Source organism: Eucyclogobius newberryi, unplaced genomic scaffold (genome assembly GCF_026437365.1).
Source record: "Eucyclogobius newberryi isolate DKJ021-1_F unplaced genomic scaffold, fEucNew1.0.hap1 SCAF_261, whole genome shotgun sequence".
NCBI classification, from domain to species: domain Eukaryota; kingdom Metazoa; phylum Chordata; class Actinopteri; order Gobiiformes; family Gobiidae; genus Eucyclogobius; species Eucyclogobius newberryi.
Genome location: NW_027315903.1, coordinates 35591 through 102500, shown reverse-complemented (window position 1 = coordinate 102500; position 66910 = coordinate 35591). Strand labels below are relative to the sequence as shown.

Here is a 66910-nt window from a genome sequence, read left to right as displayed (position 1 = left end):
CCATTGAAACCTTCAGGACGACCTTGGACCCGATCACAAATAAATACACCAAGTTGTGGCACGAACTTCTTGAGGCCAAGCTCAAAACTAGTTGTGAGAATGATGAAAATCGTGTGCTCAATTCAGTCATCGAAGCCGCACGGCAACAAAATCAAGCGCTCCAAAATGAACTGCAGAGCGTCCAAAACAAATACACATTTGAGTCACGAAAGCAACTGGGCAACGAGCGAGTGGTGCTGAAAAAGGAGAAGGTCAAAGATCTGAGCGTGAGAGCAGCACAAAACAAACAGTCCGAGTTAGAAGCCGGCGAAATGTGTCCCACCGAGGAGACGAGAGCGCTTCAAGACAAACCCGTGGAGTTTGTCAGCAAAGCGGAAATCGACAGGACGAATGACCTGCTCACGCAACTTGAAAAGAAAATTGCGTTGCTAAGTAACCAAACAAGTTACGTACAAGAGCTGTATCAAGGTTTGGAGTCAAAGCTGACGCACGGAGAAGCCTTGAAAGAAAATGACACGATTGTAGAGGGCGGCAGAGAGCTCTGTAAGAACGTGAGTCAAAAAGAAGACAAAGAGCGACGTGTTCAGAAAAAAGGGGAAATCCATCACGTCCATGAGGAGAATCAAGGCGCGGATGAAGTGTGCGATGAGCTCCGGGGAAAAGCATTTCATCCAGAAACTGTTCGAGAAGAGAGTAGAAAACTGGAGGAGGCGCTACAACTGTTGAGGGACCAGAACAGCAATTTGCAAGAAGAGTTTGAATGTTTGAAATCGAAACTGCATCAAGTAGACACAGACAAGTTCTACGTTCAACTGGAACTTGAGAAAGATCGTAGCAGCAAAGAAAATACACAATTGCGGGAAAACATTTCCAAGATGATCAAGAAACTTGCTCAAGAGTCGTGTTGGAAAAATAAGTCCGAGGCAATAAAGGTGTCAAAAGCCTCTTTGGAAAGGCAAAATATACTGTTGAACGATCATCTTTGGAATCTAAGCAAAGCGTTTGAAGCGGAACTGCTTAAAGTCCACGAACACAAGGAGAAAGAGAGACGGATTAACGAGCTGAGTCTCATTAACAACAAGATAGAGCAGAAAATTGACCAGATGCAGCAGGAAATGATCGACGTCAAAGCCAAGTTGGAAAGTCATAAGATCAGAGACACGAAAGAAGTGGATCTGAAGAATATGAACAAGAAACTGGAGAAGAAAAAGATGAAACTTGAAAAAGAATTGCAAAAGTTTAAAGCGTCTGAGGCCGACGCTGAGGAAATATCACGTGACATGAGCGAAGTGAGACTGGAGCATTTTCGCTCGTATAAAGACATTTTGGCGTTGCAGGAACGAATTGCGAAGAAGAAGCTGCTCGAAGCCCGTTTGAAGACGCTTAAACGTGAGAAGAAGTCGCTCGTGCGAGGCCAAAACGGCCTGAGGAAGAACATGTCCGATTTGGGAGGCAAAAAGAAGCTTCTGGATGACCTTGAGGCGGAAAAGAAAAAGTGCGAAGATGAAATGGACCAGTTACGCCGCACGAACGACGAGCTGCAGTCGCAGTACGAGGACGTGCTCGCCGCCGTTTATACTCGAGAGTGTTTGGAGTTTTCAAATGAGAACTCTAAAAAGGAGACGGAAGAGATGAAGACGCTGAACAATGCGCAAAGGTTGGACATCGGAAGAACAAAGATAAGACATCAGATGTACGATGATTGGGCGTCGGAAGAACAAAGGTCGGGCATCAGAAGAGCGATGTTTGGACATCAGAAGAACAACCAAGGACGTCCCAGCTCGGCCATTTGAACCTTTTGTCTTTGTATTTTATGGCACGGTAATAATCATTATCTCGCCATAAAAGCAACGCAGTCGCTCGCAATGGACAGAAGTCGTTACGAGCGACATTGTAATGTACGAAGAAATGACAAGACCGAGGAATTCCAAAAGCAAAGCCAAGAGTCAAAAAGACAAAAAGAACTTTGAAGGAGAAAAATCGGACAAAACCCGACTTGTGACGCTGCAGAAAAAACGGGAATGAATTTGTTTTGTAGAGAATCTTCCGCTGATTCTTTCTTTTGCTTTTGGTTTTCCTCGATATTATCGTTTTTTTCAGAATTCATCGTTAAAAGTTGCAATTTTTCCCTCCCAACTCTTAAGGGGCCTAAAGACCGGGGCGAGGCGTCTGCACGCGCTCAGTGGAGTCGAGGCGTCTGCACACGCTCAGTGGAGTCGAGGCGTCTGCACGCGCTCAGTGGAGTCGAGGCGTCTGCACGCGCTCAGTGGAGTCGAGGCGTCTGCACGCGCTCAGTGGAGTCGAGGCGTCTGCACACGCTCAGTGGAGTCGAGGCGTCTGCACACGCTCAGTGGAGTCGAGGCGTCTGCACACGCTCAGTGGAGTCGAGGCGTCTGCACACGCTCAGTGGAGTCGAGGCGTCTGCACATGCTCAGTGGAGTCGAGGCGTCTGCACATGCTCAGTAGTCGGTCTTTTTCCGGGTCGTGCAGCTCGTCACTGGAGCCTCATCTCTGATTGGCTGCTGCGGCGCATCTGACGCAGAAAAGTTGGACACTTCTCAACTTATCGGACGCGTCCAAAGCGTCCAGCGCAGGACGCGTTCGACGCGCGTTTACATAGACTTTGAATGTAAACTGGATGCTTTGGACGCCGCGGTCTTTAACGCCCTTTAGAGCGGCGGAACGTTTGTGTTCGTGACATCATCGTCATGAAGCTCCTCCCCTCGGGCTTCTTCTCCATCATGAAGCTCCTCCCCTCGGGCTTCATCTCCATCATGAAGCTCCTCCCCTCAGGCTTCATCTCCATCATGAAGCTCCTCCCCTCAGGCTTCATCTCCATCATGAAGCTCCTCCCCTCAGGCTTCATCTCCATCATGAAGCTCCTCCCCTCGGGCTTCATCTCCATCATGAAGCTCCTCCCCTCAGGCTTCATCTCCATCATGAAGCTCCTCCCCTCAGGCTTCATCTCCATCATGAAGCTCCTCCCTTCAGGCTTCATCTCCATCATGAAGCTCCTCCCCTCAGGCTTCATCTCCATCATGAAGCTCCTCCCCTCGGGCTTCATCTCCATCATGAAGCTCCTCCCCTCGGGCTTCTTCTCCATCATGAAGCTCCTCCCCTCGGGCTTCTTCTCCATCATGAAGCTCCTCCCCTCAGGCTTCATCTCCATCATGAAGCTCCTCCCTTCAGGCTTCATCTCCATCATGAAGCTCCTCCCCTCAGGCTTCATCTCCATCATGAAGCTCCTCCCCTCGGGCTTCATCTCCATCATGAAGCTCCTCCCCTCAGGCTTCATCTCCATCATGAAGCTCCTCCCCTCAGGCTTCATCTCCATCATGAAGCTCCTCCCCTCAGGCTTCATCTCCATCATGAAGCTCCTCCCCTCAGGCTTCATGAAGCTCCGCCCCTCATAAACCTGTGACAATATGAAATGATTTGTTTCTTTGTCTCACTTTCGTGTTCCACTTTGAGCATTATTTATGTTTTTTGTCATTTAAATAAATCATTTGGATGATTCTATCACGTCTGCTCTTGGAAACATCACAGTAAAAACAAAGAAAAGGGTTAATTCATATTCAATTAAACTTTATTCAGCCAAATACAGTCAGTTACTTTGAGCTCTTTTTATAATAAATGCAGTTAGTTCAAAATGACCAGTCGAAAACTAAAATATTGATTGGTTTTGTGACGAGAAAGTTTAAAAATAATTGGCCAATAACTTAAACTATAAATAATATAATTACATGCAATAATAACATGCATTACACACAAATATAGACACAATACAACATGAAAGTGTAAATGTAACATAACTATTTGTACATGAAGAAACTCGAGTGGATAATACTGGATACAACTGGAAAAAAGGAGACAAAATACATACAATAAAATGCAGTTTCCTCAAAATATTTCAAATGTCGCGTCGGTTCAAAACTAAAATGTACAATTTCTTATTATTGTGACATTTAAAGGTATTTTTGCGCATCTCATGTTTTATAGTTTATTTAAATATGTTTGGAGCATAAATACGATCATTGTTGCCAGCAGAGGGCGCGCACAGAGTGAGGCAGGTTAAATGAGGCTCAAAACAATAGCAGCTACAGTTCAATCACTGATGTATCTGTATTTATCACGTATTTTCCATATGATTATATCATTTTCTAATAATAAACTATGATATAGACACAATAAACGAAACAAAAAATGCCTTAATTGATCCTGAACACAGTTTTTCAGAATAATAAAGCAGTAAAAGCTTCATGAGCGCGATGACAGCGATCACCTGCAGGGGGCGGAGCAGAGTCACCTGCAGGGGGCGGAGCAGAGTCACCTGCAGGGGGCGGAGCAGAGTCCACGTGCTTTCACATCACAGTAAATGTATTCCTTATTTACTGACGGAGGAGTATTTGAAATGCCGTTCGGTCGCCATGGAGAGACGCAGGAGGCGGAGCCTGCGTCAGACAAGTTGCACCTTTCACTAAATCATTTCCCTTTTGGATCGGTCAGTCTGGTCGGTCTGGTCAGTCTGGTCGGTCTGGTCTGGTCGGTCTGGTCGGTCTGGTCTGGTCTGGTCGGTCTGGTCTGGTCGGTCGGTCTGGTCGGTCTGGTCAGTCTGGTCGGTCTGGTCTGGTCGGTCTGGTCGGTCTGGTCGGTCTGGTCGGTCTGGTCGGTCTGGTCGGTCTGGTCAGTCTGGTCGGTCTGGTCGGTCTGGTCTGGTCGGTCTGGTCGGTCTGGTCGGTCTGGTCGGTCTGGTCTGGTCGGTCTGGTCGGTCTGGTCGGTCTGGTCGGTCTGGTCTGGTCGGTCTGGTCGGTCTGGTCGGTCTGGTCGGTCAGTCTGGTCGGTCTGGTCGGTCTGGTCGGTCTGGTCGGTCTGGTCGGTCTGGTCGGTCTGGTCTGGTCGGTCGGTCTGGTCGGTCTGGTCGGTCTGGTCTGGTCGGTCTGGTCTGGTCGGTCTGGTCGGTCTGGTCGGTCTGGTCGGTCTGGTCGGTCTGGTCGGTCAGTCTGGTCGGTCTGGTCGGTCTGGTCGGTCTGGTCGGTCTGGTCGGTCAGTCTGGTCGGTCTGGTCAGTCTGGTCAGTCTGGTCGGTCTGGTCAGTCTGGTCGGTCTGGTCTGGTCGGTCTGGTCGGTCTGGTCTGGTCGGTCTGGTCTGGTCGGTCGGTCTGGTCGGTCTGGTCGGTCTGGTCGGTCTGGTTGGTCTGGTCGGTCAGTCTGGTCGGTCTGGTCGGTCTGGTCGGTCTGGTCGGTCTGGTCTGGTCGGTCGGTCTGGTCGGTCTGGTCAGTCTGGTCGGTCTGGTCTGGTCGGTCGGTCTGGTCGGTCTGGTCGGTCTGGTCGGTCTGGTCGGTCTGGTCGGTCTGGTCTGGTCGGTCGGTCTGGTCGGTCTGGTCAGTCTGGTCGGTCTGGTCTGGTCGGTCGGTCTGGTCGGTCTGGTCGGTCTGGTCGGTCTGGTCGGTCTGGTCTGGTCGGTCTGGTCGGTCTGGTCGGTCTGGTCGGTCTGGTCTGGTCGGTCTGGTCGGTCTGGTCGGTCTGGTCGGTCTGGTCGGTCAGTCTGGTCGGTCTGGTCGGTCTGGTCGGTCTGGTCGGTCTGGTCGGTCTGGTCGGTCTGGTCTGGTCGGTCGGTCTGGTCGGTCTGGTCGGTCTGGTCTGGTCTGGTCGGTCTGGTCTGGTCGGTCTGGTCGGTCTGGTCGGTCTGGTCGGTCTGGTCGGTCAGTCTGGTCGGTCTGGTCGGTCTGGTCGGTCTGGTCTGGTCGGTCTGGTCTGGTCGGTCGGTCTGGTCGGTCTGGTCAGTCTGGTCGGTCTGGTCGGTCTGGTCGGTCTGGTCGGTCTGGTCGGTCTGGTCGGTCTGGTCGGTCTGGTCTGGTCGGTCTGGTCGGTCTGGTCGGTCTGGTCGGTCTGGTCGGTCTGGTCGGTCAGTCTGGTCAGTCTGGTCGGTCTGGTCGGTCTGGTCGGTCTGGTCGGTCTGGTCGGTCTGGTCGGTCTGGTCTGGTCGGTCGGTCTGGTCGGTCTGGTCGGTCTGGTCGGTCTGGTCGGTCTGGTCGGTCAGTCTGGTCAGTCTGGTCAGTCTGGTCGGTCTGGTCGGTCTGGTCGGTCTGGTCGGTCTGGTCTGGTCGGTCTGGTCGGTCTGGTCGGTCTGGTCGGTCTGGTCGGTCTGGTCGGTCTGGTCGGCCTGGTCGGTCTGGTCGGTCTGGTCTGGTCTGGTCGGTCTGGTCGGTCTGGTCGGTCTGGTCGGTCTGGTCGGTCTGGTCTGGTCTGGTCGGTCTGATCGGTCTGGTCGGTCTGGTCGGTCTGGTCGGTCTGGTCGGTCTGGTCGGTCTGGTCGGCCTGGTCGGCCTGGTCGGTCTGGTCTGGTCAGTCGGTCCCTTCTCAGATCGTCCAGACACAGTTCAGGTGAAGTCGTGTCAGTTCCTGGAGGTCAGCGGCTGTTAGACCGTTGTCCTTCAGGTCAAGCTCTTTCAGACGGGACGGACTGGACTTCAGCGCTGAGGCCAGAGACGAGCAGGACGAGCCGGACAAACTGCAGCTGTACAAACTGAAAGCACAGGACAGGGTTAAAGTACTTCAAAGTACTTCAAAGTACTGTGAAAAACCTGCCATCTTTTTGTTAACAAGTATTACATTTCTAAAGAGAAGAAGAACCTGAAGTCGATCTAATTTATATCCACATTTACCGTATTTTCTGCACTATAAGGGGCACGTAAAAGTCTTTAACGTCCTCAAAAGCCATTTGTGCGCTTAATATATGTTTTTTTTTCTGGTTGTGTTATTGACCGCAAAGATATTTTGTGTGGTACACGGTGTATACAGAAGATTTGGGACACGAGACGCCGATGCACGTCTAGATTTACGGTACTCCGGAGCCGGAAGTCCCAACAACATGGATGCAAAGCATTCTGGGAACAGTAGTCTACCGCTACACGCAACGCTCTGTCAAAATGTAAACAACATTATCCGTCAGGCACATCGCAGACACCTAAATAAAGGACCCCAAGAATCTTGGCCCAAGATGGCTCCTGCCAAGAGACCACTGGATCTGTCATATTATCGCAAGAAATGTGCTAAATGATCAGTCACCTGTGGTCAGAGGGCGGAGTCATCACTGAACTGCTGCATGACTCGAGAGGCTGGATCACATGACCAAAGAGATCAGGTTCTAGGAGCACTAGCGGCACTTTGGCTGCTTCTCTTTACCATTTGCGCCCGAGATGACATTAAAGCGGGACACGGGACGAAGCCTGTGCAAAACCAGGACAAACCACTGGTTTGGGAGAAATGCACCGGGACACGAGACGTCAAAAATTGAATTTAATGAAGATGAAGAATTTGGAATTTGTGTGTATTTTACTTGTTGCAACTGAACGAGGCTGGAGTTGTTGTGCTGCTAACGTGTCTGTTAGCGGTAGCAGAGTGTGTTGTGAATATGCTTACGTGTCTGTTAGCGGTAGCAGAGTGTGTTGTGAATATGCTAACGTGTCTGTTAGCGGTAGCAGAGTGTGTTGTGAATATGCTAACGTGTCTGTTAGCGGTAGCAGAGTGAACAATGTTGATCTGAGTGAGTTGAACGCGTTTAATAAAACTCAACTGACGGACGTATCCGTCTGTTTTGTTTATCTTAATGCTCTTCATGTATGGACCAGTGCACACGGTACACAATTAGCCGATGGTGCGCTTAATAATCCTGTGCGCCTTTTCGTGCAAAAAATACGGTATCAATGTGTTTTAAAACTATATTAACAAATTATGGAGGATGGCTTAACGAGCGCTGGATCTACACAGCCTCGTGTCTCATACGCCACATTTCCATTGGTTAAATTTAGATTGGTCTTTTCTTCAATCATGACGCGACGTACACAGTCATGACGCGACGTACACAATCATGACGCGACGTACACAATCATGACGCGACGTACACAATCATGACGCGACGTACACAGTCATGACGCGATGTACACAATCATGACGCGACGTACACAATCATGACGCGACGTACACAATCATGACGTACACAATCATGACGTGACGTACACAATCATGACGCGACGTACACAATCATGACGTACACAATCATGACGTGACGTACACAATCATGACGTGACGTACACAATCATGACGTGACGTACACAATCATGACGTGTACACAATCATGACGTACACAATCATGACGTGACGTACACAATCATGACATGACGTACACAATCATGACGTGACGTACACAATCATGACATGACGTACACAATCATGACGTGACGTACACAATCATGACGTGACATACACAGTCATGACGTGACGTACACAATCGTGACGTACACAATCATGACGTGACGTACACAATCATGACGTGACGTACACAATCATGACGTGACGTACACAATCATGACGTGACATACACAATCATGACGTGACGTACACAATCATGACGTGACGTACACAATCATGACGTGTACACAATCATGACGTGTACACAATCATGACGTGACGTACACAATCATGACGTGACGTACACAATCATGACGTGACGTACACAATCATGACGTGACGTACACAATCATGACGTGTACACAATCATGACGTGTACACAATCATGACGTGACGTACACAATCATGACGTGACGTACACAATCATGACGTGACGTACACAGTCATGACGTGACGTACACAATCATGACGTGACGTACACAATCATGACGTGACGTACACAATCATGACGTGACGTACACAGTCATGACACGACGCACACAATCATGACGTGACGTACACAATCATGACGTGTACACAGTCATGACGTGACGTACACAATCATGACGTGACGTACACAATCATGACGTGACATACACAATCATGACGTGACGTACACAGTCATGACGCGACGTACACAATCATGACGCGACGTACACAGTCATGACGCGACGTACACAATCATGACGCGACGTACACAATCATGACGCGACGTACACAATCATGACGTACACAATCATGACGTGACGTACACAATCATGACGTGACGTACACAATCATGACGTGACGTACACAATCATGACGTGTACACAATCATGACGTACACAATCATGACGTGACGTACACAATCATGACGTGACGTACACAATCATGACATGACGTACACAATCATGACGTGACGTACACAATCATGACGTGACATACGCAGTCATGACGTGACGTACACAATCATGACGTGACGTACACAATCGTGACGTACACAATCATGACGTGACGTACACAGTCATGACGTGACGTACACAATCATGACGTGACGTACACAATCATGACGTGACGTACACAATCATGACGTGACATACACAATCATGACGTGACGTACACAATCATGACGTGACGTACACAATCATGACGTAACGTACACAATCATGACGTGACGTACACAATCATGACGTGACGTACACAATCATGACGTGTACACAATCATGACGTGTACACAATCATGACGTGACGTACACAATCATGACGTGACGTACACAATCATGACGTGACGTACACAATCATGACGTGTACACAATCATGACGTGTACACAATCATGACGTGACGTACACAATCATGACGTGACGTACACAGTCATGACGTGACGTACACAATCATGACGTGACGTACACAATCATGACGTGTACACAGTCATGACGCGACGTACACAGTCATGACGTGACGTACACAGTCATGACGCGACGCACACAATCATGACGTGACGTACACAATCATGACGTGTACACAGTCATGACGTGACGTACACAATCATGACGTGACGTACACAATCATGACGTGACGTACACAGTCATGACGTGATGTACACAATCATGACGTGACGTACACAGTCATGACGTGACGTACACAATCATGACGTGACGTACACAGTCATGACGTGACGTACACAATCATGACGTGACGTACACAGTCATGACGTGACGTACACAATCATGACGTGACGTACACAGTCATGACGTGACGTACACAGTCATGACGTGACGTACACAATCATGACGTGACGTACACAATCATGACGTGACGTACACAGTCATGACGTGACGTACACAGTCATGACGTGACGTACACAATCATGACGTGACGTACACAGTCATGACGTGACGTACACAATCATGACGTGACGTACACAATCATGACGTGTACACAGTCATGACGTGACGTACACAATCATGACGTGACGTACACAATCATGATGTGACGTACACAATCATGACGTGACGTACACAATCATGACGTGACGTACACAGTCATGACGTGACGTACACAATCATGACGTGACGTACACAGTCATGACGTGACGTACACAATCATGACGTGTACACAGTCATGACGCGACGTACACAATCATGACGTGACGTACACAATCATGACGTGTACACAGTCATGACGTGACGTACACAGTCATGACGTGTACACAGTCATGACGTGACGTACACAGTCATGACGTGACGTACACAATCATGACGTGTACACAGTCATGACGCGACGTACACAATCATGACGCGACGTACACAATCATGACGTGACGTACACAGTCATGACGTGACGTACACAGTCATGACGTGTACACAGTCATGACGTGACGTACACAGTCATGATGTGACGTACACAGTCATGACGTGTACACAGTCATGACGTGACGTACACAGTCATGACGTGTACACAGTCATGACGTGACGTACACAGTCATGATGTGACGTACACAGTCATGACGTGTACACAGTCATGACGTGACGTACACAGTCATGATGTGACGTACACAGTCATGACGTGTACACAGTCATGACGCGACGTACACAATCATGACGCGACGTACACAATCATGACGTGACGTACACAGTCATGACGTGACGTACACAGTCATGACGTGTACACAGTCATGACGTGACGTACACAGTCATGATGTGACGTACACAGTCATGACGTGTACACAGTCATGACGTGACGTACACAGTCATGACGTGTACACAGTCATGACGTGACGTACACAGTCATGATGTGACGTACACAGTCATGACGTGTACACAGTCATGACGTGACGTACACAGTCATGATGTGACGTACACAGTCATGACGTGTACACAGTCATGACGTGACGTACACAGTCATGACGTGTACACAGTCATGACGTGACGTACACAGTCATGATGTGACGTACACAGTCATGACGTGACGTACACAGTCATGACGTGTACACAGTCATGACGTGACGTACACAGTCATGATGTGACGTACACAGTCATGATGTATGGCGATGTATAGTGATCAGTGCTATTAATTTTCGATTTGGAATCAAATCGGAGGAAAAGGATTACATTTTCCATTTGTTCACAAAGCCGAGTCAGATCCAGACAGTGGGGTTCAGTCATTTATTCACTACACATTTGGTGATGCTACAGCTGTAGCCACGGCTGCCGGGGGCAGTGATAGAAGCAAGACTGCAGAACTGTGCCATCGGCTCCAACAACACTGACTCACATTGACAAAAGGCCAGGTGAGTTAAGTGCTTTGCCTAAGGGCACAATGACTGCACTGGACGAGGACTCAAACCTCTGAGCCGATGGTCACATGACATTTAGAGTTTGTGAAGTGTAACTGACCTCAGCTTCTCCAGGCGACAGTCTGGACGCTGCAGAAACTCACACAGACGCTGGACTCCAGAGTCCTTCAGCCTCGGGTTCTCCCCCAGGTCCAGCTCTTTCAGGTGAGCGGGATTTAAGTTCAGAGCAGAAACCAGAGAAGAAGAGCTGCGCTCAGACAGACCGCAGCTCCACAGCCTGAAGACACAAAACAAACTCAAGGTCTCGCCCACGGTCCAGTGTCTGTCCGGACGCCCTCGCACTGACCTCAGCGCCTCCAGCCGACACTCCGGACTCTGCAGCAGGTCGCTCAGGCGCTGCACCCCGAGGTCCTTCAGGTCCCGATTCTCCCCCAGCTCCAGGACCTTCAGACGGGAGCAGGGGTTGGACTCCAGCGCAGACACCAAAGACGAGCAGCTGAACTCTGTCAGGCTGCAGTTGTTCAGTCTGGAGGAACATCACAGTGACAGGAGCGGCGTTTATGGACGTGTTCATGGACGTGTGTATGGACGTGTTTATGGACGTGTTTATGGACGTGTTCATGGACGTGTGTATGGACGTGTTTATGGACGTGTTCATGGACGTGTTCATGGACGTGTGTATGGACGTGTTTATGGACGTGTTTATGGACGTGTTTATGGACGTGTTTATGGACGTGTTTATGGACGTGTTCATGGACGTGTTCATGGACGTGTGTATGGACGTGTTTATGGACGTGTTCATGGACGTGTTCATGGACGTGTTCATGGACGTGTGTATGGACGTGTTTATGGACGTGTTCATGGACGTGTTTATGGACGTGTGTATGGACGTGTTTATGGACGTGTTTATGGACGTGTTTATGGACGTGTTTATGGACGTGTTTATGGACGTGTGTATGGACGTGTTTATGGACGTGTTTATGGACGTGTTTATGGACGTGTTTATGGACGTGTTTATGGACGTGTTCATGGACGTGTTCATGGACGTGTTCATGGACGTGTTCATGGACGTGTTTATGGACGTGTTCATGGACGTGTGTATGGACGTGTTCATGGACGTGTTCATGGACGTGTTCATGGACGTGTGTATGGACGTGTTTATGGACGTGTTTATGGACGTGTGTATGGACGTGTTTATGGACGTGTTTATGGACGTGTTTATGGACGTGTTTATGGACGTGTGTATGGACGTGTTTATGGACGTGTTTATGGACGTGTTTATGGACGTGTTTATGGACGTGTTTATGGACGTGTTCATGGACGTGTTCATGGACGTGTTCATGGACGTGTTCATGGACGTGTTTATGGACGTGTTCATGGACGTGTGTATGGACGTGTTCATGGACGTGTTCATGGACGTGTTCATGGACGTGTTCATGGACGTGTTTATGGACGTGTTTATGGACGTGTGTATGGACGTGTTTATGGACGTGTTTATGGACGTGTTTATGGACGTGTTTATGGACGTGTTTATGGACGTGTTCATGGACGTGTTCATGGACGTGTTCATGGACGTGTTCATGGACGTGCTTATGGACGTGTGTATGGACGTGTTTATGGACGTGTTTATGGACGTGTTTATGGACGTGTTTATGGACGTGTTTATGGACGTGTTCATGGACGTGTTCATGGACGTGTTTATGGACGTGTGTATGGACGTGTTCATGGACGTGTTTATGGACGTGTTTATGGACGTGTTTATGGACGTGTTTATGGACGTGTTCATGGACGTGTTCATGGACGTGTTCATGGACGTGTGTATGGACGTGTTTATGGACGTGTTTATGGACGTGTGTATGGACGTGTTTATGGACGTGTTTATGGACGTGTTTATGGACGTGTTTATGGACGTGTGTATGGACGTGTTTATGGACGTGTTCATGGACGTGTTTATGGACGTGTTTATGGACGTGTTTATGGACGTGTTCATGGACGTGTTCATGGACGTGTTCATGGACGTGTTCATGGACGTGTTTATGGACGTGTTCATGGACGTGTGTATGGACGTGTTCATGGACGTGTTCATGGACGTGTTCATGGACGTGTTCATGGACGTGTTTATGGACGTGTTCATGGACGTGTGTATGGACGTGTTTATGGACGTGTTTATGGACGTGTTTATGGACGTGTTTATGGACGTGTTTATGGACGTGTTTATGGACGTGTTCATGGACGTGTTCATGGACGTGTTCATGGACGTGTTCATGGACGTGCTTATGGACGTGTGTATGGACGTGTTTATGGACGTGTTTATGGACGTGTTTATGGACGTGTTTATGGACGTGTTTATGGACGTGTTCATGGACGTGTTCATGGACGTGTTTATGGACGTGTGTATGGACGTGTTCATGGACGTGTTTATGGACGTGTTTATGGACGTGTTTATGGACGTGTTTATGGACGTGTTCATGGACGTGTTCATGGACGTGTTTATGGACGTGTGTATGGACGTGTTTATGGACGTGTTTATGGACGTGTTTATGGACGTGTGTATGGACGTGTTCATGGACGTGTTTATGGACGTGTTTATGGACGTGTTCATGGACGTGTTTATGGACGTGTTCATGGACGTGTGTATGGACGTGTTTATGGACGTGTTCATGGACGTGTGTATGGACGTGTTTATGGACGTGTGTATGGACGTGTTTATGGACGTGTTTATGGACGTGTTCATGGACGTGTTCATGGACGTGTTTATGGACGTGTTTATGGACGTGTTTATGGACGTGTTTATGGACGTGTGTATGGACGTGTTTATGGACGTGTGTATGGACGTGTTTATGGACGTGTTTATGGACGTGTTCATGGACGTGTTTATGGACGTGTTCATGGACGTGTTTATGGACGTGTTCATGGACGTGTGTATGGACGTGTTTATGGACGTGTTCATGGACGTGTGTATGGACGTGTTTATGGACGTGTGTATGGACGTGTTTATGGACGTGTTTATGGACGTGTTCATGGACGTGTTCATGGACGTGTTTATGGACGTGTGTATGGACGTGTTTATGGACGTGTTTATGGACGTGTTTATGGACGTGTGTATGGACGTGTTTATGGACGTGTGTATGGACGTGTTTATGGACGTGTTTATGGACGTGTTCATGGACGTGTTCATGGACGTGTTTATGGACGTGTTCATGGACGTGTGTATGGACGTGTTTATGGACGTGTGTATGGACGTGTTTATGGACGTGTTCATGGACGTGTTCATGGACGTGTTCATGGACGTGTGTATGGACGTGTTTATGGACGTGTTCATGGACGTGTTCATGGACGTGTTCATGGACGTGTGTATGGACGTGTTCATGGACGTGTGTATGGACGTGTTCATGGACGTGTGTATGGACGTGTTCATGGACGTGTGTATGGACGTGTTTATGGACGTGTTCATGGACGTGTGTATGGACGTGTTTATGGACGTGTTCATGGACGTGTGTATGGACGTGTTTATGGACGTGTGTATGGACGTGTTCATGGACGTGTTCATGGACGTGTTCATGGACGTGTTCATGGACGTGTTTATGGACGTGTTCATGGACGTGCTTATGGACGTGTGTATGGACGTGTTTATGGACGTGTTTATGGACGTGTTTATGGACGTGTTTATGGACGTGTTTATGGACGTGTTCATGGACGTGTTCATGGACGTGTTTATGGACGTGTGTATGGACGTGTTCATGGACGTGTTTATGGACGTGTTTATGGACGTGTTTATGGACGTGTTTATGGACGTGTTCATGGACGTGTTCATGGACGTGTTTATGGACGTGTGTATGGACGTGTTTATGGACGTGTTTATGGACGTGTTTATGGACGTGTGTATGGACGTGTTCATGGACGTGTTTATGGACGTGTTTATGGACGTGTTTATGGACGTGTTCATGGACGTGTGTATGGACGTGTTCATGGACGTGTTTATGGACGTGTTTATGGACGTGTTTATGGACGTGTTTATGGACGTGTGTATGGACGTGTTCATGGACGTGTTTATGGACGTGTTTATGGACGTGTTTATGGACGTGTTTATGGACGTGTTCATGGACGTGTTCATGGACGTGTTTATGGACGTGTGTATGGACGTGTTTATGGACGTGTTTATGGACGTGTTTATGGACGTGTGTATGGACGTGTTCATGGACGTGTTTATGGACGTGTTTATGGACGTGTTTATGGACGTGTTCATGGACGTGTGTATGGACGTGTTCATGGACGTGTTTATGGACGTGTTTATGGACGTGTTTATGGACGTGTTTATGGACGTGTTTATGGACGTGTTCATGGACGTGTTCATGGACGTGTTTATGGACGTGTGTATGGACGTGTTTATGGACGTGTTTATGGACGTGTTTATGGACGTGTGTATGGACGTGTTCATGGACGTGTTTATGGACGTGTTTATGGACGTGTTTATGGACGTGTTCATGGACGTGTGTATGGACGTGTTCATGGACGTGTTTATGGACGTGTTTATGGACGTGTTTATGGACGTGTTTATGGACGTGTTTATGGACGTGTTCATGGACGTGTTCATGGACGTGTTTATGGACGTGTGTATGGACGTGTTCATGGACGTGTTTATGGACGTGTTTATGGACGTGTTTATGGACGTGTTTATGGACGTGTTCATGGACGTGTTCATGGACGTGTTTATGGACGTGTGTATGGACGTGTTTATGGACGTGTTTATGGACGTGTTTATGGACGTGTGTATGGACGTGTTCATGGACGTGTTTATGGACGTGTTTATGGACGTGTTTATGGACGTGTTCATGGACGTGTGTATGGACGTGTTCATGGACGTGTTTATGGACGTGTTTATGGACGTGTTTATGGACGTGTTCATGGACGTGTTTATGGACGTGTGTATGGACGTGTTTATGGACGTGTTCATGGACGTGTTCATGGACGTGTTCATGGACGTGTGTATGGACGTGTTTATGGACGTGTGTATGGACGTGTTTATGGACGTGTTTATGGACGTGTTTATGGACGTGTTCATGGACGTGTTTATGGACGTGTTCATGGACGTGTGTATGGACGTGTTTATGGACGTGTTCATGGACGTGTGTATGGACGTGTTTATGGACGTGTGTATGGACGTGTTTATGGACGTGTTTATGGACGTGTTCATGGACGTGTTTATGGACGTGTTTATGGACGTGTTTATGGACGTGTTTATGGACGTGTGTATGGACGTGTTTATGGACGTGTTTATGGACGTGTTCATGGACGTGTTTATGGACGTGTTCATGGACGTGTGTATGGACGTGTTTATGGACGTGTTCATGGACGTGTGTATGGACGTGTTTATGGACGTGTGTATGGACGTGTTTATGGACGTGTTTATGGACGTGTTCATGGACGTGTTCATGGACGTGTTTATGGACGTGTTCATGGACGTGTGTATGGACGTGTTTATGGACGTGTGTATGGACGTGTTTATGGACGTGTTCATGGACGTGTTCATGGACGTGTTCATGGACGTGTTCATGGACGTGTGTATGGACGTGTTCATGGACGTGTGTATGGACGTGTTCATGGACGTGTGTATGGACGTGTTTATGGACGTGTTCATGGACGTGTGTATGGACGTGTTTATGGACGTGTGTATGGACGTGTTTATGGACGTGTGTATGGACGTGTTCATGGACGTGTGTATGGACGTGTTTATGGACGTGTTTATGGACGTGTTCATGGACGTGTGTATGGACGTGTTTATGGACGTGTTCATGGACGTGTGTATGGACGTGTTTATGGACGTGTGTATGGACGTGTTTATGGACGTGTGTATGGACGTGTTCATGGACGTGTGTATGGACGTGTTCATGGACGTGTGTATGGACGTGTTTATGGACGTGTTCATGGACGTGTGTATGGACGTGTTTATGGACGTGTTCATGGACGTGTGTATGGACGTGTTTATGGACGTGTGTATGGACGTGTTTATGGACGTGTGTATGGACGTGTTCATGGACGTGTGTATGGACGTGTTTATGGACGTGTTTATGGACGTGTTCATGGACGTGTTCATGGACGTGTTTATAGACGTGTTCATGGACGTGTGTATGGACGTGTTTATGGACGTGTGTATGGACGTGTTCATGGACGTGTTCATGGACGTGTTCATGGACGTGTTCATGGACGTGTTCATGGACGTGTTCATGGACGTGATTATGGACGTGTTCATGGACGTGTTTATGGACGTGTGTATGGACGTGTTTATGGACGTGTTCATGGACGTGTTCATGGACGTGTTCATGGACGTGTTCATGGACGTGTGTATGGACGTGTTTATGGACGTGTTCATGGACGTGTTCATGGACGTGTTTATGGACGTGTGTATGGACGTGTTTATGGACGTGTTCATGGACGTGTTTATGGACGTGTGTATGGACGTGTTCATGGACGTGTTTATGGACATGTGTATGGACGTGTTTATGGACGTGTTCATGGACGTGTTTATGGACGTGTGTATGGACGTGTTCATGGACGTGTTTATGGACATGTGTATGGACGTGTTTATGGACGTGTTCATGGACGTGTTCATGGACGTGTTTATGGACGTGTGTATGGACGTGTTCATGGACGTGTGTATGGACGTGTTCATGGACGTGTTTATGGACATGTGTATGGACGTGTTTATGGACGTGTTCATGGACGTGTTCATGGACGTGTGTATGGACGTGTTCATGGACGTGTGTATGGACGTGTTTATGGACGTGTTTATGGACGTGTTCATGGACGTGTTCATGGACGTGTTTATGGACGTGTGTATGGACGTGTTCATGGACGTGTTCATGGACGTGTTTATGGACATGTTCATGGACGTGTTTATGGACGTGTTCATGGACGTGTTCATGGACGTGTTTATGGATGTGTGTATGGACGTGTTTATGGACGTGTTCATGGACGTGTTCATGGACGTGTTCATGGACGTGTTCATGGACGTGTTTATTGACGTGTGTATGGACGTGTTCATGGACGTGTTTATGGACGTGTTTATGGACGTGTTCATGGACGTGTTCATGGACGTGTTCATGGACGTGTTCATGGACGTGTTTATTGACGTGTGTATGGACGTGTTCATGGACGTGTGTATGGACGTGTGTATGGACGTGTGTATGGACGTGTGTATGGACGTGTTCATGGACGTGTTTATGGACGTGTGTATGGACGTGTGTATGGACGTGTTTATGGACGTGTTCATGGACGTGTTCATGGACGTGTTCATGGACGTGTTCATGGACGTGTTTATTGACGTGTGTATGGACGTGTTCATGGACGTGTTTATGGACGTGTTCATGGACGTGTTTATTGACGTGTGTATGGACGTGTTCATGGACGTGTGTATGGACGTGTGTATGGACGTGTGTATGGACGTGTGTATGGACGTGTTCATGGACGTGTTTATGGACGTGTGTATGGACGTGTGTATGGACGTGTTCATGGACGTGTTTATGGACGTGTGTATGGACGTGTGTATGGACGTGTTTATGGACGCGTTGCACCGCAGTTATTTTATGACTTGGTTTACGGATTTTTAAATGAAATATATTGAACAGGCGGGTGAAATATAAATATAATTTCAATTTCAAAAGATTTTTCTCCCTTGTTTACGTAAACAAGGGGGGGCGACGCCCAGGGGAGTGTAACAGTAGATTTAGCCTGTTTTACATGGGTAGAACAGACTCTTCTAAGTGTGCAGCCTTAAGTCACGGCAAAACGCGCTGGAGAAAATGTGGTAAAAGGGTTTAAAATGTGTATTTGCGATATAAATGAGTTAGCGCTGCGCGTTCTCCCGGGGCCGCACAGGGGCGGAGCCGCACAGGGGCGGGGCCGCACAGGGGCGGGGCCGCACAAGGGGCGGGGCCGCACAAGGGGCGGGGCCGCACAAGGGCGGAGCCGCTCCGTCTCTCACTCCCGCAGGACTTGGACGAAAAATTGCTTCACGCGCTCTTATCTTTTGACTTGATGCCGCTTTTTACATTTCATTTTATGCTATTTTGCGTTGTCGGCGATACTTTACAAAAAAAAAAGATAATAATTTATTTTATTTATATTGTAGAAATCAATCATCTAAGTGCGGCGGATCCGTAAACCAAGTAATAAAAGAACTAAGGCCTTAAGTACGACACGGGCCTTTTGTCACTAAGAGCCACATTTCATTTTGCGTTGGCTTTAGATTGACAACAACGGCACATGTGTTTGTTGTTTTCCTCAATGCTCTTTTAAAACTAAATAAAACGTTTGTAAAAGTTATCATAAAGACTAAAATTTGGATTTACAGTAGATATGTTTTGTCATCTAAACTACTACTAATACAAACTAAATATAAATATATTTAAAAGGAGAGGAAACGAGATCCATGTCCATGTGTTCCGTCCCAGAGCCTCAAACCACAAACTCCACATCCAAGAAACTGAAGCAATGACAGACAATTTGCACTTAAAATAAGATGTACCATATTTTCCGGAGTACAAGTCAAACTGGAGTATAAGTCGCACCATTTTAGAGAAGAAAATACATATATGAGTCGCATTTTTGTGGAAACTTAGTTGATAAAATCCAAGACCAAGAACAGACATTTCATCTGTAAATGCAGTTTAAAATAATAACATTAGAGAACATGGTGAATAGGTGTACGTATGCTAACGCTAAAACCTTCAGCTACATGAGGTATGCTAACGCTAACACCTTCAGCTACATGAGGTATGCTAACGCTAAAACCTTCAGCTACATGAGGTATGCTAACGCTAAAACCTTCAGCTACATGAGGTATGCTAACGCTAACACCTTCAGCTACATGAGGTATGCTAACGCTAAAACCTTCAGCTACATGAGGTATGCTAACGCTAAAACCTTCAGCTACATGAGGTATGCTAACGCTAACACCTTCAGCTACATGAGGTATGCTAACGCTAAAACCTTCAGCTACATGACGTATGCTAACGCTAAAACCTTCAGCTACATGACGTATGCTAACGCTAAAACCTTCAGCTACATGACGTATGCTAACGCTAACACCTTCAGCTACATGACGTATGCTAACGCTAACACCTTCAGCTACATGACGTATGCTAACGCTAACACCTTCAGCTACATGACGTATGCTAACGCTAACACCTTCAGCTACATGACGTATGCTAACGCTAAAACCTTCAGATACATGACGTATGCTAACGCTAACACCTTCAGCTACATGACGTATGCTAACGCTAACACCTTCAGCTACATGACGTATGCTAACGCTAACACCTTCAGCTACATGACGTATGCTAACGCTAACACCTTCAGCTACATGACGTATGCTAACGCTAAAACCTTCAGCTACATGACGTATGCTAACGCTAACACCTTCAGCTACATGACGTATGCTAACGCTAACACATTCAGCTACATGACGTATGCTAACGCTAACACCTTCAGCTACATGACGTATGCTAACGCTAACACCTTCAGCTACATGACATCACTAAATCCATTGAATTCTTCTTCCTCTGTGTCACTTCTAAACAACTCCACAAACTCCAGCGGAAGAGGAAGTGCAGATTCTTCTTCTGCGTCGCTTAAAGCCTAGAGCGCCCTCTAGTGGTTGTCAGTGTGAAAATAATGAACAACATCACATATAAGTCGCTCTGGAGTATAAGTCGCACCCCGGGAAAACTATACAAAAAAAGGTGTGATTTATAGTCCGGAAAATACGGTAACTGCACAGTGCGCTGACCGGGCCCTGCTTAACTGCACAGTGCGCTGACCGGGCCCTGCTTAACTGCACAGTGCACTGACCGGGCCCTGCTTAACTGCACAGTGCGCTGACCGGGCCCTGCTTAACTGCACAGTGCACTGACCCGATGACCTCCAGTGGACAGTCCGGGCGCCGCAGCAGCTCGCACAGGACCTTCACGCCGCAGTCCTTCAGCTCCGGGTTGTTTCCCAGCTCCAGATCCATGAGACGTGAGGAGTTTGAGGTCAGGGCAGTGACCAGAGCATCACAGCACGACTCGGTCAGACCACAGGCCCAAAGTCTGTGACAAGAACCACAACCACAGTTTGTTTAAGGGAAATGAAACCGCTGCAGCGTCGACAAATATTCAGGATGAAACTGAAGCACAACAACAGTCGTTTCTATAAAAAGCTGTTTTTTGGATTACATCCTGACAATCTATTTGCTTCTGATCCGGGATTGATCCACGTGAGTGTTTTTGAGTCGATACCGATATTTCAATATTTGTCTTGCTGTCGAGGCCACAAATGATGCAAAATGGACTTTTTCTCTCATTTAACCTGTTCTAACATTGTTCCTCATCAAATACACACCTGGAGTATGTTATGGACATACTCCCCTTGTGTTTCAGTCTAAATGTCCAGATACTAAATGTCCCCCCCCGTTGTCCAATCACAGGACATGCTGAGATCAACATTGTGTTGTTATGACAGGACAAAGAACAATTTATCTGTTCTGAAGCTGATCTGTCAGGACCATGTCCCATTTACTGGTGTAACTGGTTTGTTTACTGTAGACGTGGCATTATTCCTGGTTTGGTATAAAATGTGTGTTTCCTGTTCTGACTTCACTGGACGGGACTCCTGGAGGGACGGGACTCCTGGAGGGGACTCCTGGAGGGGACTCCTGGAGGGACGGGACTGCTGGAGGGACGGGACTGCTGGAGGGGACTCCTGGAGGGACGGGACTCCTGGAGGGGACTCCTGGAGGGGACTCCTGGAGGGACGGGACTGCTGGAGGGAGGGGACTGCTGCAGGGACGGGACTCCTGGAGGGGACTCCTGGAGGGGACTCCTGGAGGGACGGGACTGCTGGAGGGACGGGACTGCTGGAGGGGACTCCTGGAGGGACGGGACTGCTGGAGGGACGGGACTGCTGGAGGGGACTCCTGGAGGGGACTCCTGGAGGGACGGGACTCCTGGAGGGGACTCCTGGAGGGGACTCCTGGAGGGACGGGACTGCTGGAGGGACGGGACTGCTGGAGGGACGGGACTGCTGGAGGGACGGGACTCCTGGAGGGACGGGACTCCTGGAGGGGACTCCTGGAGGGGACTCCTGGAGGGACGGGACTGCTGGAGGGAGGGGACTGCTGCAGGGACGGGACTCCTGGAGGGGACTCCTGGAGGGGACTCCTGGAGGGACGGGACTGCTGGAGGGACGGGACTGCTGGAGGGGACTCCTGGAGGGACGGGACTGCTGGAGGGACGGGACTGCTGGAGGGGACTCCTGGAGGGGACTCCTGGAGGGACGGGACTCCTGGAGGGGACTCCTGGAGGGGACTCCTGGAGGGACGGGACTGCTGGAGGGACGGGACTGCTGGAGGGACGGGACTGCTGGAGGGACGGGACTCCTGGAGGGACGGGACTCCTGGACAGAGTTTGACTTGTGTGCCCTTTTAAACTAAATAATGCTCATGATTGGACTAAACACAACTCTGCTCAAACCCACAACAGTTTGAAACACATTAGGTTTTCGTGGCACAGGTTCAAATCCTGTTTGTGATGCCAAATGGTCATGTTATTGTCAAACCAGGAAGTGTGAATGCCACGTTTACAGTAAATAAACCAGTGAAAGGTCTTGACAGATCAGCTTCAGAACAGATGAATTGTTCTTTGTCCAATCGTAACAACACAATGTTCACCTCAGGACGTCCTGTGATAGGACAACGGGCAGAGGACATTTAGTATCTGGACAGTTAGTATCTGGACTGTTTTTAACTCCATAAATCCGTGTGCTGAGGCTTTGAAATGTGCTGAAATGTTTGTCTTAAATTGTGTGTAATTCCCTCTGCAGCCAGGAGATGGTGGCAAAACTCAGTCTGATACAAATCGAAATGTAATTTTGTTTGTAATAACCTTTTTGTTTTAGTTCTGAAACATGAGATGCCAAACTAAAGGAACTAAAAACATGTTTAAAGGCTGAAAACAATCAAATATTATGCACAATATTTGTCCTTTAAGCCCACAAATCTGTGTTACTTTATAATAAACTTAATTAAAAATAAACAGAATGTATTTATGTATAAAATCCTCTGTTGCATGATAAATATACAGCTGTTTATTTATTTTAATTTCACTTCTATTTCCATTTCCACTCATGAGTATGAGCAAAAAGACAAATCTGATGCTGAGGACAAAAGACGGGGACCGAGGAGGAAAAGTATCTGTGCCGAATATCAGAGTACGATATCGATATCCTATTCCATCATGAGATTTAAGGTTTGTGAGAGCGAGGAATGACTTTATCTTCTTTATGTCACTGTTGGGAATGAGCGGCTTTAAAAGGTGGAAGAACCTGATGATTCGGAGTCGACAGTCGGGGCTCTGCAGAAAGACGCAGAGACGCTCCACCCCAGAGTCCTTTAGGTCCGGATTATCGCCCAGCTCCAGGTCCACGAGGTGAGCGGGATTGGACCTCAGCGCCGAGGCCAGAGCGGAACAGCCGGACTCGCGCAGACCACAGTCGTTCAGTCTGGAGGACAAACGGGACCAATGAGGACAAACTCAACCTTAACGGGCTCTTAACCCTGTCACCAGGACTGTAATCGAGCAGACGGAACCGTAACCCATCATCTGACCATCATCTGACCATTATCTGAATATTATCTGACCATTATCTGACCATTATCTGACCATCATCTGACCATCATCTGAACATTATCTGACCATCATCTGACCATCATCTGACCATTATCTGAACATTATCTGACCATCATCTCACCATTATCTGACCATCATCTCACCATTATCTGACCATCATCCGACCATTATCTGACCATCATCCGACCATTATCTGACCATCATCCGACCATTATCTGAACATTATCTGACCATCATCTCACCATTATCTGACCATCATCCGACCATTATCTGAACATTATCTGACCATTATCTGAACATTATCTGACCATCATCCGACCATTATCTGAACATTATCTGACCATCATCTGACCATTATCTGACCATCATCCGACCATTATCTGACCATCATCTCACCATTATCTGACCATCATCTCACCATTATCTGACCATCATCCGACCATTATCTGACCATCATCCGACCATTATCTGACCATCATCCGACCATTATCTGAACATTATCTGACCATCATCCGACCATTATCTGACCATCATCCGACCATTATCTGAACATTATCCGACCATCATCTCACCATTATTTGACCATCATCCGACCATTATCTGAACATTATCTGACCATTATCTGACCATTATCTGACCATCATCTGACCATCATCTGAACATTATCTGACCATCATCTGACCATCATCCGACCATTATCTGAACATTATCTGACCATTATCTGAACATTATCTGACCATCATCTTACCATTATCTGACCATCATCTGACCATCATCCGACCATTATCTGAACATTATCTGACCATCATCTCACCATTATCTGACCATCATCCGACCATTATCTGAACATTATCTGACCATTATCTGAACATTATCTGACCATCATCCGACCATTATCTGAACATTATCTGACCATCATCTGACCATTATCTGACCATCATCCGACCATTATCTGACCATCATCTCACCATTATCTGACCATCATCTCACCATTATCTGACCATCATCTGACCATTATCTGAACATTATCTGACCATTATCTGACCATTATCTGACCATCATCCGACCATTATCTGACCATCATCTCACCATTATCTGACCATCATCTCACCATTATCTGACCATCATCCGACCATTATCTGACCATCATCCGACCATTATCTGAACATTATCTGACCATCATCCGACCATTATCTGACCATCATCCGACCATTATCTGACCATCATCCGACCATTATCTGAACATTATCTGACCATTATCTGACCATCATCTGACCATCATCTGAACATTATCTGACCATCATCTGACCATCATCCGACCATTATCTGACCATCATCCGACCATTATCTGACCATCATCCGACCATTATCTGAACATTATCCGACCATTATCTGACCATCATCCGACCATTATCTGAACATTATCTGACCATTATCTGAACATTATCTGACCATCATCCGACCATTATCTGAACATTATCTGACCATCATCTGACCATCATCTCACCATTATCTGACCATCATCCGACCATTATCTGAACATTATCTGACCATTATCTGACCATCATCTGAACATTATCTGGCCATCATCTGACCATTATCTGACCATCATCTGACCATCATCTGACCATCATCTGACCATCATCTGAACATTATAAGACCATCATCTTACCATTATCTGACCATCATCTCACCATTATCTGACCATTATCTGACCATCATCTGACCATTATCTGACCATCATCTCACCATTATCTGACCATTATCTTACCATCATCTGACCATTATCTGACCATCATCTGACCATTATCTGACCATCATCTCACCATTATCTGACCATTATCTGACCATCATCTGACCATTATCTGACCATCATCTCACCATTATCTGACCATTATCTGACCATCATCTGACCCACAAGAGATCACGTAATGCCATGTGTCACTCAATCACAACTTTATAAACAGGAAGTTACAGAGGAAGTGCCAAAGAAGCAGGAAAAACTCCTCCACATCTCGTAGTTGTGGTCGACTGTGGTCGACTATGAGGCGCACTTAAAAGCCTTTAATGTTCTCAAAAAACAGCAGTGCGCCTTATATATGGATTAGTTCTGCTTGTGCTTTACTGACCTTGAAGCAATTTGGTGTGGGACACGTTTTGTTTCGCGTATATATGAAAAATGATTGAAAATAGACCATTCCTTATAGTGCGGAAAATACGGTAATCGACGATAAAAAAAAAGAGTGACACTTGGTAGTTCTGAGTCTTTGAGAGAAACTCTTGATGTTTGTAGATTTAGAGAACGATAGAAAATCTTCACGGGCAACGACGGACGTGAAAAACCAACAAAAAACAAAGGTCTGATTGGACACGACACAAGAAGCAGAAAAAACAAGAAAAACAGGAATCTATAAATGCGTTCCCCATAGCGGCCATTTTGAAAGGGGCACGCGACACACCAGCCACCACCACGTCTGCTTCCTTTCCTACGGCATAACGAGCTACGAATACTTTGATTCTTCAGACGAGAACGTTAAACTAAGGCACACGACAAAGCTTTCGTTCAGAGCAATGACCTTACAGAACAATAACCTTACAGAACAATGACCTTACAGAACAATAACCTTACAGAACAATGACCTTACAGAACAATAACCTTACAGAACAATAACCTTACAGAACAATGACCTTACAGAACAATGACCTTACAGAACAATAACCTTACAGAACAATGACCTTACAGAACAATGACCTTACAGAACAATGACCTTACAGAACGCAGGTTTTTGGCATTTTGGCCTCATACATCCTGGATATCGAATGTAGTAGACGTGCTGTTGTGCCCCTTTCAAAATGGCGGACTCGGTTGCTACTGTACAAGTTCCCGGATGTGCGAACGCTTGTATTGGTTGTATTTTACAGGATTAAGAGAAAACAAACACATTTTGAACACACACCGGGAGAGACGTTCACTTTACAAAACAAACGGATGAACTAAACCGTGGGGTCTTGAGACGTTTGTGCAGCGGGTGGGGGGAGCGGGGGGCTGACCTACCTCAGGGTTTCCAGGCGACAGTTGGGGCTCCGGAGTCCCGCGCAGAGCACCTCCATGTGGGCGTTCAGCTCGGGGTTCTCACTCAGGTCCAGGAGCCTCAGGTGAGAGGGACTGGACTTCAGGGCCGACGCCACCACCTCCACGTGGACCTTTGACAGTCGGGAACCCGCGAGTCTGGAAACGTGACAGGAGCTTAGAGTCCACGTGACGGTTCTGCTGCTTTTTCAATTCAAACAAGAGTACCGCCCCCATCAAGTCCCGGCCAATCACAGCAAGTTCATCCCGAAGCAAAGAGCATTGAATTTAGCCACAAATGTCATGTTTCATAGTTCTTAAAGATATACATTGACTATTATGAACTCAAGAAACATTGTGTCATGTACTTTTGGCAATTCGGAAACATAATGACAGGAAGTGGAGCTGAATCCCGCTGTGATGTCATCAGTGTGCGACACAGAGACAGTTTAAACCATGGTTGGACTAAATAAAGGTGTTTTATGGTCTTATTGTGTATCAGATCATGTTGTGTCGTTTATGTGGAGTTTGGCTCTTGTTTACAGTCTGGTTGCTATGGAAACAGCTGTGGAATGACCTCTACCTGTGTCATATCTGCTCACGTCCAACCAGGAAGTACAATTATAAACTTTACACAAACGGGCCGAATGTTCACTGCGTTTTAGTCAAATGTGTGTCTGACTTTAAATTCCTCCAGGACAGTTAAAGGTGCCATAACATGCTTTTTATCACGTTTGGTAGTCTATCCTAAGTGTATAATTGATAATAATAAGTGTTGTGCAACACCCTTAACATAATAGTTAAGAAATATCACCCAGACCTTGGACCCCCTCACCAACCCGGAAATGCAGACGGCTTGGTTTGATATTCGCCTCCACCCTTGTGAAGAGCCATCTGGCTCCCCCGCCCAACCCGTGACGTAGTCTCAGAGCGTGTGTGCCCCGCCCACCCGTGACCATAGTCTCAGAGCGTGTGTGCCCCGCCCACCCGTGACCTAGTCTCAGAGCGTTTGTGCCCCGCCCACCCGTGACGTAGTCTCAGAGCGTGTGTGCCCCGCCCACCCGTGACGTAGTCTCAGAGCGTGTGTGCCCCGCCCACCCGTGACGTAGTCTCAGAGCGTGTGTGCCCCGCCCACCCGTGACGTAGTGTAATGGCAGAAAATGGGTCATGTCATGTCATTCTAATGTTGTTTTAGGCCATGACATGTCACGGAATTAATATCTTTGTTGTTCTCCTGTGTGCAGATGGGATAAGAATATGAGGTCCTGATTATACTGAATATCTACTGTCCGGCGCCTCTTAATCATCAATTAATGCGTCAGGACCGGATTCAGTGTGGAAATGGTCTTTGATTAAACCTCTGAAGAGATGGAACCGTCACAGACATGATAGTCTGGTCTATCTCTTTTTGAGCTGATTTGGGTTGTGATTATGTTATGTTTGTTACCACCTATAAAAGGTGTTCTTTGTAACTTGTAAAGTTAGGTAGGGACAGAACGAACTTGTCTTAGGGAAAGTGAGGGTGTTTATCCACTGTGCACGTGAATAAACTTCCACCTTTTGAGAGAGACCGAGAGACTCTGTTTCTGCTTCAAGTTATTGCCTGGTTACTCTTTACTTGATCATTGTTTACAGGAAACTGCCGTAACAATTTGGCGTCTTACGAACGACGGATCCTTCGGCGGCGGTCCATCTTTTCGGGGTTCGTGTGAAGCAGGGCTGGCCACCTGGAACACCACATTCCAGCCTCCACTCTCCACGGTTTGAGACGGGAGGCCTGCGTCACCGGCCCGGAGGAGGGGAGCGCCGACGTTCGGATTCGAAAACAACCACCGCGGTGAGTCTTTTTTTTGTCTCTCTCAACTAGGTCGAAATCATAGGGTATTAATCTGTTTTTGTAATTTTTTTTTTGTATTTTGTTTTACTCTCGGATCTGTTTTGAATATTTCTTGTGATATTTTGCTAAAGTTACATTTACTGGTGTCTGTAGGAGGACATTGTTTGTTTTTATAACACACTCGAGATAACCATAATCAGTCGGCAGAAGGCCACTGCAGAGAAGAGCCCACTTATTTCACTAGCTAAAGCAATTTAAACATTGTCTTGTAGTCTAGTTTTGCCTGGGGTAAAAATAGTCTTAGCGAGTGGTGGACCCTAGACTAAAGAAGAGTGGAAGGTACGATTTAGCATAACACAGACGTGTGATTTTGACTTAACGTACGGTTACAAAATGGGGAAAAATCAATTGAAGTGTGAAAAAATTCCTGAGACACCAGTAATGTTGATAATGTCAAACAAGTATGGGGCGGAGTGTTTAGAATGCTTGCCGATTTGGACTGAAAAATATGGGTTCCCAGTGGGAGGGTCTTTACGCATGAGTCAAATTGCAAAACTTAAAACAAACTTAGAGGAAGCACAAGAGAAGCTGTTAAAATCTAAAAAAGTATCAAGTGAGTCGGTTAAGTGGGTGCGGAAACACGAGAAGTGGGTAAAAGTGTGGGAGACGGAAGCTGAGTCACGTGAGCGAAAGAGACTATGTAAACAATTGACTGTGAAGGTTGAATGTGAGGAAGAAGGAGAGAGTCGAAAACCGCCGCAATATTCACATACTGCTGCCAACCCTTATCGCACAGCAGACACCAGCACACACACGGCTGGTGCGCGCCCACGCACACACGCACTCACACTCACACCGCCACAACTGGGAGAACGGATCACTTCGTCTATGCCTTCTCTTTATCCAGATTTGACCGGTCTTTCTGCGGCGCTGCTCGACACCGACCTGGACGCCTACCCCAGCGGTCGACCCCACCCAAACCCACCACCAGAACTCGAAGAGGACGGAGCCACAGGGGGCATCGAGCCAACGCAAGTAAAATACAAAAAACCCAAACCTGCTCAAGTAGAAAAGGACTGGACTAACCTTCTACGGACAGGACAAGATATTGGACCACACATGTCCTTGCCAATGGTGGAGGTGGCAGGCCCGGAGGGACAGATGTTTGTTTATAGACCCTGGAGCCCAGAAGAGGTCCTGGCCAACTCCAAAGCCCTGCCTGACCCAGTGCCCAATGGGACTACATTTGCTAGAGAATTCGAAGAATTTTGCCAAGAGCTAAGACCTTCCGGGTTAGAATGTAGAAAAATTTTACTATCTGCTCTGAGGACTAGCGATTTTGCAAAAATTAAAGGAGCCATTCCACCTAATGACATGCGGGCTGACAAACCAGTCTATGAACACAATGTGGGATACATTGCGGCTATAAAGGGGCTGAATACGGCCATCACTGAGGCCTTCCCAATCAAATATGACCCTGAAGCCCTCCTGGGGTGTAAACAAAAGCCAGACGAGACCACAGACGACTATTTTCATAGATTCTCCGTTCTGTATAAAGAAAAGAGTGGCATGGTAGACACACCGGGCTCAGCATATGAAGAAAGCCTTTGTCGGGCCCTCTGCCCTGGCATCCTTCCAGACATTTTTGCCAAAGTGGAAAAGTTGTATATTGGTGGACTTGACCAGCCCAAGCTCGATGACCTGCGCAGATATGCACGTCATGCGCAAAAGCTTATCTCAAAGACACAAAAAAAAAAAAAAGGAAGAGAAACGGGCTACGGAACAACACGAGGCCACACTGACACTTTTTTCCGGTAGACCAGATGGGCATCACCAACGCGGCCGTGGGCGTGGGCGTGGGAGACGAGAACAACGTAGGGGGGCGTGTTTCACATGTGGACAGTTCGGACACTTTGCCAGAGATTGCACAGCTGCACTACAGCAGCCCGGACCTTATGTTAACGATCAACTTCCCACAGCAAATCACGCACCGACCCCCCACGTACCCAGACCACAACATTTTCTCCCCACTATGCAGCCTGGACCTTACTATGCTAACGGACAACTGCCCATGGCCAATCATGGACTCAGATCACAACAAGCTCTGCCCACTCAACCATGTTTAGCTCTTCCAGCTCCTGGACATTATGGGGGGTCGGATTGACTGGCGGGGGCGGAAGGGGGCAGGTCCGAGCACGCAGCAGAGACGACTGGCTCAACGACACACGCACCGGAACAACACCCACAACAACGCCTGCAAGAGGGTAACATGCACCTGGCACAACTCACACACGCAATCACCTATCTTGAGGCATGTGCAGTGGTACCGGAGGGTACCTATTCTAAAATTAGTCAAGCTAAAGCTAAATTTCCAGAGTACCAATTGAACGTTAACGGGGAAAAAATAGATTTTTTGGTGGATTCAGGGGCTACAAATTCAGTGATTAAATGTTCTGCACTAACGAAAAAACCTCGGCTGGGGGGTCGTTACACATTTTCATTATCAGCTTCTGGGGAGACAACGAAGGAGCATTTCACATCTCCTTTAAAATGTTTTGATGTCGGTGGTCACTCGTTCAAACATTCATTTCTCTATTCCCCTTTGTGTCCAGTGAACTTGATAGGACGGGATCTGATGTGTCGATTAGGAATTTGCCTTATCTCCACATCAGACGGCCTGCAGGTCACAAATAACAGAGAATTGGCACATGGTTTAAATTTTCTGGCAGAGCGTACAGAGGCTCCTGAATATGACTATTTTTGGAAATTGTCCCCAAATTCCTCAATTCAGTTAATTTCATTAGCCTATGAGAAAGTGACACACACTGAGAATGTTGACTTCAAGGATGTGAGAGAATTGCAGTGCTCGTTTTGTTTGCCCACAGATGCAACAGAAATAGAATGTGATTTTGATGCTTGTTGGAATGAATGCTGTGAGGACTTTTTAAAGACGGAACATTTATTCTGGGGTAGAGACTTTTCTGTTGTCTCCGTGTCACTCCCCGATTCACTTAAAAACTTTAGCCTGTCAAAGTCGAATCTGTACGTAGCATTATCAAAACCAAAGAATGCTAATTGGGGGGAGGTACAGGATTTTGTCCATCAGTGTTTTATAGCAGAGGACTGGGATAGTGTTCCAAACTCTAATGTGACATTTTCACGGTCTTCGGGCGCATGGCGGGTGTGTTTACAGTCGTCTCTGCATTCCTTTCGCTGTGTTTCCACTGATAAGAGATACGCTGCTCCGGGAGCGGATTGTTTTTTATCTCAGGCTGGGGCAGAGGCGATACCGGAACTAAGAGAGGTGGGGGTTGACCTGTGGGCTAAGAGTCCAACTGATGTCGGCCTGATTCGAGGTTGTCAGCCCGTGGTGATCACCCCGAAATCTGACGCTCGCCCCTGTAGACCACAATATCCTCTGCGCCCAGAGGCGGTTGAAGGTATTACTCTGGTGTTTGAAGCCCTGAGGGAGGCGGGAGTAATAGTTCCTTGTAAATCGGGGGGGGGTACGGAGCCCCATATTTCCGGTTAAAAAACAAAGCGAACCTGGGGTACCAGAGAAATGGAGGTTTACAAACGATTTGAAAGCAGTGAACGAAGCTGTTCAACCTGTCGTTGCTGTGGTGCCAAACCCATACACTATCTTATCTCAGATTCCTCCAGAGGCAAAATATTTCACAGTTGTGGATCTAGCTAATGCTTTTTTCTCTGTCCCCGTTCACCAGGATTCGCAGTTTTGGTTTGCTTTCGAGTTTCAGAATCGACTCTGGACTCTGACACGGCTGTGTCAGGGGTTCGTGCATTCTCCAACATGGTACAATGCAGCGCTGCGAGATTCATTGGCTCCCTTGCGACTGGCACCAGGTAGCTGCCTGCTACAATATGTGGATGACATATTGTTGTGCTCGCAAACCGAGGACCAATGTAAACAAGATACGGTGACCTTACTCAAACATTTGCATGCAGAAGGCCACAAGGCCAGTCTCTCAAAATTGCAATATGTTAAAAAGGAAGTAATATTTCTGGGTCATGTGATATCTAAAAATGGCAAAAGCATTACGACGAAGCGCGTTTCAGCCATTCAGAATATTCCGAAACCAATAACTAAGAAACAATTGATGTCGTTTCTAGGAATGTGTTCATATTGTCGACAGTTCATTCCAAATTATTCTGTAATGGAGTCTCCTTTAGGTGCACTAATCCATGGAAAAGGCCTTAGGACTAATGACAAACTGACATGGACAGAGGAAGCAGACAAAGCTTTCTGTGAGTTGAAAATGGCTTTACAGAAGCCTCCAACTCTGGGGTTACCTGACCCAACAAGACCTTTCACACAGACTGTTGACGAACGCAACGGCTGCATGACTTCTGTCCTCTTACAGGCGCACGGGGGCTCCCTGCGACCTGTGGCTTTTTTCTCTGCTAAGCTGGACCCCGTTGCAGCCGGCATGCCACGATGTCTACGCGCGGTGGCGGCTGCTGAAAAAGCAGTCTTGGCCTCGCGTGATCTGGTGGGCTATGCTGAGCTAACACTGCTTGTGCCACATGCTGTCTCTCTGATCCTGCTGGAACAGAAAACTTCGCATCTTTCTGCTTCCCGATGGCTCAGGTACAACACAGTTTTGCTTGAATTACCTAACGTCACAGTAAAACGATGCACACAGCTTAACCCTGCCACCCTCTTGCCCACCCCTGAAGAGGGCGAAGCTCACTGTTGCATTTCTACAATCAAACAGGTGTGCACCCCGAGACCGGATCTGAAAGAGGAGCCACTTGTTAACTCTGACTTGGTTTTTTATGTAGATGGATCAGCATCTCGAGACACCAACACGGGACAGAACCGTGTTGGCTTTGCAGTATGCTCTGAGTGGGATGTGGCGGCCTCAGGCCCACTGCCCTCTCATTTCTCTGCACAGACTGCAGAATTGGTGGCTCTGACAGTCGCATGCACATTGGCGAAGGGTCAGTCCGTCACAATTTTCACAGACTCTCGCTATGCGTTTGGTGTATGCCACGACTGGGCGGGGTTGTGGCGACACAGGAACTTTTTGAAATTGGATGGTAAGCCTATTCTGAACTGCACGCAAGTTGGGGAACTCCTGACGGCGATCTTGCTCGCATCTGATATTGCTATATGCAAATGTCAAGCTCATACTAACAGAACTGACCCAATTTCACAGGGAAACAGCAGAGCGGACAAGGCAGCCAAGGCCGCATCTTATCTCTGCAGACAAGAGCAAAATGAATGTTTGTGTCTAATAACACTTCTCTTCCAGAGTCCTTATCAGCCATGCAGGAATTCTCCACGTCAGAGGAAATCTCTGTGTGGAAGAAGGCGGGGGCTGAGAAGTGTGATGGCATTTGGGTTGGGCCTAACAAAAAATCCGTTTACCTAAACATTTTTTGAGGCAGATGGCGCTGATCTCACATGGACGCGACGACTCAATGCTAGCTTACTGTATAGAATTGGAAGACCGGTTGTCCTCAATTTCTGCACAGGTGAAAGCCGCTCTCCCAAAGGCAGCAGAAGCTGTCCTCCACAACTTCAAACCAGGTGACTGGATCTTGATCCGAGAGCCGAGGAGGAAAAGGTGGTGTTCCAAAAGGTGGATTGGCCCGGTCCAGGTCCTCCTCATCACTCACACCGCAGTGAAAGTCGCAGAACGGGGCATCTGGGTTCACGCATCTCACTGCCGAGCCATCTTCAGCACACCTGCGGAGATCAACGACAACGCGGGTGTCGGTCCACTCGTGGGTCGGACACAAGGGGCAACCACTGAGGACGTCGTGGGAGCTTTTTGCAACGATCTCAAGTTCGAGAAAGTCGGGGTCCGAGCAGGTCGTAAACCTCGAAAGGCACCAGAGCCCACTGATCGAGTGCTCCGAGCACGGGGCACGTTGCCAAAACCCGGCGCGGTTTAAAGCTCCACGTTCTTCTGCATCGTCTGGTAATATCTACACAAATACTGTCTTCATCGTCTTCATGATTCCTGAGGCTCACCCGGCTCCTCCTGGGGGGGGGGAGTCCCCCGGAGCGTCAGAGCTCTAAATGGTATCTGACCGACAGAAAGGTCGAGCTCAACATCAGGTTGCTGAACTATAGAATAATGATTTATGCACTGGGTCTGTCAATAGTTCTGGCGTTGGGAATAATATGGTTTATCACTCTGCCTAGCTGGATGTGGCCCCACAGAGAAAACAGGGTAGACCGTAACACTCGTACACTGCACTATGACGACACATCCAAGATCGAGTCTCTCACAGACACTTATAACCATTCCACCGTCTATACACTAAACTATTGGTATCGATATGCTAAATATGTAGCCGACAGTCACAAGCGGAGAGATTGTTATGTATGTACACACATGCCCATGGCAACCAACTCTCCACACGTGCTCCCTCTCCCTGTGCCTAATTTATCCAACATGTTACCTGGCACTCTAATTTCTAGAGATAATGTTAAACTTCTGAGTAGGATAGTTGGGTCTGCGTGGAGAGCGGTGATTCCTCTTCTCCCACGCAAGATTAAGTTCCGACCTCAGATTCACATCAGAGCTCCTAAAAATGTAAAACTAGGGCCGCTTTTTGGACCAGTCCACATTTGACCTGGCTCTAAATTTACATGCTTTGCACAGACTATTGCATCCACCTTATCTATCGGTCCAGGATCTGAACTTAAACCACTCCATGTAGGGCAAATCCCTGATTTATATTGTTCCACAGTATATGTCCCGTGCACTTATCTGGTGAACAACACCCACTTGAACACCCACCTGAATAATTCTCAGGCGGGCCCCAAAACCACATGTGCACCTTACTACACTGTTCCGGACATTTTAGGGACCGTTCCAAAAGAGGGGTACATGTTTCTTTGTGGATATTACATGTATGAATGTCTTCCGGCGGGACGGGTGGGCCGATGCGCAGCTGTGATTCCTTCAGATCATTCATACATAATATCCAGCATACCACATCACACACCCAGGACACAAAGGGATCTGGCATCTCATGACGCTGTTTGGGGGTCTGACGTGCCAGATGACCATAAAATTTGGACTACGGGGGAAAAGGTCCTATTTGCATTGTTCCCAAGTGTGGGAGTGGGTAAATTGATGTTGCGTATGGAGACTCTTAGCTATAGATTTACTGCTTTTATAAACACAACATTAGCTACTTTTGAGGCAGAGAGAGAGGAGATGCATGCACTTCGCGCAGTAGCACTTCAAAATCGTATTGTGCTGGATCAGATAACAGCCTCCAGTGGGGGGGTGTGCACTTTACTAAAAGGGAGCTGCTGTACCTACATTCCTGCTAATGATGAGGATGGGGGTGCGATCCAACAGGGACTCGCAAATTTGACCAGACTCCGTAATCTCATGGAATCTGAAACTGTCACTGCCACTCACCCTTTTTCTGTGTTAGGATGGGCTCTTACTTCCTGGCGTGACGTACTCATAAATTTTGGCATTATTGTAGGGGTAATCTTGATTCTGCCGTGTGTGCCCCGCCCACCCGTGACGTAGTCTCAGAGCGTGTGTGCCCCGCCCACCCGTGACGTAGTCTCAGAGCGTGTGTGTGCCCCGCCCAACCCGTGACGTAGTCTCAGAGCGTGTGTGCCCCGCCCACCCGTGACGTAGTCTCAGAGCGTGTGTGCCCCACAGCTGTCTGCTCCGCGACGCGTGCCTGGGGTGATGGCCCGGTCTTGCCACCACCGCCCGTCAGTTTGGAGATTCGCGGAAAGGAGATAGTCTGTAATATAGCTAAAAACTGCGGGAATCAATCAAAAAAACACTCTGGACATTTATGAAGCACAAATAGCAATGTAAGAAGGTTAAAAGCTCTGAAAAGTCGATTTTGCATGTTATGGGACCTTTAATGTCACGTGTCGAGATGAAGTTAACCTAAAGAACAGTTTCATCCAGACCTCGTTCACTCTTTTATACAAGCTGAACGTAACAGAGTTCCAGGGATTTTCTGGTGAAAGACTAAATAAAAACAGCATTTATATCGTTCTTCCTGTCCGAGCTGTACAATCGTCGTGCGGTTGTGAGCTGTATCTGTGGTTCTTTACAGGACTTACAGAGCCTTGGTGCAGTTCCTCACGACAGGGATCAGCCTCAGTCGTCCCGTCCGAGATGTGTTGTACTTCCTCAGGTCCAGTTCCTCCAGAACCTCCTCCAACATCTGCAGCATGTGGGCCAGAGCCGAGCACTCGATGTCAGACACCTTTTTGGATTCATCGCCCGACTTCAGAAGATCCTGGATCTGCTGAAGGACCGAGTGATCCTTGAGCTCCATCAGGCAGTGGAAGATGTTGACGCATCGGTCAGGGGACGTTTTGGTTTTAATTTTTTTGAGGTTGTTGCTGATTCTTTGTCTCGTCTCCGAGTCGATGATCGTTGGGAGAAGCAGACGTTTGAGGAAAGTCTGGTTGGACTCCAGAGTGAGGCCGTGGAGGAAGCGTGCAAACAGGTCCAGATGACCACTGGGACTTTGGAGAGAGTGTTCTAGGACTGATTTGAGGAAAATGTCGATGGATGAGCTCATTTTCCAGTTTCTCGGTGATTGCTTTAGATCTTTGTTGTTGCTGAAACAGTAATAAATATAAACTGCAGCCAGAAACTCCTGGACGCTCAGATGGACGAAGCAGTAGACAGATCTGTTGAAGATGATACTCTCTTGTTTGAAGATCTCAGTGCAAAATCCTGTGAAGACTGAGGTCTCCGTCAGGTCTAGACCCACCTTTTTCAGGTCGTCCTGGTAGAACGTGAGGTTTTCTTTCAGCAGATGCTCAAAGGCGAGATGTCCCAGCCTCAGGAGGAGATCACAGTCATCGCTGCTCAGCTCTGATCTACCATTCTCTGCTTCCTTTTTCCTCTTCCTCTTTATCTGCACCAACAGGAAGTGTGCGTACATGTCGGTGAGGGTCTCCGGCAGGGGTCCGCTCTCAGCTTGTGTCAGCATGTGGTCCAGGACGGACGCGGTGATCCAGCAGAAGATGGGGATCTGGCACATGGTGTTGAGGCTGCGTGAGGATCTGATGTGGGACAGGACCGTTCTACACTGCTTTTCATCCGTGAACCTTCTCCTGAAGTATTCTGCCTTCTTCTCTGGCAGAAAACCTCTGACTTCCGTAAACCTGTCCACACACTCCACTGCGATCCTTTTGGTTGCTGCTGGGCGGGAGGTGATCCATATAAGGGCAGAAGGAAGCAATGAGCCTTTGAGGAGGTTCACCAACAGGCCGCCGACCTCAGACTCTTGCGTGACGTCAGAGACGCGCTCGCGGCTGAAGTCCAGAGGGATGCAGCTCTCGTCCAGGCCGTCGAAGATGAAGAGGACTTTACTGAAGGCCAGAGTGTGATCCGAGAGGGAGCGCAGAGATGGATGGAGCACACGTATGATCTGCAGAAGACTTAAGGACTTCCGTTTGGCCAGGTTCAGCTCTCTGAAGGACAGCGGCACCACCAGGTCCAGATCCTGGTTCTCCGTGCCCTGGGCCCAGTCCAGGCAGAACTTTCGGACAGAGAAGGTCTTCCCGACTCCGGCCACGCCGCAGGTCAGCACCGCTCTGACCGGCTTCTGATCGGGAGCGAGCGGTTTGAAGATGTCTTGGCAGCGGATGGGAGCATCATGGACAGTGTTTTTGGAGAGCATCTGCAGGTGGTTCTCCTCGTGTTGGCTGCTCGCCTCATCACTGAAGCCCTCTGTGATGTACAGCTCGGTGTAGATACTGTTCAGAGGAGTGGGAACTACACCTGTCACAAGAACAACCTTTTAAGATGGAAAAACTACAATATAAACCTGAGCAGAAATACATAAAACACTATAATGTGTTGATGTCTAGAGCCCAACACATATTGTTCCGGATATAATTTATGAAGATTATTTTGATTATTGGGACACGCTTCGTTGTACCTTCAGTCTTATCCCCCTCAATCACACGCCCACATTTCCTCTTCAGATCGAGTTTGAAGTTTTCTGAAACGAGTCAAATCAAGAGGTCAGAGAAAAAGCCACAGTCTGTGCTGTGCACTTCAGATCAGACTTACCCAGTGAAGTGTGTGTGAGAGTGTGTGTGAGAGTGTGTGTGAGAGTGTGTGTGAGAGTGTGTGTGAGAGTGTGTGTGAGAGTGTGTGTGTGTGCACAGAGAGCACACAGGAGCTTCTGACTCCTGCACACATCACAGCATCGACCAACAGGAGCACGGGCGAGAGAGTCTCTGCAAACGACACAAACGACAGAACAAAGGATCATTAGTTTGTTTCACACACTTGATATTGTTGATTTTTCAGAGAGCCACAACATACAACTATAACAACTTCTTGTGTCGCACAAAATACCCCCAAAAACTTTCAATACATTTAGTTAATGCAATAGAATTACTTTTCAGTTGTTTCATCTGGAAACAACTGAAATTAGGAAAAAATGATACATTTCGACTAATCAAGAGTCATTCTCAATCTGCGAATCAAGACCTGGAACTAAGATATTTATCCTTCTCTGAGTAAGCCCCGCCCACTGGGCATGACCTCCTGATAAAAAGCTATCAGCCTCATATTGTCCCTGGCTCACTCTCTCTTCTCCTGTGTAACTGATGACATCAGAATGCTGTGGGCGTCGACCTCTCTGGGGATTCAAAACTCCATTATAAACGACAGGAAGGTTGAATCTTAAACCATCGTTTCTGTTTAATGATGATTAATGAAACATTGTTGTCTTATCAAACGTTTCATGTTTTTTGGACGATGGAGGCTGTTGCGTTAATTCTGCTGCGACACATTTAATATGTCCTAAATCAAATAAACATTTTACATTTCAATTTTAATGACAATCCCAGATAAAAGTGACATTTAAGGGAATCACTTACAGTTCTCTGATTTCTGCAGAGTTAAACGAGATAATATGACTTTTGGACTGGTCACTGGCCACAGCCCTGTGGACCCTGGGACCCTCGGCCCTGGAAACAAAAGAAAGAGTTTAACTATTGTAATTATTTAACATATTATTGAGCAAAAGCTGCCACGACGTTAGGAGCTGCTCTAAAAGCTCTAAAACTCTTTCCATATTTCTATGATTTGCCGACCAGATTTACACTGAAATCTGAAACTAAACCGTGTATTTATCAGTAAAATACAGATTCCACTCTCACATCTGAACATAACTCACTCAAAGCGTCTCCTTTCTGCTGCTGCACATTCAAATCCCCCTGAGAACATTTAGTCGACTCATAAAGATGAAGCTCGAACAACCGATCGATTCATCGACTAAACGACATGAGTTCTAACGCCTAAAACAACATGGGAATGTCTCAAGATCAATAAAAGATTGAAAATGCAACTGCTCAGATTGAGTATCAAAACTAAACCCATTTTAAAGTATGTGTTCATAACTGAAGACATCGTGTTTCAGGCTCGAGTTCTCGAGTTACTCACCGTGTTTGAGACGAGACGACGGGCGCGGCCTTCACTGCAAAAACAACACCATTCTGATCAGTTTAACGTTCAGTAAACATGGAGCGGCCTCCTGCTGGTGCCAGAGTCAGGACTAAACATGGAGCGGCCTCCTGCTGGTGCCAGAGTCAGGACTAAACATGGAGCGGCCTCCTGCTGGTGCCAGAGTCAGGACTAAACATGGAGCGGCCTCCTGCTGGTGCCAGAGTCAGGACTAAACATGGAGCGGCCTCCTGCTGGTGCCAGAGTCAGGACTAAACATGGAGCGGCCTCCTGCTGGTGCCAGAGTCAGGACTAAACATGGAGCGGCCTCCTGCTGGTGCCAGAGTCAGGACTAAACATGGAGCGGCCTCCTGCTGGTGCCAGCCCGGCCTCACCTCTGTCTCTATAAGAGCCGCTGGTCGACTGCTCCTCGTCTTCATCCGCTCGGACGCTCTTCATGTCGCGTCTGAAACATAAAATCCTCACATGACGTTCTTCACTTTGACCTGAAGAAGATTTAATCAGAATCAGAATCGATTTATTGCCATTGGACAAACATTGGAACTTGTTTTGGTGATTCAGTGCAACATAAAACAATGAATAATGATAAAACAACCTATGTAGGTCAAAAAGAAAAACAATTACAATTTTGCTGTAGGATAAAAAATAAAAATAGGCTTAATATGTTCACAAATGCACAGTTTAAATTTACATATGAAGAGCAGGAAGTGACAGTGTTTAAGAAGTGCTCATGAGTCCAACAGCAGAGGAAAGAAACTGTTCTTGTGGAGGGATGTTCTGGTCTGGATGGACCGGAGTGGTACAGTGAAGCTAGTTCTGAGTAAAATAATAAAGAATAAATATAGCCGCAAGCGGTGACGATCGGCCCTCGCCACGCCGCCGCCGCAATTGACCGTTGTCCTTTTATTACACCTGCTGCTGAATCCGTGACGCTGTCGCGTCTTCTCCCCTTTGCTTTACATATGAAGGGGAAAGTTTGCGGCTCCGCCGGGCAAAATCAGTGACTCTTAGGATAAATATTTGATAACTTTTGATGGAACACCCCTGAAGATGAGTTTCACCAAATTTCAGGTCAATCGGGCGAACGCCAAAGAAGGAGTTTGTAAAAGTATAAAGTGTCAGTATGTTCACATGTCAGAGATTTCCCAATTGGAATAACATTGAAGGTTTCTGTCATCGACATTGGTTTAATTGTATATATATGACATGGGTCTCGTTGACATTTTTGATCAGGATGCCAAAATGCAATTTTTGGCCAAGTTTCGTAAAATGTAAAAAAATTAATTTATTTCACTTTGCAAAGGGTTTAACAAATGATTCAAATTTGACGCAATTCGGACTTTATCTGCACAAACGGCAGCAAATTTAAAATTTGGGAAATTTCCTAAATTCTTGCTACAGTTTGCGGCTTCGCCGCACAGAGACCGTGACAGGGTCAATGTCATTTGAATAACTTTTGATGTCCCACTCCTCAGTACCATTTTCACCAAATTTCAGCTTTTTAGAGCCAACGCCCTGGGAGGAGTTCGTAAAAGTACAACATTTGGAAAAACTCCCGAGTCATGCTTAAATTTTTTTTATCCAATATGGCCGATATTTGGTTGGGCGGACGGCGTTGCCGCAATAATATTTTTTACTTCTCTTGTCACAATCTATCTCCTCGCCAAATTTCATGATTGTACGATCAGATAGTTTTTGGGCCATTTCCCATATCTCCATGCATTTTTGGTACATTTGGGGGCGCCAGAATGTAGAGAGGCACGATTTTTAGAGGTGTGCACATTTTTGTGACTTTTCGTCAATGTTCACTGGGCGAAAAATAGGGGGGTTTGTCCCGAGAAGAAGAAGAAGAAGAAGAAGAAGAAGAAGAAGAAGAAGAAGAAGAAGAAGAAGAAGAAGAAGAAGAAGAAGAAGAAGAAGAAGAAGAAGAAGAAGAAGAAGAAGAAGAAGAAGAAGAAGAAAGAAGAAGCAGGCGGCAATGATAGCTCTTGCCACCCGCGCGACCGCCTTCCAGCGCATTCGTGTTTTTATCGCGATTGCGACACTGCATTCTCTCCGTCCGACCAACATCCAGAAAAAACAAATATTGTGTGGCCTCAGTCAAGAGCAGTGTTACAGATGAGAGGGTTTTGAGAAATTGATTCAAATGAACTATGAATTCCTTTGCGTCCCCCTCTCTCTCTCCAGAGACCTGCTGCTAACGCTAATGCTAACGCTAATGCTAACGCTAATGCTAACGCTAATGCGGGAATGCTAATGCAGAAGCTAACGCTAATGCTAACACTAATGCTAACACTAATGCTGACACTAATGCTAACGCTAAAGCTAACGCTAATGCACGAATGCTAGTGCTAATACGCGAATGCTAACGCTAATGCCAACGCTAATGCGCGAATGCTGGTGCTAATGCGTGAATGCTAACGCCAACGCAAAAGCCAATGCTAATGCTAACAGTAATGCTAACGCTAATGCTAACGCTGATGCGCTAATGCTAGTGCTAATGCGCGAATGCTAACGCTAATGCTAGCACTAATGCTAACGTAAATGCTAATGCTAACGCTAATGCTAGTGCTAATGCTAACGGTAACGCTAATGCACGAACACTAGTGCCTCTCTCTCCTCCCTCTCTCCCTCCCCTCTCTCTCTCCCTCTCTCCCCGTCTCCACCTCTCTTTCCTCCCCCTCCCCCTCTCCCTATCTCTCTCTCTCCCCCCTTCTGTCCCCCCTTCTCCCCCCTCTGTCTCTCTTCCTCCCCTCCTCACTCTTCCCCCTCCCTCTCCCCCTCCCTCTCTCCCCCTCCCTCTCTCTCACCTTCTCTCTGTCCCCTTTCTTTCTCCCCCTCTCTCCCCTCCTCACTCTTCCCCCTCTCTCCTTCTCTCTCTTTCCCCCACTCTGTTTCTCTCCCTCCCCCTCCCTCCCTCTCTCCCCCCTCTCTTTCCCTCCCACTCCCCCTCTCTCCCTCTTTCTCTCCCCCCTCATGTTTGCACTGGTTTGCATGTTTTCCTCACAGAGAACGTCACAGAAGTGTGTCTCCTTGTAGTTAACTTCACATAAGCACCGCCCTCAGCATTAACGTCCACAAAACCGTGTCCTTTCTTTCTTACACACAAAACAACACCGGGCCACAAAAGATTCTGGGACATGTAGTAGAAAAAACCCCAAATAAATTTGGGTCAACCGGGACTCGAACCAGGTTTCTCTTGCACACAAACCTGTGTCACTGACCACAAGGCCATCAGCTCTGATGGAAATCCGCCGAGGCGTGTTATGGGGAGACCGTAAGGACAAGTACGTTTTTGAAAAAAAACAGTAAAACATTTTGATTCAACATGGCTGACTTCCTGTTTATCATACAGTGATGCTGCCTGGTGCGTTTTACTCGTCAAAGGCAGCTCTATCACTGTCCCAAGTTTCATGTTCCTAGAACAAAGATTAAAAAAGTCATGTTTTTCATTTTTGCTCTAGGCGGCGCTGTTGTGACAAACGTTCTTGCAAGCTCCATTTTATTCAAGGTCGGGCCGAGCCGATCGCGTCCATACCCCCATGTGGGACTTTTCATCGATGTTCAGGGGGTCAAAAATGCCTCTCAAATCCTAATAAGAGAATAATAATAAGAAACCGAAGAACAATGGCTCTTGTCATTTCATGGCTCGAGCTAAGAATATTCTGATGCGAAAACAATGTTTCCCATTTTTCAAATATCATAAACTATACATTTTCGGAAAGCGCTCGAGCTTTCCTACCTCATGGTGTGGGTCCCTGGTCACTGACGGGTACTTTCGATAATTTTGAGTGGGCTCCGCCCACTTTGTGTTTTTGGCCCTCTAAACAGTAATAATGTTCAATTTTTCCATTACATGCTTATATGAACGTATGGAACGTATCTCTTGCATGTTTACAACGGTAATGTTCCATTTTCCAGTATAAAAAATGTATACAATATGTATAGTATATACAATGTATACAATATATACATTGTACAGGTAGCGAAATAGACGGGGGCCCATAGTCCCTCGAATCTCCGGCGGGCCTGCAGTTTGAATTAGAAGGGGGCCCGCCGTGCCCCTCCTCGAAAAAATCAAGATTTAACTAGTAATTTGTCCATATTCGGGGCATTTTCATCGCTTAAGTTTCATTTTGACAGACATGCCACTTCGCAGTATTCTCGCTTCTCATTGGCCGAGTGGTGTCCGTGATCTAATTTAGATGAAAGCGGGCATCTAATTGGCCCCTGCGTTCGTGTCGCGTTCGGTTGTACTCGGAAATGCCCGGTCTAATTTTGCCCCAAAAGTGATATTCAGGTTGGCGGGCGTCAATCTCTCCTCAGTCCACAATTCAGTCTTTTTAAAGTTGTTTGCAACAAAAGCTGTAGTTTTGCACATTAGGGACAATGTCAATGTGGAAGTATCTGGACGGGGGAAAACCCACCATCAGAACAAAACAAAGTGACAGATGAACAGAAAAATATGGAGTGGTGGGACAGACAGTATATGGAGCGGTGGGACAGACAGTATATGGAGCGGTGGGACAGACAGTATATGGAGCGGTGGGACAGACAGTATATGGAGCGATGGGACAGACAGTATATGGAGCGGTGGGACAGACAGTATATGGAGCGGTGGGACAGACAGTATATGGAGCGGTGGGACAGACAGTATATGGAGCGGTGGGACAGACAGTATATGGAGCGGTGGGACAGACAGTATATGGAGCGGTGGGACAGACAGTATATGGAGCGATGGGACAGACAGTATATGGAGCGATGGGACAGACAGTATATGGAGCGGTGGGACAGACAGTATATGGTGGGACAGACAGTATATGGAGCGGTGGGACAGACAGTATATGGAGCGGTGGGACAGACAGTATATGGAGCGGTGGGACAGACAGTATATGGAGCGGTGGGACAGACAGTATATGGAGCGGTGGGACAGACAGTATATGGAGCGGTGGGACAGACAGTATATGGAGCGGTGGGACAGACAGTATATGGAGCGGTGGGACAGACAGTATATGGAGCGGTGGGACAGACAGTATATGGAGCGGTGGGACAGACAGTATATGGAGCGGTGGGACAGACAGTATATGGAGCGGTGGGACAGACAGTATATGGTGGGACAGACAGTATATGGAGCGATGGGACAGACAGTATATGGAGCGATGGGACAGACAGTATATGGAGCGGTGGGACAGACAGTATATGGTGGGACAGACAGTATATGGAGCGATGGGACAGACAGTATATGGAGCGGTGGGACAGACAGTATATGGAGCGGTGGGACAGACAGTATATGGAGCGGTGGGACAGACAGTATATGGAGCGGTGGGACAGACAGTATATGGAGCGGTGGGACAGACAGTATATGGAGCGGTGGGACACCCCTGTCCCCTGCATCAGTCTGACAGGAGCAGGACAGGAGCAGGATTCTTGTACTGCACCGTGTGTTTGAACAATACTGACACTGGTTTATAGGATTCAGTATTTGTGCTCTTCAGATCAAATAACAGATAAAAGTATTTAAATTCTTTTACATTCTAATAACCAGGTCTAAAACAACACATTTATCTTGTTCTTATGACGCCGCGATGCCGCGCGCTTGTGGGCCCCTGAAATTACTGGGGGGCCCCTAACTTTTTTAGATAGGGGGCCCCCTGGCCCCTAACTTTGAAAATCTATTTCTCAGCAATACAATGTTTACAATATAAGCTGCAATTTCGATATAAATAACTACTTTACTCAGAAAACAAACCTATATAATATATAAAACAGAACATATACTTGCCCTGAATGTATTCAAACAGTTGAAGTTGAGAAAAGTTAGAATTTAACTCTAAAGTGTAAAATATAAATGTAAAAAAAGTTTGAGTTTCACGTTTTCTGAAGACGAATTTACAGATGGAAAAACCCAAAGACAGAAATAGAAACAGGAAATGACAGAAAATGATTCAGTGAAAAACAAGGAACTTAAGAGTTGAATCTGTGAGTAATTCTACATGACACGAGAAAATCATGTCAAAGAGCAGGAAATACTGCATTATGGTCTGAATTTAGTCATTTTAAACCACATTTTGTCCCAACAGTTTCAGACTCGATTGTGGACCTTACACCTGCTTTAGTCCTGGTTTAGTCCTGGTTTAGTCCTGGTTTAGTCCTGGTTTAGTCCTGGTTTAGTCCTGGTTTAGTCCTGGTTTAGTCCTGGTCAGGAGTAAAACCACATCACGGGAAGAACACTTTATAATAACATATAGTTTATGAAGCATGAGTCATGAATGAGGCTGAATCATCCTTAATCACCATTTTTTTCTGATAATAATAATAATAAATATAGCCGCAAGCGGCAATGATGGGCCTCGCCGTGCCACCGCCACGTCGCAAGAGGAGGGGGCGGGGCTAACGCGCCCCAATTGTCCTTCTATTACATCTACTGCTGAATCTGTGACACTGTCACATCTTCACCCCTTTGTTTTACATCAAAAAGACATTTTATTTTGAATTCTTGGCACAATGTGCAGCTTTGCCGCACAGACACCGTGACTCTTTGAATAAAAATGTGAATAACTTTTGATGGTCCTGAAGATGAGTCTCACCAGATTTCAGGTTAATAGTTCCAACGCCCTGAGGGGGAGGAGTTTGTGAAAGTCTAAAGTGTAAACAAGCAAAGTGCTCGTTTAGTGCGAACTTTTGCACGGGCTTTGCCCGTTTACAACGGTAATGTTCCATTTTCCTACTACTAATTAGTATGCACGGGGCGTGCGTGAGTGAAGGAGTGCTTCGCACGGCCTTACGAGATTAATAGGCCTCTCACCAGCTTGTGGCGCTCGGGCCTAATAAGTAAATAAGAAGAACTAAACAGATGCTAAAAGCTTTGAGTCATAACTGAGGTGAAGTCACCTTTGTCATGAGTCATGTGGCCAGTGCCTCTTTATTTGTTCACACGACCACGCCCATCCTTCCTCCGACACTAACCCTAACAAGGGTGCTCACTCACCACAAGGGTGCACACTAACCACAAGGGTGCACACTAACCACAAGGGTGCACACTAACCCTAACAAGGGTGCACACTCACCCTAACAAGGGTGCACACTAACCCTAACAAGGGTGCTCACTCACCACAAGGGTGCACACTAACCCTAACAAGGGTGCACACTAACCACAAGGGTGCACACTCACCACAAGGGTGCACACTAACCACAAGGGTGCACACTAACCCTAACAAGGATGCACACTAACCACAAGGGTGCTCACTCACCACAAGGGTGCACACTAACCCTAACAAGGGTGCACACTAACCACAAGGGTGCTCACTCACCACAAGGGTGCACACTAACCACAAGGGTGCACACTAACCCTAACAAGGGTGCACACTCACCACAAGGGTGCACACTAACCCTAACAAGGGTGCACACTAACCCTAACAAGGGTGCTCACTCACCACAAGGGTGCACACTAACCCTAACAAGGGTGCACACTAACCACAAGGGTGCACACTAACCCTAACAAGGGTGCACACTAACCCTAACAAGGGTGCACACTAACCCTAACAAGGGTGCACACTAACCACAAGGGTGCACACTAACCCTAACAAGGGTGCACACTAACCCTAACAAGGGTGCACACTAACCACAAGGGTGCACACTAACCCTAACAAGGGTGCACACTAACCCTAACAAGGGTGCACACTAACCCTAACAAGGGTGCACACTAACCCTAACAAGGGTGCGCGTTAGGTTCATTCTAATCATCATACACGCCAGTTCTTACCTGTTTTGTCTCGCAGCCTTGCTCCACCGATGCAATTTAATGATCTAAATATTTTGCTCAGTGGGAGGGGCAAGTAGGGGATAAAGGGGAGGGGCTTGGCTGGGCTGTGGGTGTGTCAACAGTGTGCTGGGCGTCTGAGAGAGATAAAGGAGACGTGACGCCAGTTAAAGTTGAACTCCACCTTTGAAAGCTGTAAATAAGTGTTTTTGGACATTTTTCCTCACTGTCAATATTTTTGCACTTTGGAGTTTGGCACAATAAAGCCACCTGAGCACTTTAAATTCGACTTTGCTTATTTTTGAAAGAGAGCCCTGTTACGGTCAGAAATATATATGTGTGAAACATGACGTCACACTGCAATGTCCAAGAACTAAAACCTCTCAAAAGTCGAGAAGAAACACGTGTTGCAGAGTTTTCTGTCCTGAACATGAACTATTTTCACCTTTGTTTGTCTGAGAAATCTCCATAAAAGCATTTTTCAAAGTCACAACAGGAAAAAAAACATTAGAGAAGTTCAAAAGTGCAGCTCCTTTTATCAAACTAAAGCTCATTTAATGATGTTCACATGAAAGTGACTCTGAGGTGAATGTCCAGAGCATGAAACACACTTCACACAGATGTAAGAACATGTCAGAGAGCGACCCGCGCTTCTCGAGCTCTGACGTGTTCTTGTCCCAAAACACGCACTAAACACACTGAACACACACTGAACACACACTGAACACACACTGAACACACACTGAACACACACTGAACACACACCGAACACACACTGAACACACACTGAACACACACTGAACACACACCGAACACACACTGAACACACACTGAACACACACTGAACACACACTGAACACACACCGAACACACACTGAACACACACTGAACACACACTGAACACGCTCTAAACACACACTGAACACACACTGAACACACACTGAACACACACTGAACACACACTGAACACACACTGAACACACACTGAACACACACCGAACACACACTGAACACACACTGAACACACACTGAACACACACTGAACACACACTGAACACACACTGAACACACACTGAACACACACCGAACACACACTGAACACACACTGAACACACACTGAACACACACTGAACACACACTGAACACACACTGAACACACACTGAACACACACTGAACACACACCGAACACACACTGAACACACACTGAACACACACTGAACACACACTGAACACACACTGAACACACACTGAACACACACCGAACACACACTGAACACACACTGAACACGCTCTAAACACACACTGAACACACAATGAACACACACTGAACACACACTGAACACGCTCTAAACACACACTGAACACACACTGAACACACACTGAACACACACTGAACACACACCGAACACACACTGAACACACACTGAACACACACTGAACACACACCGAACACACACTGAACACACACTGAACACGCTCTAAACACACACTGAACACACACTGAACACACACTGAACACACACTGAACACACACCGAACACACACTGAACACACACTGAACACACACTGAACACACACCGAACACACACTGAACACACACTGAACACGCTCTAAACACACACTGAACACACACTGAACACACACTGAACACACACTGAACACACACCGAACACACACTGAACACACACTGAACACGCTCTAAACACACACTGAACACACAATGAACACACACTAAACACACACTGAACAAACACTGAACACACACTGAACACGCTCTAAACACACACTGAACACACACTGAACACACACTAAACACACACTGAACAAACACTGAACACACACTAAACACACACTGAACACACACTGAACACACACTAAACACACACTGAACACACACTGAACACACACTGAACACACACTGAACACACACTGAACACGCACTAAACACACACTGAACACACACTAAACACGCTCTAAACACACACTGAACACACACTAAACACACACTGAACACACACTGAACACACACTAAACACACACTAAACACGCTCTAAACACACACTGAACACACACTAAACACACACTGAACACACACTGAACACACACTGAACACACACTAAACACGCTCTAAACACACACTGAACACACACTAAACACACACTGAACACACACTGAACACACACTAAACACGCTCTAAACACACACTAAACACACACTAAACACACACTAAACACACTGAACACACACTGAACACACACTGAACACACACTGAACACACACTGAACACACACTGAACACACACTAAACACACACTGAACACACACTAAACACACACTGAACACACACTGAACACACACTGAACACACACTAAACACGCTCTAAACACACACTAAACACACTAAACACACACTGAACACACACTAAACACACTAAACACACACTGAACACACACTGAACACACACTGAACACACACTGAACACACACTAAACACACACTGAACACACACTGAACACACACTAAACACACACTGAACACACACTAAACACACACTGAACACACACTGAACACACACTGAACACACACTAAACACGCTCTAAACACACACTGAACACACACATGAACACGCACTAAACACACACTGAACACACACTAAACACGCTCTAAACACACACTGAACACACACTAAACACGCTCTAAACACACACTGAACACACACTAAACACACACTAAACACGCTCTAAACACACACTGAACACGCACTAAACACACACTGAACACACACTAAACACGCTCTAAACACACACTGAACACACACTAAACACACACTGAACACACACTAAACACACACTAAACACGCTCTAAACACGCACTAAAAAACACCATTTTTTTAACTAAATGAGATTAGTCTAGCCTGAATAAGCCAGACACACACAAACACACACACAAACACACACACAAACACACAAACACAAACAAACACACACAAACACTCACCTCCGCTGCTTTTCTCCGACTGAAGAAGAAACAGTTTCAGTTTCAGGTCTGAACCCATTTCCTCTGAGTCACATCATCACAGAGGAATCTGAGCAACACACAGTGACACAAACACACTGAACACACACTGAGCACACACTGAACACACACTAAACACTCTGAACACACACTAAACACTCTGAACACACACTAAACACTCTGAACACACATTAAACACACTAAACACACACTGAACACACACTGAGCACACACTGAACACACACTGAACACACACTAAACACTCTGAAGACACACTAAACACTCTGAACACACACTAAACACACTAAACACACACTGAACACACACTGAACACACACTGAACACACACTAAACACACACTGAACACACACTAAACACACACTAAACACACACTGAACACACACTAAACACACTAAACACACACTGAACACACACTGAACACACACTAAACACACACTGAACACACACTGAACACACACTAAACACACACTGAACACACACTAAACACACACTGAACACACACTGAACACACACTGAACACACACTAAACACACACTGAACACACACTGAACACACACTGAACACACACTGAACACACACTAAACACACACTACACACACACTGAACACACACTGAACACACACTGAACACACACTAAATAATGACAAGAAGTGGAGCTGAATCCCTCTGTGATGTCATCAGTGTGAGGTCATCAGTGTGATGTCATCAGTGTGATGTCATCAGTGTGAGGTCATCAGTGTGATGTTATCAGTGTGATGTCATCAGTGTGACGTCATCAGTGTGATGTTATCAGTGTGATGTTATCAGTGTGATGTCATCAGTGTGATGTTATCAGTGTGATGTCATCAGTGTGATGTCATCAGTGTGATGTTATCAGTGATATGTTATCAGTGTGATGTCATCAGTGTGATGTTATCAGTGTGATGTCATCAGTGTGATGTTATCAGTGTGATGTCATCAGTGTGAGGTCATCAGTGTGATGTTATCAGTGTGATGTCATCAGTGTGAGGTCATCAGTGTGATGTCATCAGTGTGATGTCATCAGTGTGATGTTATCAGTGTGATGTTATCAGTGTGATGTCATCAGTGTGATGTCATCAGTGTGAGGTCATCAGTGTGATGTTATCAGTGTGATGTCATCAGTGTGATGTCATCAGTGTGATGTTATCAGTGTGATGTTATCAGTGTGATGTCATCAGTGTGATGTTATCAGTGTGATGTCATCAGTGTGATGTCATCAGTGTGATGTTATCAGTGATATGTTATCAGTGTGATGTCATCAGTGTGAGGTCATCAGTGTGATGTTATCAGTGTGATGTCATCAGTGTGAGGTCATCAGTGTGATGTTATCAGTGTGATGTTATCAGTGTGATGTCATCAGTGTGATGTTATCAGTGTGATGTCATCAGTCTGATGTTATCAGTGTGATGTTATCAGTGTGATGTCATCAGTGTGATGTCATCAGTGTGATGTTATCAGTGTGATGTCATCAGTGTGATGTTATCAGTGTGATGTCATCAGTGTGAGGTCATCAGTGTGATGTTATCAGTGTGATGTCATCAGTGTGAGGTCATCAGTGTGATGTCATCAGTGTGATGTCATCAGTGTGATGTTATCAGTGTGATGTCATCAGTGTGATGTCATCAGTGTGATGCCATCAGTGTGATGTCATCAGTGTGATGTCATCAGTGTGATGTTATCAGTGTGATGTTATCAGTGTGATGTCATCAGTGTGATGTCATCAGTGTGATGTCATCAGTGTGATGTCATCAGTGTGATGTCATCAGTGTGATGTTATCAGTGTGATGTCATCAGTGTGATGTCATCAGTGTGATGCCATCAGTGTGATGTCATCAGTGTGATGTCATCAGTGTGATGTTATCAGTGTGATGTTATCAGTGTGATGTCATCAGTGTGATGTCATCAGTGTGATGTCATCAGTGTGAGGTCATCAGTGTGATGTCATCAGTGTGAGGTCATCAGTGTGAAGTTATCAGTGTGATGTCATCAGTGTGACGTCATCAGTGTGATGTTATCAGTGTGATGTTATCAGTGTGATGTCATCAGTGTGATGTTATCAGTGTGATGTCATCAGTGTGATGTCATCAGTGTGATGTTATCAGTGATATGTTATCAGTGTGATGTCATCAGTGTGATGTTATCAGTGTGATGTCATCAGTGTGATGTTATCAGTGTGATGTCATCAGTGTGAGGTCATCAGTGTGATGTCATCAGTGTGATGTCATCAGTGTGAGGTCATCAGTGTGATGTTATCAGTGTGATGTCATCAGTGTGACGTCATCAGTGTGATGTTATCAGTGTGATGTCATCAGTGTGAGGTCATCAGTGTGATGTTATCAGTGTGATGTCATCAGTGTGATGTCATCAGTGTGATGTTATCAGTGTGATGTTATCAGTGTGATGTCATCAGTGTGATGTTATCAGTGTGATGTCATCAGTGTGATGTCATCAGTGTGATGTTATCAGTGATATGTTATCAGTGTGATGTCATCAGTGTGATGTTATCAGTGTGATGTCATCAGTGTGATGTTATCAGTGTGATGTCATCAGTGTGAGGTCATCAGTGTGATGTTATCAGTGTGATGTCATCAGTGTGAGGTCATCAGTGTGATGTCATCAGTGTGATGTCATCAGTGTGATGTTATCAGTGTGATGTCATCAGTGTGATGTCATCAGTGTGATGCCATCAGTGTGATGTCATCAGTGTGATGTCATCAGTGTGATGTTATCAGTGTGATGTTATCAGTGTGATGTCATCAGTGTGATGTCATCAGTGTGATGTCATCAGTGTGATGTTATCAGTGTGATGTTATCAGTGTGATGTCATCAGTGTGATGTCATCAGTGATATGTCATCAGTGTGATGTCATCAGTGTGATGTTATCAGTGTGATGTCATCAGTGTGATGTCATCAGTGTGACGTCATCAGTGTGATGTTATCAGTGTGATGTCATCAGTGTGATGTCATCAGTGTGACGTCATCAGTGTGATGTTATCAGTGTGATGTCATCAGTGTGATGTCATCAGTGTGATGTCATCAGTGTGATGTTATCAGTGTGATGTCATCAGTGTGATGTCATCAGTGTGATGTCATCAGTGTGATGTTATCAGTGTGATGTCATCAGTGTGATGTCATCAGTGTGATGTTATCAGTGTGATGTCATCAGTGTGATGTCATCAGTGTGATGTCATCAGTGTGAGGTCATCAGTGTGATGTTATCAGTGTGATGTCATCAGTGTGATGTCATCAGTGTGATGTTATCAGTGTGATGTTATCAGTGTGATGTCATCAGTGTGATGTCATCAGTGTGATGTTATCAGTGTGATGTCATCAGTGTGATGTCATCAGTGTGATGTGATGTCGTCAGTGTGATGTCATCAGTGTGATGTGATGTCATCAGTGTGATGTCATCAGTGTGAGGTCATCAGTGTGATGTCATCAGTGTGATATCATCAGTGTGATGTTATCAGTGTGATGTCATCAGTGTGATGTCATCAGTGTGAGGTCATCAGTGCGATGTCATCAGTGTGATGTCATCAGTGTGAGATCATCAGTGTGATGTTATCAGTGTGATGTCATCAGTGTGATGTCATCAGTGTGATGTCATCAGTGTGAGGTCATCAGTGTGATGTTATCAGTGTGATGTCATCAGTGTGATGTGATGTCATCAGTGTGATGTCATCAGTGTGATGTGATGTCATCAGTGTGATGTTATCAGTGTGATGTCATCAGTGTGATGTCATCAGTGTGATGTGATGTCATCAGTGTGATGTTATCAGTGTGATGTCATCAGTGTGACGTGATGTCATCAGTGTGATGTTATAAGATAAGATAAGATAAGATGATCCTTTATTGTCCCACATTGGGGAAATTTCATTGTTGCAACGCAGGTAGATACAGAGGTAGATACAGAAGAACAGATCACTTATAGGAAGTCTGAAAAACACTTTCAGTAGAAGATCTCCTATAAATAAATAAAAACTCAAATAGACAAATAAATAAATAAATACATAAATACCATTACATGTGATTCCGACAGTAATTGCACATGAATTCCAACAGCAATTGCACATATGACAGAATTGCACATCAGTATTAGGTTAGGTCAGTATTGCGAGTGTTCAGTACTAACAGTTTTTGTTATAAAGTCTGACAGCAGCAGAAGGAAAGACCTGCGAAACCTTTCCTTCACACATCGAGGGTGGATCAGTCTCTCACTGAAGCTGCTCTCCAGAGCGGACAGAGTGTCCTGCAGGGGACAGAGTGTCCTGCAGGGGGTGACACTCATGGTCCAGCATAGATGTGAATCTAGCCAGGACCCTCCTGTCCCCCACCTCCTACACCGAGTCCAGAGCACAGCCCAGGACGGAGCTGGACTTCTTGATGACTCTGTCCAGCCTCTTCCTCTCCCTCTCTGTGATGCTGCTGCTCCAGCAGGCCACACCGTACAGGAGGGCTGATGCCACCACAGAGTCGTAGAAGGTCTTCAGGAGTGGCCCTGTCACTCCAAAAGACCTGAGTCTCCTCAGGAGGTAGAGCCGACTCTGGCTCTTCCTGTACAGTGCGTCTGTGTTATGAGTCCAGTCCAGTTTGTGGTTCAGATGAACACCCAGGTACTTGTATGAGTCACTCTCTCAATGTCCCGTCCCTGGATGTTCACTGGTGAGGGGGCAGTGGGGTGGCGTCTGCGGAAATCCACCACCATCTCCTTGGTCTTCCCCGCGTTGATGAGGAGGTGGTTCCGCTGACACCAGTCCACAAAGTCCTGCGCCAGTCCTCTGTACTCCGCGTCATCGTCGTCCGTGATGAGTCCGATGATGGCAGAGTCGTCAGAGAACTTCTGCAGGACACAGCTGTCCATGTCTGAGGTCTGCAGTGTAAAGGGTGAAGAGAAAGGGCGCGAGGACAGTGCCCTGGGGCGCCCCCACACTGCAGGTCCGAGTGTCAGACACACAGTTCCTGGCTCTCACAAACTGGGGTCGGTCTGTGAGGTAGTCCAGGATCCACTCTGCAGGTCATACTCCACACCAGCCGTCTCCAGCTTGTCCCTCAGGAGCTGATGGGGTTTGAAGGCGCTGGAAAGATGAAAGAACAGGATCCTCACAGAGCTGCCAGGCTTTTCCAGGTGAGAAAGAGAGCGGTGCAGCAGGGAGATGACGGCGTCCTCCACTCCGATGCCAGACTGATATGCAAACTGCAGCGGGTCCATGGCTGAGCTCACGGTGGAGCGGAGGTGGTCCAGGACCAGCCGCTCCAGTGTCTTCATCAGGACGTGAGAGCCACTGTGATGTCATCAGTGTGATGTCATCAGTGTGATGTCATCAGTGTGATGTGATGTCATCAGTGTGATGTGATGTCATCAGTGTGATGTGATGTCATCAGTGTGATGTCATCAGTGTGATGTCATCAGCGTGATGTCATCAGTGTGATGTGATGTCATCAGTGTGATGTCATCAGCGTGATGTCATCAGTGTGATGTGATGTCATCAGTGTGATGTGATGTCATCAGTGTGATGTCATCAGTGTGCGACACAGAGACAGTTCAAACCATGGTTGGACTAAATGAAGGTGTTTTATGGTCTTATTGTGTGTCAGATCATGTTGTGTCGTTTATGTGGAGTTTGGCTCTTGTTTACAGTCTGGTTGCTATGGAAACAGCTGTGACATCACCTCTGTGAAGTTTATGATTCACCCGTGAAGTACATTTTCCATCCATTTTTCTAGGATTGAGATTTTTCTTGATATAAAATGTCTGAACGGCTCTGTTCTAATAACGGACTGAAAACATCTGCGTCTTTGGTGATGGAAAGAAACATTTGTGTTGAAATAAAAGTGCATCATGGGTAAAACGTGAGTGAAGCTGCCAAAACTGGATTTCGTCATTTCAAAAAACAATTTGCATATTTTGTGAGCTCTGGCCAATCAGAGTGGGCGGAGAAAAAGTTGTAAAACTTTTAAATGTGACTTACTACAACTCTCTGTACTTGTACTCTTTTACAAGTATTAGTACTTTGCTTTCTTCTCTTTTAGCATGTTCTGTTTTGTGATTTGTTCCTGTTGTGACGCACTTTTAATCAACCTGTTCTAGAGTGATAATCCCTGCAGCAGGTTCAGTTTTATGTTTATGTTTATGTTTATATTTACGTGACCCTTACTTCCTGTGGCTCCCCGGTCTCTGAGGCAGTGCGTATCGCGGTTACAGTTGAGTTTATCATGTTGTGGGTTTTCTTGTTATTTTCCTGTGCTAAAATAGACCAACACGGCAGGACAGTGTCTGAACTGTTTGAGCAGCGTCTCTTATTTCACGCGCTCTCACTCAACTCGTGCGTCAACAAAACGGGTTGTACTGAAACAATATACAGAATAAATGTTCCCAAAATAAAATAAGTGCAACACACTATAATCAAATATAAATTCCCCAAATAAATATAAATCAAACAGAAATTAATATGAAATAAAATCATATGTTACATTTATAAAGTGTTTTTGTCTCAGAGCTAAAGGCTAACACACGTTAGCTCAAATATAAAACACACAAACTTGATCAAAGTTCATAGAACGTTTTTGTGAACAGGTGAGTTCAGTTGTGCAGTTATTGAACATTATTGATCACATTTACTGTACGTTAGCATTAGCATTAGCATGTCTCCAGCTGAAGTGTTTACACGGGACGTACAGCTCTGAACATGTGACTGGGATTATCACTCTGGAACTCTCTCTCTGTTTTCATCATTCATGTATTTTAGTGATACTCGGTTAATTCCCCAGAAGGAATTAATGGAGCAGGAAGTGGAACTTTGGGTTTTTAAGGCAACAGGAACGAGCCTCTCAGATTCATGAAAAGGCTTTTGCCTTGTGTACGAATTCTGCTCTACAAATAAACTTTACGCGTTTAAAAACTGACTTAAAAAAACGTACTCAGTAACAGTATAAGTATATAATATATTACTTTCCATGTTATTGGAAATTATTCATTATTAATGAAGTAATTATCTGAAAAACCCGTAATATGCACATTATATCCCCTGCAGGGAGAGCGCCGACTCCACCCGCAGGGGGAGCACTGACTTCCTGATGGAGGCAGTGTGTGCGGTTGGTGAAGAATGTCTCAGACACTAAAACCATCAGCACAGGAACTCCACAGGGCTGTGTACTTTCTCCCCTGCTCTTCTCCCTGTGACAAACTGCTGCACCTCCAGCCACGCCTCCGTCAAACTGACCAAGTTTGTGGACGACACCACCCTCATCACCATGACGACAGCACCCTCATCACCATGACGACACCACCCTCATCACCATCACGACACCACCCTCATCCCCATGACGACACCACCCTCATCCCCATGACGACACCACCCTCATCCCCATGACGACACCACCCTCATCACCATCACGACACCACCCTCATCCCCATGACGACACCACCCTCATCACCATGACGACACCACCCTCATCACCATGACGACACCACTCTCATCACCATCACGACACCACCCTCATCACCATGACGACACCACCCTCATCACCATGACGACACCACCCTCATTCCCATGACGACACCACCCTCATCCCCATGACGACACCACCCTCATCCCCATGACGACACCACCCTCATCACCATCACGACACCACCCTCATCCCCATGACGACACCACCCTCATCACCATCACGACACCACCCTCATCACCATGACGACACCACCCTCATCACCATCACGACACCACCCTCATCACCATGACGACACCACCCTCATTCCCATGACGACACCACCCTCATCCCCATGACGACACCACCCTCATCCCCATGACGACACCACCCTCATCACCATCACGACACCACCCTCATCCCCATGACGACACCACCCTCATCACCATCACGACACCACCCTCATCACCATGACGACACCACCCTCATCACCATCACGACACCACCCTCATCACCATGACGACACCACCCTCATCACCATCACGACACCACCCTCATCACCATGACGACACCACCCTCATCACCATCACGACACCACCCTCATCACCATGACGACACCACCCTCATCCCCATGACGACACCACCCTCATCACCATCACGACACCACCCTCATCACCATGACGACACCACCCTCATCACCATGACGACACCACCCTCATCACCATGACGACACCACCCTCATCACCATCACGACACCACCCTCATCCCCATGATGACACCACCCTCATCCCCATGACGACACCACCCTCATCACCATGACGACACCACCCTCATCACCATCACGACACCACCCTCATCCCCATGACGACACCACCCTCATTCCCATGACGACACCACCCTCATCCCCATGACGACACCACCCTCATCCCCATGACGACACCACCCTCATCACCATCACGACACCACCCTCATCCCCATGACGACACCACCCTCATCACCATGACGACACCACCCTCATCACCATCACGACACCACCCTCATCCCCATGACGACACCACCCTCATCACCATGACGACACCACCCTCATCACCATGACGACACCACCCTCATCACCATCACGACACCACCCTCATCCCCATGACGACACCACCCTCATCCCCATGACGACACCACCCTCATCACCATCACGACACCACCCTCATCCCCATGACGACACCACCCTCATTCCCATGACGACACCACCCTCATCACCATGACGACACCACCCTCATCACCATCACGACACCACCCTCATCACCATGACGACACCACCCTCATCCCCATGACGACACCACCCTCATCACCATCACGACACCACCCTCATCCCCATGACGACACCACCCTCATCACCATGACGACACCACCCTCATCACCATCACGACACCACCCTCATCACCATCACGACACCACCCTCATCACCATGACGACACCTCCCTCATCACCATGACGACACCACCCTCATCCCCATGACGACACCACCCTCATCACCATCACGACACCACCCTCATCACCAAGACGACACCACCCTCATCCCCATGACGACACCACCCTCATCACCATCACGACACCACCCTCATCCCCATGACGACACCACCCTCATCCCCATGACGACACCACCCTCATCACCATCACGACACCACCCTCATCACCATGACGACACCACCCTAATCACCATGACGACACCACCCTCATCACCATCACGACACCACCCTCATCCCCATGACGACACCACCCTCATCACCATGACGACACCACCCTCATCACCATCACGACACCACCCTCATCCCCATGACGACACCACCCTCATCACCATCACGACACCACCCTCATTCCCATGACGACACCACCCTCATCACCATGACGACACCACCCTCATCACCATCACGACACCACCCTCATCACCATGACGACACCACCCTCATCCCCATGACGACACCACCCTCATCACCATCACGACACCACCCTCATCCCCATGACGACACCACCCTCATCACCATCACGACACCACCCTCATCACCATGACGACACCACCCTCATCACCATGACGACACCACCCTCATCACCATCACGACACCACCCTCATCACCATGACGACACCACCCTCATCCCCATGACGACACCTCCCTCATCACCATGACGACACCACCCTCATCCCCATGACGACACCACCCTCATCACCATCACGACACCACCCTCATCACCATGACGACACCACCCTCATCCCCATGACGACACCACCCTCATCACCATCACGACACCACCCTCATCACCATGACGACACCACCCTCATCACCATGACGACACCACCCTCATCCCCATGACGACACCACCCTCATCACCATGACGACACCACCCTCATCACCATGACGACACCACCCTCATCCCCATGACGACACCACCCTCATCACCATCACGACACCACCCTCATCACCATGACGACACCACCCTCATCCCCATGACGACACCACCCTCATCACCATCACGACACCACCCTCATCACCATGACGACACCACCCTCATCACCATGACGACACCACCCTCATCACCATGACGACACCACCCTCATCACCATGACGACACCACCCTCATCACCATGACGACACCAGCCTCATCGGGCTCATGTGGGACGGGGATGAGTCTGTCTACAGGAGGTGGAGCGGCTGGTGCAGCGTAACAACCTGGAGTTCAATGCCCAGAAGACAGTGGAGCAGGAGGCCACGGTCCATCCGGACCAGAACCTCCCGTCATAAGAACAGTTTCTTTCCCTCTGCAGTTGGACTCATGAACACTGTCTAAGCACCTGTCACTCACTGTCACTTCTTAATGCACTACATAACTTTATATTTTATTATGTACATTTAAGGCTGTTTAGTATTCAGTGTTCAATGTTTTGTTGTTTGTGTTGCACCAGGACAAGTTCCTGTGTCTGTGAATTTTGTTTATCGACAAATGACATAAACCTGATTGTGATTCTAAAGTCACTGAATAAATCACTTCCTGAAACAGGATCGTGAGTCTGTGAATCCAGAATGTGATAAATGTGACACACGATCGCAGCTCGTTTGAGAATCCGTCATTTGCGCTTTAAATTCCTGCGCTCTGGCGCCCTCTGTCGGCGGGGCCCCCCTCCAGCCCGCCCCCGGCTCCTCTTCACACCGGCCCCTCTGCTCCTCCCCTCCGCTCCGCCCCTGCGCTCGGCTCCGCCCCCCGCGCGCCTCGGCCTCGCGCTGGGACTGGTTCTTTCGCAGCCATTTTCTGTCCAACCACCGGGCCTCGGCGCGCTCAGCCTTTCCGCCGCGAACCAACCAGGACCTCCATCATCTGCAGGTTTGTGCGCGGCTCCGGCCAATGATCGCGTCCTCCGCCGGGTCCTCGGCCGGACGCGTCCGAGCGCGTGCGGCTCCCGCGTCGTCCCGCGCTCGGGCTCGTTGCGTTTGGACGCGCGGAACCGGGCGAACTTTAACGGAATAAAGTCGGTGTGTTTCTGAGACGCGCCGCCGCCTCCAGCGCACAAAGGACAGGCCCGAGCCGCCGACGTGGAGCTGACAAAGACAATGCGCGCGCGCGGCGAAACGGGCGCGAACCCGGGGTTAATTCAAGGTAAAAAGAATAAACCCGCGAAAGCCCCGCGCGGGTCGGTGGTGTGGAGCACGTAGAGGCGCGGGTGACGCGGGTTTGTGCGTGTTTGGTGCGCAGAGCGGTGTTGTCAGCGCGTTAGCATCTTAGCATGTTAGCCTGGTGTTAGCATGTTAGCTTCGGCTCCAGCTGCTTTTCCCCGGAGCCAAAACAAATGTCCACGTTGCCAATGTTTTAAGGCTTTTAAAATAATGTAAATGTAAAATTAGTGAATAAACGCGTTTCAAATCCTCCCCGGAGACAAAAGCGGAACATAATGAGATTTAAAATGAGAAAACTGTGATTAAATCCAGGCGATTTTTGTCAAATGAAAACACACCGAGTGACGTCAGAGCTGGCTCTAACACGTTTAACATTGTGTTTTATGTTATTTGTATATTTAATAGTAGATTATTACAGACGTGTAGCATTGTGGATGAAGGTAATGTCTGGATTTGTATGTTCTACTGGACAAACACAGAAATGCTGATGCACAATAGGAGGCCGAGCTGTCAAACTGTCATTTTTATTTCTGAAACACGTTTTTGCCTCTGACACATTCACCTTGAAGCAGGATTATCCCCAAAAAATGTGTAATAGTGTGACAGATAAACGGCAGAATTAAACACTTGATTGTTTTATTATGAGTCTCGTGAGTTATTTAATCGACCCTCTGCAGCTCGGGTCTTATTGAGGTACAAATGAATTAAAGTCCCACTACCACAAAGAAAAAGTACCCACAATGAATATTTACTCCCAAAACGACTGTTGCGTCATTTATGCAACAATAAGACAATGTAGTTGTTATAGTGACAGATTTATTGTCGACAAATTATACTTTTTGTGAAGCTCAAATGCGTCTTTGATGCTGGAAAATATATATATTTCTTTGTATTGTTGAAGCATACTGACATTTTGACCCTGTACGTTCAGTATCGTTTTTATTATAGAGATTAAAACCATTGTCTGATGTCAGTATAAACATGTGCAGTTAAACAATGTAGTGTTTTAGTTTAGTTTTGATATATCGAAAGTCTGAAAATATCCGTCATGGTTTCGCACGTCACGTTGACTAAAATGAAAGACCCGTAAACGATAACATTTGTATATATTTTTTGCCTGATTTACTGTCAGAATGAACTGAATATAAAAGAAAGACACAGGCCGGATTCAGCTTTAAACTCGATTTTTTTTTTCAGCACATTTTGTATCATATTTCCTCGTGGCGTGGATAAATCATTTGTCCTGCCACGTATCAATCATAAAACACACCTACCGCTCACCTGCAGCCGCGTCAGGCTCGTCCCCACGTTTCCGCGTGCCTAAGCGCATGGATCTATCATAATATAGTTCCCTCAGTGTACGGGGCAAAATGAAGACGGAGAAAGACAGTTCGAGCTGACGCAGAAGTGGACAGAAATCTACGGGAGACGAGAGATGCGATGTGCTCCGTTGCACTAATAAACAAACGCACGTGTGTGTTGTATCAGTCCACACGGGGGAGGGGCATGTGCACTTCCGCCTGCGTTCTCAAATCGCCAAAAAATCGTCCATACCGCCTTTAAAACACGATCTGCTGTGTTCTCGTTCAAAAAGGATATAAAGTAATATTTTTACACGTTTATTGTTGATTTCCAGCACGTTTTGGAGCATTTTGGGTGAATTGCCATCACGTCTGGATTATGGTCATGAAGTTAATCCCTGTTGAACATAAGGCAGAGCAAAAAAATATGTCTGTCTGCCTTAATCCGACCGACTTGGTAAAAAAAAAAATCAGCATTTTGTCTCATATCTCGCCGACTCACCGACCTTTTTTTTAAAGCGCCACGTTGAATCATTTGGTATCACTGGAACTCGCTAGAAATATTTTAAAGCCGAAAACTGAGCGAGAAATTAAATTGAACACAAACGTAGAACGTCTCATTGACTGTTGAAGCCCGACGCCTGGTGGTCACTGCGGGTCACTGGCAGAATCAAAAAGTGGCGACAACACGTGTGTCCAGTGCGGTTCAGTGTGTCGGTGACAGATTGGTTGAAGCGAGCGAAAAGCGTGAGAATAAAGAATAAGTTGATGGTTTTCAGACTGACTTGTGGCGTGATGCGCTCGTGGACTTGGAGGTGAAAAAGATGATATTGATCGATATTCTGTGAAGCTGAGTGTCAACAAAGCGTCCGAACGTTCAAACGAAGTGGTGTTAATTATCATTAAATGGGTGGATTTATGCCTTTTTGAAAGTTAAAATAAAAAATATTTTTTTGGTTCGGGTTGCAGCAAACATACAGTACATTTGGGGCGGCCTAAAGCGTGCGACAGACAGACCGCGGCCGGTGTTAAAGCTGCTGCTGCTTTTTAGATGGACGCAGACAACTCGACCACGGACGCCTCTCAGCTGGGCATCGCCGGAGAATATGGACACTACGTTCTCCAGTCGCAGGATGGTAAAGATACATTTCCACTTATTTTACGCGTCGCGCGTACTTTTTCCGCGCTGGCGTTGTTCAGTTCGTCCTTTTTAATGTTGGAATTGTTATGTCCAGACGAGGGCGATGAGGGCCTGAACGACCACGACGACGGTGGCCTCAAAGAGAACTTCCGGGAGCAGGACATTTATCTGCCCATCGCCAACGTGGCTCGAATCATGAAGAACGCCGTGCCGCAGACCGGAAAGGTAAGGGCCCCACAGAGACGTATTACCCATGTCGAGACCCCATAGAGACATATTACCCCTGCAGAGACCCCATAGAGACATATTACCCCCGCAGAGACCCCATAGAGACATATTACCCCCGCAGAGACCCCATAGAGACATATTACCCCCGTAGAGACCCCATAGAGACATATTACCCCCGTAGAGACCCCATAGAGACATATTACCCCCATAGAGACCCCATAGAGACATATTACCCCCGCAGAGACCCCATAGAGACATATTACCCCTGCAGAGACCCCATAGAGACATATTACCCCCGCAGAGACCCCATAGAGACATATTACCCCCGTAGAGACCCCATAGAGACATATTACCCCCATAGAGACCCCATAGAGACATATTACCCCCGCAGAGACCCCATAGAGACATATTACCCCTGCAGAGACCCCATAGAGACATATTACCCCCGTAGAGACCCATAGAGACATATTACCCCTGCAGAGACCCCATAGAGACATATTACCCCCGTAGAGACCCCATAGAGACATATTACCCCCGCAGAGACCCCATAGAGACATATTACCCCCGCAGAGACCCCATAGAGACATATTACCCCCGCAGAGACCCCATAGAGACATATTACCCCCGCAGAGGCCCCATAGAGACATATTACCCCCGCAGAGACCCCATAGAGACATATTACCCCCGCAGAGACCCCATAGAGACATATTACCCCCGCAGAAACCCCATAGACATATTACCCCCGCAGAGACCCCATAGAGACAAATTACCCCCGTAGAGACATGTGTATTTTCCGTTTGTATATTTTCCCATCGAGTAAACGTTTGATTATGATTTAAGATTCTGTGTCGAGTGCCCTGACTCTGAACGGTGTTTCGCAGATCGCCAAAGACGCCAAAGAGTGCGTGCAGGAGTGCGTGAGCGAGTTCATCAGCTTCATCACGTCAGAGGCGTCGGAGCGATGTCATCAGGAGAAGAGGAAGACCATAAACGGAGAAGACATTCTGTTCGCCATGTCCACGCTGGGCTTCGACATGTACGTGGAGCCGCTCAAGCTTTACCTGCAGAAGTTCAGAGAGGTACGGAGCCTTCGGGCGCACAAGCTTTACCTGCAGAAGTTAAGAGAGGTACAAGGCCTTCAGGTGCTCAAGCTTTACCTGCAGAAGTTAAGAGAGGTACAAGGCCTTCAGGTGCTGTAGCTTTACCTGCAGAAGTTCAGAGAGGTACAAGGGCTTCAGGTGCTCAAGCTTTACCTGCAGAAGTTCAGAGAGGTACAAGGCCTTCAGGTGCTCAAGCTTTACCTGCAGAAGTTAAGAGAGGTACAAGGCCTTCAGGTGCTGTAGCTTTACCTGCAGAAGTTCAGAGAGGTACAAGGCCTTCAGGTGCTCAAGCTTTACCTGCAGAAGTTCAGAGAGGTACAAGGCCTTCAGGTGCTGTAGCTTTACCTGCAGAAGTTCAGAGAGGTACAAGGCCTTCAGGTGCTCAAGCTTTACCTGCAGAAGTTCAGAGAGGTACAAGGCCTTCAGGTGCTCAAGCTTTACCTGCAGAAGTTCAGAGAGGTACAAGGGCTTCAGGTGCTCAAGCTTTACCTGCAGAAGTTCAGAGAGGTACAAGGCCTTCAGGTGCTGTAGCTTTACCTGCAGAAGTTCAGAGAGGTACAAGGGCTTCGGCCACCCAAGCCGTTCTTCATATTTAGACGGCATCTCTTTTTTGTGACGTTGCTGTTCAGGCGCTGAAGGGAGAGAAGGGCATCGCTGGAGTCAACCTGGGAGACGGTGTTGGAGATGAACTGGCAGACGAGAGCTTCT

At 47.1% G+C, this 66910-nt stretch overlaps 2 protein-coding genes across 2 annotated transcripts in view; one reads left to right on the top strand and one right to left on the bottom strand.

Moving 5' to 3' along the window:
* Positions 1-6267: 6267 nt before the first annotated feature.
* Positions 6268-39183, bottom strand: LOC140372590 (NACHT, LRR and PYD domains-containing protein 14-like). Its single transcript, XM_072459728.1, has 8 exons — positions 38999-39183; positions 37161-38838; positions 27226-27399; positions 23866-24042; positions 21417-21593; positions 11852-12031; positions 11606-11782; positions 6268-6527 (listed from the first exon to the last, which is right to left on the bottom strand). The coding sequence occupies exons 2-8, from the start codon at positions 38735-38737 to the stop codon at positions 6362-6364; spliced, it is 2628 nt and encodes an 875-aa protein (XP_072315829.1). The 5' UTR covers positions 38738-38838; positions 38999-39183; the 3' UTR covers positions 6268-6361.
* A 22835-nt stretch (positions 39184-62018) lies between these two features.
* LOC140372591 (nuclear transcription factor Y subunit beta-like) overlaps positions 62019-66910 on the top strand; it is a 6960-nt gene continuing 2068 nt past the window's right edge. Inside the window, exons 1-5 of the mRNA XM_072459729.1 lie at positions 62019-62142; positions 64785-64869; positions 64969-65099; positions 65984-66181; positions 66832-66910. Of these exons, the coding sequence (XP_072315830.1) occupies positions 64785-64869; positions 64969-65099; positions 65984-66181; positions 66832-66910 (493 nt within the window). The 5' untranslated portion in view covers positions 62019-62142. The remainder of the gene's footprint in view (positions 62143-64784; positions 64870-64968; positions 65100-65983; positions 66182-66831) is intronic.

Bases quoted from the DNA above. Each gene is read 5' to 3' on its own strand.
- LOC140372590 (XM_072459728.1), bottom strand. From the start codon at position 38,737: ATGCTCTCCAAAAACACTGTCCATGATGCTCCCATCCGCTGCCAAGAC. The intron at 11,783-11,851 runs GTCAGTGCGAGG...TTGTGTCTTCAG, and splicing joins TGTCGGCTGGAGGCGCTGAG to GCTGTGGAGCTGCGGTCTGT. The intron at 6,528-11,605 runs GTCAGTTACACT...CTGTGCTTTCAG, and splicing joins TGTCGCCTGGAGAAGCTGAG to TTTGTACAGCTGCAGTTTGT.